Source organism: Dipodomys merriami, unplaced genomic scaffold (genome assembly GCF_024711535.1).
Source record: "Dipodomys merriami isolate MVZ:Mamm:240054 unplaced genomic scaffold, mDipMer1.0.p SCAF_695, whole genome shotgun sequence".
Lineage (NCBI taxonomy): Eukaryota > Metazoa > Chordata > Mammalia > Rodentia > Heteromyidae > Dipodomys > Dipodomys merriami.
The window spans coordinates 343,012-415,100 of NW_027206285.1; the positions used below are offsets into that span (position 1 = coordinate 343,012).

The 72,089-nt window shown below is 38.4% G+C and overlaps 1 protein-coding gene across 1 annotated transcript; it reads left to right on the plus strand.

Annotated features, from left to right (window-relative positions):
• Nucleotides 1-846: 846 nt before the first annotated feature.
• Nucleotides 847-37,830, plus strand: LOC138816384 (vomeronasal type-2 receptor 116-like). The gene is made up of 10 exons (XM_070006091.1): nt 847-915; nt 10,223-10,330; nt 11,058-11,221; nt 15,513-15,801; nt 16,955-17,761; nt 18,682-18,900; nt 31,287-31,410; nt 32,338-33,234; nt 37,334-37,397; nt 37,788-37,830. Exons 1-10 carry the CDS (start codon nt 847-849, stop codon nt 37,828-37,830), a joined length of 2,784 nt encoding a protein of 927 aa, XP_069862192.1.
• Nucleotides 37,831-72,089: the final 34,259 nt, after the last annotated feature.

Below are 72,089 nucleotides of genomic sequence, written 5' to 3' on the forward strand. Positions count from 1 at the left end.
GTTGCCACAATGAGAAGTTCAAATTGTCATGACAAAAATGAGCTTTACAATGTCGGTGGGGGTTCAGTGGGGGAAGTATTGGGTGGAGGGGAGGGGAGAGGCTGGGAAGGGAGCTGAAGGGTAAACAAAAAAAAGAATTGAATTTTGATTTCACAAAGGCCATATGCTTTTTCAAAGGTGCTAAGAGGTTATAACCGATTGAAATGTCTGAATGGCAATGTGATGACGCAAGAGGTTAGTGATATCACGGTGGTAATGAGGTCACCTATGGAATAGTGATGTCACTACGAGTTTGCAATATTATAATCACATGTCTGATTTCTATTGCTACTAGTTCACAATGAGGTTAAATGTTCAAGGAAGGATCTAGAAGTCCTAAAACCCATGATATTTCTAACATGTGATTTCAAAAAAGGATGGTGAAAACAGAATGGCATAGTGATATCACAATGTGAATGTGATGTCACAATATCATGTCATAATATTGTTAAGGGTGTTCAGAGGAAGATGGCAGAGGAGAAGCTGAAGGGCAAACAAGCTCTCTCATAGAGAGCAGTTTTAGTGTTCCAGTGAACAGTCCTAGGGTAGAGAATCACACCAAGTGTTCAATAACAGTACAGAGAGTTTGGCCAGAGAGGGAAAATCTAGGCAAGGAGACAGATCTGAACATTACCAGTAGCCGTGGCTGCAGCAGATGCAGAGGCAGTGGCAGCTGTAGCCTCCATACCTACAACAGAGAGAGTCCAGGACAAAGGTGCCTGAAACAGAGGACTAGGTGATTCTACTCACCACCAGAAAGAACTGAGAAGGCGCATATATCTTCATCCTGCAGATCGCAGACCAGTGATGACCCAGGAATCAAGTCTCTGGCTTGAGTTGAACCCTGACATCCTCACTCCTTATCAGGGAGCAGAGGTGAGAAGGCCAACCCTTGCCCCCCCACCCCACTGGAGATCTCCATTTTTGTGACTGACAAAGGCTGGGCTGAGCAGCTAGCTCAAACTCAGGCCTTGAAAGAAAACAAAAGAGTCATTTTGCAGGTCATAGGAACTAGAAGTTACCTACCAGGCTCAGTTCAACCGAGGGGAAAGTCACCCAGCCCAGGCCTCTAAAGATAGCTCTGCCCTAAGAAGAGTGACTTTCTTCACCGGGTAAACAGAGCCAAAGTCTGTCCCTCCCTGGAGCAGCCTAGACAAACCATTGAAATTCAGTAAACATAAACCCTGAGAATGGCTTCAAGCTGGGATCTGTGAGTGTCTCAGGAGCTAGCCCCTCAGGGAAAAGCTACTGTATACTGAAAGGCCTCAACCCTACCCAGAACCTAGCCTCATCACAGCATCTCCAAACTAAAGGAAACAGCCAACTCCCCCTGTTGTGATACTCAAAGAAGATCTCCCTCCCACTAAACTAGACTGGAAGGAGGATCACAAATTCCTGCCTAACACAGAGCATTTTCTGCCTGCCCAAACAAAATGACTTAAGAAACCAATCAGGCCATAGGAAAACCAAACACCACAAGCATACCAGAAACTCCACTAAGAGAATGGTTACAGACACAGGGGAGATATAGGGTCTTCCCATTCCCCCCCCAAAAAAAAAACCCAAAAAATCAAAGAACTCTTTTTTGAAACTTTTTTAAAATTTTTATTTTTAAGTGTTTTCTGTTACTCTTTTTATTCTCATAATTTTTATTTTTGGTGTGTGTTTGTGTGTGTGTGTGTGTGTGTGTGTGTGTGTGTGTGTGTGTGTGTGTGTGTGTGTGTGTGTGTGTGAGTGAGTGTGTGTGGTGTGTGTGTGTGTGTGTGTGTGTGTGTGTGTGTGTGTGTTTAAACTCTTTTGATCTTTTGGTCTTTTTTTGTTGTTTACATTTTTTCTCTTTCTTTTTTTCATCACTTAATTGTTGCTCTGCTCATGCCCAGATATATACCTGTTGTCAATTATTAGACCTTATTCCCAATTGTGTACATACTTCATCCAGAAATTTATTACTCAACAACCTCTTAGGCTTAATTTCTTTAATAGCAGTATTATCTCTTTATAACTACATAATTTTCAAGTAACTAATTATAAATATATTTTTATTGTGAAAATACTGAACAAAGGGTTTACAATTACATGGGCAAAATAATGAGTACATTTCTTATCAAGCATTGTAGCCTCCTCCTTTGTTTCCCTTTCTCATCCCTTGCCATCCCTCCCGTCCCCCCACCAACTCCCCCCCCAAAGTTGTAAAGTTCGTTTTTCGACATAACAACTTGTACATCTCATTATTGTAATGGGTCCACCTGTATCCTTATTTAAAAGGTTTGTTTTTTTCCCTTGCTTCCACAAATTTATGTTTCCTTTCTATCCCTCCCCTCCTGTCCTCCTATCATTTTCTTCTCAAAATAATATCTTTAAACTTATGTAATTTTAAGTGTTTCACTTCTTAAACCTAAATTTTTGTGTTTCCATTTTTTTTGTTTTTTTTAATCTCTCTCCTATCATTCTGTCCAATTCATTTCCCTCTCAAAGATTAGGACTTGGTTAAATTTACTCTCCTTTTACATCTCCACATGCCTCTAGTCTTATTTTTCCCCACATTTCTCCCTAAAGCTAATAATTTCTGGTTTTCCAAATCCTTCTTTGCTGTTCTTAACCCATTAATCAATGATTGTTTGATGTTGAATAGATTGTGTCTATTGAACTAGATTGTATCTTCAGCCATTTTGATTGTGCAACTATAGGACTCTGGTTGATGTTTGCCTTAAAATAGTGCTCTAGCACAAAATTGGTATTACTTTCATACAAAATGGGCAGAACAAGCCAGAAAAACACAAGAAAAATGGCAAGTCCAGGTATCTGAACTCCCACTCATGATAATCAGGTGACAGAATAGTTAATGAATAATCCAGAAAAAAGTTCCCCCAAAGCTCAACAAATACTACTGGTAAACATGGTAATTGAAATTATTGAAAACTTGCATAGGGAGCAAGAAGAGGCAAACAAAAAATTAATACAGGAATCTTATTAGCATTAAGAAGCTACTTAAATATAAATACAGGAGTTGTGTAAGCAGGGTGAGAACAGTCAAAGAGAAATACAAGAATCACGTGAGCAGGCTGAGAACAGTCATAGAGAATTACAGGAGTTGTGTAAAACATGAGGAAGCTAATCAAAGAGTATTGCAGGAATTGTAAGAGTGGGATGAGAATAGACAAAGAACCATAAAGGTATTCATGGAATCCATAAACTGACAGCAGATAGAATTCAGGAAGACCATAAATGAAATGCTGAATGGAGCCAGACAGAAGGAATGGCAGTCCAAGGAAAACATAACCAATCAACTGAGTGATTTGAGAATAAACACGGAACACCAAATTAAGGAAGTAAAGTTCCTAAAGATCTAAAACAAAGTTCCAACAAAGAATTTGAAGCCATCAAAGCTGACCAAGTAGAAGGAAAAGAAATTAAAAACAAGATAGAGAGACTTGACAGTAAGTTAGACCATGCAGAAGATCCAATCTCGGGGATTGAACACAGCCTAGATATTATAGAGAAAGAACATACAACTATCCAAGACAAATCCAAGAAATATGATAGAACTATTCAATATTTGGAAGACACTATCAGAAGGGCTAATCTGAGGATAAGGGGTGTGGAGGAGCACCTAGAGACAGAAGGTAATGGTCTAGGAAATTTATTTAACAGAATCCTAACAGAGAACTTCCCAAACATCCAAAAAGATATGCCTATTCAGATTCAAGAAGCTTTTAGAACCCCAAATAGACCAGACCAGAAAAGGACATCCCACCATCACATTATAATCCACAAAGCATCAATTCAGGCCAAGTAAAGGATCCTTAAGAGAAAAGATCAATTACCTATAGAGGAAAACCCATTAGAATCACCTCAGATTTCTCAGCAGAAATGATTCAAGCAAGAAGAGCCTGGAAGGATGTATGCCATGCCTTAAAGACAAACAACTGTCAACCAAGAATTCTGTACACAGCTAAACGCTCCTTCATAACCAAAGGTCAAATGAAAAGCATCCATAGCAAAGAAAAATTGAAACAATATATTTCCACCAAACCAGGCCTACTTAAGATGTTCCAAAATTAGAAAACCAAGAAGACCACAGTAAAGGCTAGGAAATGGCATCCAAGGGAATAAAATTAGAACTTAACACCAAAAGCCGCCAAAGAAAGTATTGTACCACATGGTGGCTGAACAACACATTGTTGAATCACCAGTGGGTCATGGGAGAGATTAGAACGGAAATTCACATATTCAAAACATTCAACAAAATGAACACACAAATTGTCAACTCCTCTGGGACACAGAAAATGCAGTACTCAGAGGCAAGTTTATAGATTTGAGTTCCTACATCAATAAATTACAAAGATCTGAAACCAACAATTTAATAAGACATCTGAACCTCCTTGAAAAAGAGCAGCAAGATAAACCCTAATCCAGTAGATGGTAAGAAATAATTAAAATTAAAATTAAATCAAAATTAAATGAATTAGAATCCCAAAACACCATAAAAAGAATCAACAAAACAGAGTTGATTCTTCAAAAAAAATTAACAAAATGGACAGACCCTTAGCAAATCTTATCAGAAAAAGAAGAGAACACACCCAAATAAACAAACTTAGAGATGAGAATGTAAAGATCACCACAGAAACAACCAAAATTCAGAACATTATAAGGGAATACTTCTCAAAGCTTTATGCTAATAAGTTTGAGAACCTGGCAAAAATGGAAGTTTTTCTAGCAAATATTGTCATGCCGAAACTAAACCAAGTTGAATTAAATCAACTTAACATGCCCCTATCAAGCATTGAAATAGAAGCAGCAATAAGAGACCTCCCATCTAAGAAAAGTCGGGACCAGATGGATTTACAACAGAATTCTACAAGGCCTTCAAAGCAGAGCTGACACCAATACCCCTACAACTCTTCAATGAAATTGAAAGAGGAAGTTGATTACTGCACTCATTCTATGAAGCCATCATGACCCTCATCCCAAAACCAGGCAAGGACTCATCAAAGAAAGAGAACTAGAGACCCATTTCTTTGATCTACATTGATGCAAAACTCCTCAACAAAATTTTAGCCAATCGACTTTAACAATTCCTCCAAAAAAACATACACCAAAATCAAACAAGTTTCATTTCAGGGATGCAAATCTGGTTCAATATATGCAAATCAATTAATATAATTCATCACATCAACAAGAGGAAGGATAAGAACCACATGTTTACCTCAATAGATGCAGAGAAAGCATTTGACAAGATCCAACACCACTTTATGATGAAGGCTCTGGAAAAACTATGAATCCAGTGAACCTTCGTCAATACAATAAAGGCTGCATATGACAAATCTAAAGCCAGCATTATACTTAATAGTTAAAAACTAAAGCCATTTCCTCTTAGCTCGCAAACAAGGAAAGGATGTCCACTCTCTCCACTTCTGTTCAATTTAGTATTAGGATGCCTATGTACAGCAATAAGACGAGATGGAAACATAAAAGTGATCAAAATAGGGAAAGATGATATAAAACTCTCCCTCTTGGCAGATGACATGGTCTTGTATTTAAGGAATCCCATGGACTCCAATCCCAAATTACTCATGCTGATTCAATACTTTGGCAAAGTAGCAGGGTATAAAATTAACTCTGAAAAATCAATGGCTTTTCTATATGCCAACATTGAGAAAAGTGTGGCTGAAATCAGGAAAGCAACTACATTCATAATAGCCCAACAAAAAATAAAATAACTAGGAATGAACTTAATCAAAGAACTGAGGGATCTTTATGAGGAAAAAAAACTGAAATAGGAAATCAAAACGGAACTTAGAAAGTTGAAAAATCTCTGATGCTCTTGGATTGGAAGGATCCACATCGTGAAAATGGCAATACTTCCCAAGGCTATCTACAAATTCAATGACATACCTATCAATATTCCAAGCTCATTCTTCAAGAAAATAGAAGAGTCAATCCAAAAAGTCATATGGAACAATAAAAGACCCCAAATAGCAAAAATGATACTTAATAGAAAGAACAGTGTTGGAGGAATATCAGTATCAATTTTCAAACTCTACTACCAAGCCATAATAATAAAAACATCTCGGTACTGGCACAAGAACAGACCTCACAACAAAAGGAATAGAATTGAAAACCCAGAAATGAACCCACAGACCTATAGCCACCTAATTTTCGATAAAGGAGCTAAAAAATAGAATGGAAAAAACCAACCTCTTCAGTAAATGGTGCTGGCAAAATTGGTTAATCACTTTTAGAAAACTAAAGCTAGATCCTTATATATCACCCTGCACAAGAATCAACTCCAAATGGATCAAAGACCTTGGAGTCAAGGCAGTAACCCTGAAAACATTACAGATCAAAATAGGAGAAACGATAGATCTCCTTGACATAGGCTGAAATTTTTTAATAGAAATCCAGAAACACAACAAATCAAAGAAAGGTTAGACAAATAGGATTGCATAAAATTCCAGAGCTTCTGCATGGCAAAGGCATAGTTAGCAATATCAATAGAAAGCCCACAGATTGAGAGAAGATCATCACTAGCCATACAACAGACAAGGGTCTCATATCTGAAATATACCTGGAACTCAAAAAACTACATCTCCCAACAACAAATCCTCAAAGAAACAACTGCCCAATAAATAAGTGGGCTAAAGACTTACAGAGAAACTTCTCTGAAGAGGAAATTAGAATGCCCAATAGACACATGAAGAAATGCTCTATTTCTCTAGACATAAAAGAAATGCAAATCAAAACAACATTGAGATTACACCCCACCCCAGTTAGAATGGCTATAATCAAAATCTCTAATCACAACAGATGCTGGAGGGGATGTGGATAGAAGGGAACTTTACTGCATTGTTGTTGAGAGTGAAAACTTGTTCAACTACTTTGGAAAGTAGTATGGAGTTTCCTCAAAAGACTCCACATAGAGCTCCTCTATGACCCAGAAATTACAGTTTGGGGCATCTACCCAAATGATCACAGACAAGGCAATACTAAAGCTATCAGCACAGTATGTTTATCACAGCATTATTTACCATAGTTAAGATATGGGACCCACCCAGCTGCCTCTCAGTAGATGAATGTATCAAGAAAATGTAGCATATTATATATATATATATATATATATATATATATATATATATATATATATATATATAGGAATTTTATGCTTCTATCAGAAATAAGTACATTGCTCCATTTTATAGGAAATGGAAAGACTTGGAAAAAATTATATTAAGTGAAGTAAGCCAGGCCCAAAGAAACATAGGTTCCACGGTTTACCTTATTTGCAATATCTAGTACATATGTAGGACAAACAGTAAAGGCCAAAAGCTATGTACATATGACCATATATGATGATGTTAAGTGAAATGAACCCCAAGATAGGGACACAAATATGTTTTTTCTTTCTTACTATAGTTTCTAATGTCTTTATAATGTGCCATGTAATTTTTTGTTGCTTTGCATGTTCTCCCCTCATGCTATAACCCCTACTGTCACTGTATTTGTTTTCATTGCCCTGCATCTACTTTAATTCAGGGAGCAGAAGGGAAAAAACAAAATGCTTAGAAAAGGATACAAGTTGACCGATATAACAATGAGATGTACAAGACATTATGTTGAAAATGAACTTTACAACTTCGGCAAGGGGGTGTGGTAGTTGTTCAGGTGGGACGGATGTAATGGTAGGGGGAAAACAAAGGAGGAGGCAAGTATTTAGTGATGATAAACTCTAGGGAGGAAGCCAGAGACAAAATGTTGTTAGTAGTTGTATTCTTTTCTGAAAGGATGACCTTTCTCTGTCATGAGAATGACTTGTCACAGAGTTAAACTTTAAGCTGCAGCCTCGTCCAGAGCTGAAAACAATACCCACCATTCTATGTCTTCTTCTTCCTGTAGAAAAAGACCCAATCCTCAGGGTTCTAGGGCACATCACAACACTTATGGCCTCTAGTGCTTGCCCATGTCCAACACACATACACACACATACACACACACACACACACACACACACACATACACACACACACTCACACACACACACACACACACACACACACACACCAACATGCTGAAGAAAATTATCCTCCCTTGATACCAAAGCATTCTTACTTTCTGAGTTGGTCCTATGATATGAAGTTCAAACTGGAGTTGAGAATTTCATTCTGTCTAGATGAGTCTTTGAGGACTTCACACCTACTGAACTCTTCAGGATTTCTAGTGTTAAAGAGAGTTCTCTATTTCCTGAAGCCCAGCAGAGCGTGGGTTTCCTGATCATCTTAGGAAACTACGCTCAGTTTCTAGAAATAACGCTTTTATGCTGTAGGTGCTCCATACATATGGACAACCAACCCCAGATATGTCTGTGTGACTAGAGTCTTCTCAGTCTGATCTCTGCTATCTTTGCTCTGTATATATCTAGGATAGGAAATTTCTTCCAGATAGAATCTGGTGTCTTCTTCATAAAAATGTCTTCTTTGTTTCTTGCCTCAGATAACTGAAACTATATGCAGAGAATGTTATACTTATAAGGAAAGAGAGGCACAGAAAAGTTTCCACAGCTGTGGACAGCACACTTCAAAGGACCAGCCTAAGCTAGCACCACCACTGTTTATGGACACGTGGTTCTGACATCAGCCAAAAGGGATGCTTCTCTGAGCACATACTTCACAAGCCTATTCCTTATGTTCTTCCTGCAGGTAAAGAGTCCCATGGTATTAGAATTGGCACTCACCTTTTGAACAGATAGTTCAGTATATGCTGGGTGTTAGCTAACTTATGGTAGGTGTACAGAAAGGGTGGGCTGTGAAGTCAAGTTCTACAACACCTTGTAATAGACTTAACCCTGTCCAGGTTAAAGTGACAATGTGTTGTACTGTGATATCCTAATGGCATTAGGGAAGACAAACTATACATACAATAATTCTAGCGGCATAGAGATACTCTATCTTTCACTCAAATAGCAGGTAAAATCTTTGTTGTACTATTCATTTTGAGCAGAAATGCCCTATTTTTGCCATTATTGTATGTGGAACATCTGCAATTATAATTCAATTCAATATCCCCTTAATTCTTACAAACACTTAATGGATACATACTTCATCTTAGAAGATTATTCTTTTACTGTTACGGTAAAAGTGATATACAGATGGCTTACTGTTAAGTAAGTCAATTAATGAATACATTTCTTTTTGAACAGCATCAACCCTACCCTTTCTTCCTCCATTTTTATCATCCCAATCTTGCTCACGAGTTGTAGTTCATTTTCAAAATAGTGTCTAGTGATTATCTCTGCTGCATTTTGTCCTACAATTTCTATGCTCCCCCTTTACACTCCCCAAAAGGGTTAAACTTACATACAAGACAAAATGTACAGAAAATAAAAACAAGACAAAGAAAACATAAACAAAATATCGAAACCTTCATTTCCAAGTCTTTGAGTTCATATCTATAAATATCATTTTATATGCTCATATGCAATCACTTATTGGGATTCATGACCCTCTTTAGAATATCCTCCTTGGGTCTCACAGTGTGAATTATTGGAGTCCAGTATAATTTATCATGTGTTTTTGTGTATTTTTTTGTCTTTTTCCATCCAGTGTATTTTTGGCTTTTATCATCCAGCGTGTTTACTTTTAACTTATATGAATATTCTAGTTAGAAAAAAGGAGGGAAACCATGCAACCTATGTCTCTGTGGGTATGGCTTACTTTACTTAATATAATTTTTTCCACATTTTTCCATTTCCTTCTGAGTGGCACAGTATTATTCTGTCTTATGGAAGCATATAATTCCATTGTGTCCTTTTTTGATGCATTTGTCTTTTGTGGGACTTTACTCAGAGTCCTGGAAGCAATTGCTGTCTGCAGAGAGAGAGAGAGAGAGAGAGAGAGAGAGAGAGAGAGAGAGAGAGAGAGAGAGAGAGAGAGAGAGAGAGAGAGAGAGAGAGAGAGAGAGAGAGAGAGAGAAAGAGAGAGAGAGAGAGAGAGAGAGAGAGAGAGAGCACCAGGCAGCCATGCCCCTGGGTGTATAGACCCCACATGTGTACACACAAGGCCAGCCCATGTGCTGATTAAATGCTTCTTTTCACAGAGGTTCTTTAGGGACACACTTGCAGCCATCTTCCCTGGACACCGTGTCCAAGTACCAAGGATGCCCTATATTGTGAATGATCATTGTTTTTCAGCACCCTGATGTTTATGAGCTAAAACTTGAGATAAAGCACTACAATATGGACAAAAATGGAAAATTTCGTTTAGGTAGTAACTTCCTGATTAAAACTCCAAATAGCTCAGTAAACAAGAACAAGAAATACCAACTGGGATTATATCAAACTAAAAACTTTTAGCACAACAAAGTAAACAATCAATAGATCAGGAACATTGTTGCTTCCTTAGGCAATGGTAAATGGATGCATTTGTAGAGACCTCTGTATATTGAATCTGGATTGTAACCTGCTTGAATCAACCAGCAATGTTCTGTAGCTGTTTTGGATAATAGGTGTGTGAATTTACCATCTTGGTATGATGCAATAATATCTTTCATTGACATCTCACTGGCATAATTTTTTTGGCCATTTCACCATGCACCTGAAATGGCATATTCTGATGCAATCCGGTTGCGTCATCCCAAATAACTTTGATGCAAATAGTTCCTTGACACAGATATTAGAGCAAATACATCAAAGACAACTTCATCCCTGGGGCATCACTATCTGCTGTCCTGGAGGAAATCACATTACTTAGGATGAAGAAGGAGAATCTGCAAACATGTTTTCAATTCATGTTTTTCTCTGCATTCAGGGCCACAGATGCAGAGCCCCAGGGAAGTTTTACCCATTATTCCTGAGGATTCACAGAGGCTTTAATGAAAGATGCGCTACAGTGTACCTCTCTGTCAATAAAAAGACACATAGACACCAATAAAAAGATTTATGAATATATATACCTGACAGCCAGAATTTCACCTAGGCAGGTGCGTCAAAAATGAGCCTTTTGATGTTCACAATTGTTCTTCTCCAGCTTCCCCTCCTTATCAGGTCCTGTGCTGGCACTGGCTGCTTTTCTACTATGAAGCAACAAGCACACATGGATGGAGATGTAATGATTGCTGGGTTTTTCCCTCTCTACACTTTGGGAACAGATCGCAGTCAAAGTGATGATTCTGGAGATGGACAGAACAAGCCGTAAGTAACTCATCATTGTATTTCCATTTACAAATTTGTTCTCAGGATGGGCAATGGTAACTCCAAGTGCACACATAAATGCTCTGTGTCTTCCCATCCTTTTGCTAGAGAAACACCTCAGTTTCATTATTTTATCTCGCATCTACTTTTGAGCGGTTTTCTGCCTACAAGTAAGAGAGAAATCTAGTTTCCATCCAAGTATATTCTTCTTTCTATGATGGTAAGCTCTTCGTGATATTTACTTCAGTTTTATCTACCTTTTGATTTGTAGAACGTCCTCTTTGCTTGATTGATTATTGCTTCTGTGTTTTCATACTCTATTTCCTTTTCTTTTTGAATTTAATTTTAATATAAAGATGATTATAGAGAGGTTATAGCTATGTAAGTCAGGTAAAGAATACATTTCTTGTTGAACAATGTTACGCCTCCACATGTTTCCTCCCACTTCTTGATCGCCTGACTCCTCTTCTGCTCCAAGATGTAAAATTCATTTCCAAAGCAGTGTCTAGTAAGTATTACTGTTAAATTGGCATACCTTTTGTCTCACTGTTTCTACTTGATTATTTCATTCCTTTTACTAACTTGTGGAAGTTTTTACCATTTCCTAAATTTTCTATAGCCATAGTTTTTTTAATTTTCTTTTATCTTCATTATTTTATTTTCAATTTTTAAAAATTACATTGTAAAGAATATATACAAAGGGGTTAAATAATTAAGCTAGTGAGTATATTTCTTTTTGAACAGTGTCACTCCCTCCCTCATTCTCCTTCAGTTTCTCCTATCCCGACTACTCTCCCTGACAAGGGGTATAGTTTATGCCATATTGTCTAATGTGTATCATTGCTTAATTGTTTCACCTTTTGTCCCACCCTTTCTGTTTTTCATTCTCTTCCACAAATTAGATAAGCTTATATGCAAAACAGAGGGTAGAGGAATAACAAACAGGACAAGAGGGGATTATACCAAAGAAAAAGCGAAAGGAAAAATGGAAAAAGAGGAAAAAGAAGAACAGAAAACAGTACAATAAAAAAATCAATTTGTTTCTAGTTCTTTCAGATGCAGTGCAGGTGCTTCAGCTAATTATCTGTTCTCTTGACTTATAGGAAAGGTTATGTTTTCCTTTTATTCCCCTTTTTCTATACCAATATGGTTTTCATTTTATTTATTTCATTTTATTTTCATTTATTTTCATTTATTTTCATTTATTTATGGTTTTCATTATATTTATTTCTTGAAATTTGCCTTGAAAACAATTCACTTTATCATCCATTAATCATTTAATTAAATTGAATAATCTTAATTATTATTTTACTACTTAATTTTGGTTAATGGATAATTCATGTAATTTTCATGTTATATGCTTATTTTCCTTTTTAATTTCTATCCTTACTATATGTGTTTGTATATATGCTCAATATACTTTCAACATTTTAAAAATCTGGATGGCTTTGTGTCCCATCCCATGATTGTTTGCTTGGAGAGAAGTTTTACTCAGAAGTTGAATGAGGTGTTCAGCTGGTGTATGTGAGGATCTTCTGATCAAGTTTGAAATTTAGATCTGCTGCCTCCCTGTTGATTTTGTCAGAATGATCCATCCATAAAATCTTCAGCTATTATTATATTGAGGACTATCAAAGTCTGCTTAACATAGTTTAGTGATTGTATAGTATGTAAATACACATTTTGAATTGCTATTTCATCTTGTAAACTTGATATCTTCATCATTACATTACAAAATGTCACTTCATTGCTTTGATTAAAGTCTATTGGATATGTTATACACACTCCTAATTTCTTTTGTATTTCAATTGTATTTTCTGACCTTTCTTATTCTCACTGAGGGCCACTGATGGTGAAGTGAGTTTCTTGTCATCAACGTTTCCTTTGGCCTTGGGTTTTTATTCATTCATCCATTTTAGCTCTTACTGGTAGAATTTCATGCATTTACCTTTGCAGTCATTGTTGACAGGTCACAATTCCTTATTGCTATTATGTAATTTGTTCTCCATGTTAATTGAAGCTTCTTCGACTTTTTCTCTCCTTCAGTGGTTATGAAGGAAGTTCAATAGTAGTGTCTTTTGATTACTGGATTATGTGCTTTCATTTGCTGTTATATATTTTCTGGTAATTACTGGGCTGAAAATAGATGATAAGAAGCTATTTTGGAATAACAACTCTCTGGGATGAGGAGGATGAAATAAAAAGAGAAAATAAACATACAAGCAATAGAGGGCTATGATCAAAGTCCATAAATGAATGTTCAGAAATGTCATAATGAAATCTTTTAATTTAATTTTAAATTAAATCTTTCATTTAATATATTAAGATGAAATGTTAAAGACAAACAGGAACTGCAACTGCATTATATTCCTCTTATCATTTGTAATATTGGATATCCAATTTTAGATTCTACAGTAATTACAAGATGTAATTATATTAACAATTTTCCCTCTGCATAAAAATTGTGTGTGTGATTTTGCTAGCACATTTACAATGTTAGAGTATTTTCAACTAGTTTTATAGCCACTTTGACTAGTAGGTTTTACACATTCTTGAATATTTTTATTACTCATCTATGGTTCAATCTTTTGCACAAAATGCTTTTCTGTTAACTATGTAAAAATAACTATTTATTTTTGTATACAGTAGTTCCATAAACATTTAACATTTCCCATTTAAAAACTTCTTCAAACAGCTGTCTACCCATTCTGATTTTCTCACAAAGTGGTCATATTACATGTGCATTAAATTTGGATGACAAATAGAATACTTTTGTTGTTTTTTTGTGGAACAGGTGTGTGGGAGTATATTCTTTTAATTGTACTTGTCTGGGAATATCTTTACCCTTTTATCCTTCACTTCTAATGGATGTCTTTGCTGGCAACAGTAATCTTAGTACCCAATTTATCCATTTTTGTCCCTAATATTTTAAAGATTGTCTGCCGTGCTCTCCAGGATTCTATGGATTCTAATGTGGAGTCAGCCATTAGGAAAACAGAGGAATACCTATGTGTTATGAGTTCCATTTATAGCTTCTGTACACGAGTGTGTGTTGTGGTCAAATATTTGATTAAGCTTTCATCTCTAGCTATCTCATATTTCTATCATTGTCTACATTAGGAAAGTTAAATTCTGCCATTGCTTCTTAGAACAAGCATTTTAACTTTTGTCATTCTCAACCATTTACTAAATCCTCAATACACTAATATTTGCTTTTTCAAAATAGTGTTGTCAGCTTTTGACCAATCATTTTCCACACGTCTTCATTCTTCTTTCAGGTTCCTCCTATATATGCATATGTTCAATTAGACTTTATTCAAGCTTACTATTTGTTTCTGTTTAGAAGACATCATTAACATGATAGGCTTCCAAATTGAAATTTCAAGTATGTGTATACCATGAGTTAAACAAGTTAAGCCTCACATTTTTATTTCTTCCTAGCCTCCATTATTTCCTTTTTAAACAATATGTATTGATTCAATATTATTTCTTTAGAATGTGTGTGTACACATACTCACACCATTGCACAGACATAACAGAGAGAGAGAGAGCAAAGTGTTGATTCTCTTTATTCCTCTGTAGTCTTTCTAGAATCTCAACCTAACAATGTTGGGAAGGCAATAGAGATTACTGCATTTTACAATGATGGCCTTGAATCTTTGGATTTCAATGTATGGCTTACAATTCTTTCATTACTCTTCATGTTGGAGATTTCTTTCTCCATTATGATGTGCTTGTAGTTAGATTCATCCCCTTTGTTTTATTACATAAATAAGAATAAAATTCCTTCACCTGGTATTTGAGCTGTCTTCTGGCTGATATTGCAGGAAGAGCTGTTCAATATTTCAGGTCTGTTAGTTAGAGAAACTTAATATAGAATCTTCCTTAAATAACTATTGAAGATGTATTACTTAGCCCAGCCTGCCTTATAACCACATAAGATAAACTGGGTGACCGAAAACACAAGATTTTTCACACAGTGGAGCTAGTTACTCGAAGATAAAAAGCAAGAGAATATTTGGTGTCTCATGAAAGACTATTCCATGTTTAATGGGCAACATTAGTGTTTGCTGTGGTGCATGTGATTATGGGGAATAAGCAAGCTCTCTCTTAAGTTTCTTAATCTTATGCATGACAAATTCCCTTCATGTCCTTAATCCCATAGAGAAGCATAAAAGACTATATTTGCATTCCATCATAGTTGGGATAATGCTTTAACATATTCATTGGCAGAGAAGCAAGTACTTAGTCCATCAAATTGATGTTTTAAATTTCTATGCTCATTATGCAGGTTTATCTTCAACACCTACCAGTTTGTTTTGGCCTTGGCTTTTGCTATTGAAGAGATCAATGAAAATCCTCATATTTTACATAACTTGACGCTAGGATTTAATATCTGTAATGCTCATATGGAAACTTGGAAAACATTTAAAAATCCCTTCACGAGCCTCTTTGGGAAGGACAACCTTCCAAACTACTCCTGTGTGAGAGTGAGCAAGTCTATAGCAGTACTGACAGGACCATCAGGATTATTATCTTCCCAGATTGGTATATTGCTGAACCTGTACAGGTTTCCCCAGGTGAGAGTGGGAGGAGTGAAGGGATATAAAAAAGTATCTAATTTGGTGCCATTTCATCTGTTAGAAGATAATTATAGGAAGATACTGGATTTATGAGGCTATCAAATTTTGTGATATCAAGAGTAAGTATTCAAAGTAATAGAGATCCACACTACCATTTTTAGTAAAGGGACTGGAAAAGTTAGAGCCACAAAGAGATTGTTTGGACTTTTAAGCATTGTCAATAATTTTCTTAAAAAATCAGGAAATGGAAAAATGACTTTAAAGTATAGCAATATGTTGAGCTGTGTCCTGATGGCTAACTGTAAACCAAGCTACTAAGGAGAAATCTCTAATTAACCAACAAAAAGCAGGAAGTAATGTGTGGTTTGAGTGATAGAGAGGTAGCTTTGAGGGAGAAAGCCAAGGAAGTGCACGAGGCCTTGAGTTCATGCTCCTACAATAGTACACACACACACACTCTCTCTCTCACTCACACACACACACATGTGTGCACATGCACGTAAGATATTATGTTGAATGATATAACTCAGACTCACAAAGGGAAAGGGACATGTGTTCTCTCATATGTGAAAGTTAAATCTAAAATATGAACATGTAATATAAAATAAATATAGGACACACACATATCCATTTACAAATAGATTTGATTAATCTGTAAACTATGGTACACATAGAGGTGGAATCCCATGGTATAACATTTCTGATCAACAAAGAGATATAAAAAACTAGCACTAGAACATTGAAGCATAACTTGTCTGGGGAGAGTTGTTAGAGGGATGTGCAAAGGGGCAGAGAAATATGGAGTAGATGTTGGGAAAATACAACGTATCACATATATGTATGTATATGTCTATATATAGATATTTAGATATATATACATATTCAGATGTGTGTGTGTGAAAATGGACCTAGGAAAGTCAAGGAATGGGTAGAGTTGCTATAAATTGAATGAGTTGATGGAAATAGTGACAAAGATCAAGGAGCTTTGTAGGAACAAATTGAAATGTACAACTATTAAAAACAATTTTTTAAACTAAGAAAAATCTACCTTCCACCTACTTCAAATGGTTATTTAATACATATCATAAGTGAGATCATAATGGATAGAAATCTTCTCATTCATGAAACATTCAATTTTCATTCCGTTTAGCTTACATTTGGGCCTTTTGATCATGCTCTGAGTGACCATAAAAACTTTCCTGCTCTGTATCAGATGGCCTCAAAGGACACATCGATAGCCATTGCCCTGATCTCCTTACTCCTTCATTTCAGCTGGAACTGGGTTGGACTATTGACCTCACAAGATGAGAATGGCTTGTGGATTCTTCCTGAATTAAAAGAAGAGATGGACAAGAATAGAATTTGTGTAGACTTTGAGCTAGCAATCCCAACCTCTGGTTTGGCATATGTTTTTAAAGTCATGGCACTTTATAAACAGATTAATAAATCTTCAGCAAACGTCCTCATCATACATGGTGATAATGAAGCCTTACTAGATATGGTAAGATGTATTGAGCAATTTTTAGTAAAAGGAAAAGTTTGTATCATGAACTCACAGCTAGAGTTCACCATGAGGAGGAAATATTTTGTATTAGGTTCATTACATGTACCTCTCATTTTTTCACACCATCATCCAGATATTTTGGGATTCACAGATTTTGTAAAGGCAGTTAACCCTTTCAAATATCCAGAAGACTTTTTCCTAGCAAGGCTATGGTTTCTGTCTTTTAATTGTTCAGATTCAGAGTCAGACTGTGTAACGTGGGAGAACTGTCCTCATGAAGCCTCCTTGGATTTGTTGCCTGGACACATTTTTGACACGACTATGTCTGGAGACAGTTACCATATATACAATGCTGTGTATGCTGTGGCCCAGGCTCTCCATGAGCTGCTTCTTCATCAAACAGAAGCACAAACAGTGGGAAAGAGGGAAGGGGCAGTGACTTCCCCTGCACAGGTAAGGCCTTCTGTGTTAGATCACATACCCCATAGGCAATGTCACTTCCTAGATAGTTTTCATGCCATATAAAATTTAAGCATTTTTGGTATGTTTTCCAAAAACCAACAAATAATGTTTGTTTAAATGTCTGTGAAGTACTCTGGACGTATTTTAGTGCTCTTCAGGAAAAGCAGGCCATAACATGGATCAAGTGAGTTCCATGTTTCATAAATTCTTTTAATTACAAATAGCCTCAACATATTCATAGGAGATAGTTTTCCGTATTTTTTATTGTCAAGATGATATACAGAGCGGTTACAGTTACACAAGTAAGATAGTAAGTACATTTCTTGTCAAACTTGTTACCCCTTCATTCGTTTTTCTCTTACTTTCCCTCCCTCTCCCCCTAAAATTGTACAGATCATTTCCAAAATATTGTCTTGTATATATTGCTGTTGCTTTGACCCCTCCCTTATAGCAGATGTTTTGAAAACTATAAATGCACCTTGAGTTTCCCTATGAGTTTCTTATGTAATAGCAAAAGAATGACCTGCTGAATAGAATTATCCACATTTTGGATAAGGGACCTAGTTTTATTCTACTTTAAATATTAAAATTTTACCAAGTTCAGATTAGCAACATGCATAAAATTAGTGATTGTGGGAAACACTGGCTAGACTACTGAGAGTCATCTTATTTGTGACTCTCTAGACTTGGTTTCTTTTGAAAAGATTGCATCTACCCCTTTGCTGAGTGACCAAGATTTGGCAAAATTATTTTTATTCCTCCATAGATTCTCTTCTGGAATGCTTCATTAGGTGGTTCTACTATTCTTTCATTCTACATCAAAATTTAAAGGCAATCAGGAACTTTTTTTCTTCAGGTTTTCTTTCGTAACTCAGGATGTACTTCACCATAAGATGATGTATGTCTTTTAGCTGCACTCTTTTCTGAAGAACATCCAGTTTCACAATACTGCTGGAGATCAAGTGACTTTGGATGAGAAAAGGAAATTGGAAGCAGACTATGACATTGTAAACATATGGAATTTCCCAGAAGGTCTTGAACTTGAGGTGAAAGTAGGAAAGTTTTCTCCATATGCTCATCAACTGTCTTTATCTGAAGATATGGTACACTGGGCCATAGGAACAATAGAGGTGGGTTGGGTTTAATTGCAATGATTTTAAGGACATATAAGTAAGAAAATTTCAGCCTTAAAATGTATATCTGGTTGGATAACATATAAGAAAATTTCAGCCTTAAAATGTATATCTGGTTGGATGCCAGCAACCTATTCCTGTAATACTAGCTAATTAGGAGACTGAGATAAAAATATTGTGGTTTGAAGGCAGTCCAAGCAGGATCTTCTCTGAGAGGCTTATTTTCATTTAACCACCATAAAAGCAGGGCTGGACACTAGTGACTCATGCCTGTAATCCTATCTACTCAGGAGAAAAATATCCTGAGGACTAAGATTACATATCTGTTGAAAGTCCAACTGGGCAGAAAAGTCTTTGAGACTCTTTTCTCAATTGACCATCAAAAACCTCAGATGGAACCTCAGGTCAAGTGGTAGAGTGCTTACCTTCAGGAGAAAAAAGCCCAAGGAAAATGAACATGTACTTATATCAAACCCTGGGACTAGGACAAAAAAAATAGACATTCACAGTCTCTACATGGTGATTTAGAATAGTGTCATAAGATACATATTTCTTTTTTCATTTTTTATTTTTTATTTTATTTTATTTTTTTGTGAACATAGTGTACAGAGTGGTAACAATTACATGGGCAGGATAATGTGTACATTTATTATCAAGCATTGCAGCCTCCTCCTTTGTTTACACTTCACATCCCTTCCCAGCCTCCCCCACTCAGCCACCCAATCCGTCCCCCCTCCCCCCTCCCGCACCAACATTGTAAAGCTCGTTTTCGACATGACAACTTGTACATCTCATTGTTGCAACAGGTCCACCTGTATCCTTAAACGACTTGTTTTTACCCATGTCCTCCACAAGTTACACTGACATCAACTATAGTGAAAGCAGGGGTTATACTGTGGGAAAGGGACATACAAAGCAACGAAGAGATACTCTTATAAATGCGTTAGAAATGCATGAAAGAAAAAAAAAACATTAAAGTACATATCTAAGGGTTCATTTTCCTAACATCACATTATCTGATCTTTTCCACTTGACTCATACATATACAAGATATTGCAATAAGGGAAACCATGGGACCTATGTTTCTTTGGGCCTGGCTTACTTCACTTAATATAATTTTTCCAAGTTTTTCAATTTCCTAACAAATGGGGCAATGTCATTCTTTCTGATGGAGGCATAGAATTCCATTGTGTATATATACCACATTTTCTTGATCCATTCATCTACTGAGGGGCATCTGGGTTGGTTCCAGATCTTAGCTATGGTAAATAATGCTGCAATAAACATAGTTGTGCTGGTAGATTTAGTGTGGCCTTGTTTGTAAACATTTGGGTAAATGCCCAAAAGTGGGATTGCTGGGTTATAGGGGAGCTCTATGTGAGGTCTTCTGAGGAACATCCATACTGCTTTCCAAAGTGGTTGAACAAGATTACATTCCCACCAACAATGAAGTAAGGTTCCCTTCTGTCCACATCTCCACCAGCATCAGTTGTAGTTAGAGTTCTTGATTTTTGCCATTCTAACTGGAGTGAGGTGGTATCTCCATGTTGTTTTGATTTGCATTTCTTTTATGGCTAGGGACGTTGAGCATTTCTTCATGTGTCTATTGGCCATCCTTCTTTCTTCTTCAGAGAAGTTTCTCTTTAAGTCATTACCCACTTATTAATTGGGCAGTTGTTTCTTTGAGGATTTGTTGTTGGGGTTTTAATTTTTTGATTTCTAAGTATATTATAGATATGAGACCCTTGTCTGTTGTATGGTTAGTAAAGATCTTCTCCCAATCCATGGTCTTTTTATTAATCTTGCTAGCTATGTCCTTTGCCATGCATAAGCTCTGCAACTTCATGCAATCCCATTTGTCCAACCTTTCTTTGATTGGTTGTGTTTCCGCGTCTCTATTCAGAAAATTTCAGTTTGGGCCTAGGAGACGTAGGGTTTCTCCTATTCCATCCTGTGATGTTTTCAGAGTGTCTGCTTTGACTTCGTGGTCTTTGATCCATTTGGAGTTGATTCTGGTGCAGGGTCATATATAAGGATCTAGCTTTAGTTTTTACAAGTAGTGAACCAATTTTGCCAGCACCATTTACTGAAGAAGCTGTCTTTCTTCCATTCTGTTTTTCCAGCTCACTTATCAAATATTAGATGGCTATAGGTCTGTAGGTTCATTTCTGGGTTTTCAATTCTATTCCATAGGTCCTGAGGTCTGTTCTTGTGCCAGTACCAAGCTGTTTTGATTACTATGGCTTTATAGTAGACTTTGAAATTTGGTATTGATATTCCTCCAGCAGTGTTCTTTCCATGGAAGAGCGTTTTTGCTATTCAGGGTTTTTATTGTTCCATATGAATTTTTGGATTTCCTCTTCTATTTCCTTGAAGAATGAGGTTGGAATTTTGATAGGTATCGCTTTGAATTTGTAGTTACCCTTGGGAACTATTGCCATTTTCATGATGTTAATCTTTCCAATCCAGGAGCATGGGAGGTTTTGCCATTTTATAAGTTCTCTTTTGATTTCCTTTTTGAAGATTTCAAAGTTTTCATCATAGAGGTCCTTCACTTCTTCGGTTAAGTTAATTACTAGATATTTTATTTTTGTGGGGCTATTACAAATGGGGTTGCTTTCCTAATTTCAGCCCCACTTTTCTCATTGTTGGCATACAGAAAAGCCATTGATTTTGGTGGGTTAATTTTTAAACCCTGCTAATTTGACAAAGTTTTGAAGCAGCTTGAGTAATTTGGGAGTGGAATCTCTGGGCTTCTTTTAATACAAGATCAGGTCATATGCAAAGAGGGAGTGTTTTATTTCTTCTTTCCCTATATGGATCAACATTATGTCTGCATCTTGTCTTATTGCTGAACCTAGGCAATTTAATACTAGATTGAAGAGAAGTGGAGAGAGTGGACATCCTTGTCTTGTTCCTGAGTTAAGAGGAAATGGCTTTAGTTTTTCACCATTAAGTATAATGCTGGCTGTAGATTTGTCATATACAGCCTTTATTATATTGAGGAATGTTCCTTGGATTCCTAATTTTTTCCAAAACCTTCATCATAAAGGGGTGTTGGATCTTGTCGAATGCTTTTTCTGCATCTGTTGAGATAACCATGCGGTTCTTTTTCTTGCCCCTGTTGATGTGATGAATAATATTAATTGATTTGCATATATTGAACCAGCTTTGCATCCCTGAAATGAATCCTGTTTGATTGTGGTGTATAATTTTTTGGAAGAATTGTTGAAGGTGATTGGCCAAAATTTGTTGAGAAGTTTTACATCAATTTTCATCAAAGAAATGGGTCTATAGTTCTCTTCCTTTGATGAGTCCTTACCTGGTTTTGGGATGAGGCTTATGATGGCTTCATAGAATGTGTTACGTACTGAACTCTCTCTTTCAATTTCATTGAAGAGTTGGAGGAGTATTGTTGTGAACTCTGCTTTGAAGGCCATGTAAAATTCCGCTGTAACACCATCTGGTCCTGGAGTTTTCTTAGCTGGCAGGTCTCTTATTGCTGTTTCTATTTCAATGCTTGATATGGGCCTGTTAAGATGGTTAAACTCATCTTGGTTTAGTTTTGGCTTGACAATATTTGCTAGGAAAAGGTCCATTTCTGTTAAGTTCTCAAACTTATTAGCATAAAGTTTTGAGAACTATTCCCTTTTAGTGTTCTGAATCTTTGTTGTTTCTGTGGTGATGTTTCCATTCTCATCTCTGAGTTTATTAATTTGGGTGTGTTCTCATCTTTTTCTGAAAAGACTTGCTAAGGGTCTGTCAATTTTGTTAAGTTTGTCGAAGAACCAACTCTTTGTTTTGTTGATTGTTTCTATAATTTTTTGGATTCTGATTCATTTAATTCTGATTTACTTTTAATTATTTCTTTCTGTGTACTGGATTGGGGTTTATCTTGCTACACTTTTTCAAGGAGGTTTAGATGTGTCATTAAATTGTGGGTTGTAGATCTCTCCAATTTGTTGATGTAGGAGCTCAGAGCTATAAACTTGCCTCTGAGTGCTGCTTTTGCTGTGTCCCAGAGGAGCTGGTAATTTGTGTGTTCATTTTTGTTGAATAGCATGAACATTAGAATTTCCTTTCTAATACCTTCCATGACCCACTCGTGATTCAACAGTGTGTTGTTCAGCCTCCATGTGATACCGGATTTTCTTTGGTGGCATTTGGTGTTGAGCTCTAATTTTATTCCCTTTTGGTCAGATAGAATGCAAGGTATAACTTCAATGTTTTTGAATTTAGACAAGTTTGCTTTGTGGCCTAAAATGTGTTCTATTTTAGAAAATAGTGCTGCTGAGAAAAATGTGTATTTTGATGCTGCTGGGTGAAATGTTTGGTAATTGTCTGTTAAATCTTGTTGATCTATGCAGCTGTTTAGATCTGGAGTTTCTCTGTTGACTTTTTGCCAAGTTGAACTATCTAGTGTGGAGATTGGTGTGTTAAAATCTCCAACAATTAATGTCTTTGGATCTATATGGGATTTGAGGGAAAGTAGTGTTTCTTGGATAAATTTGGGTGTTCCATTGTTTGGCGAATAGATATTTAGAATTGTAATATCCTCCTGAAAGAGATATCCCTTAATTAGTATGTAGCCACCGTCTTTATCTCTTCTCACAAATTTTAATTTGAAGTCTATTTTATCTGATATTAGGATTGCAACTCCCGCCTGTTTTATGGGGGCCGTTTGCTTGTTAGATTTTGTTCCAGCCTTTAACATTGAAAATGTGTTTTTTTTTTACGGGCAAGATGTGACTCCTGCAGGCAGCAGATAGAAGGGTCTTGTTTTTTAATCCAACTAGACAGTCTGTGTCGCTTAATTGGAGAGTTAAGTCCGTTAACATTAAGATATAAGACTGAGAGATATTTGGGATTCTTGCCATGTTATCAACCTTCTTGGGGGCTGCAAAAACTGTGTTCTTCCTATGGTTCTTGGAATCTCAGTTTGGATGCAGTTTCTTGGACTTTATTGTGGTCTTGTTGGTTTTCTATGTGTGGGGCATCTTTAACAATCTTTTGTAGGGCTGGTTTGGTGGAGATGTATTGTTTCATTTTTATTTGCTATGGAAGATTTTTATTTGGCCTTCAGTTATGAAGGAGAGTTTAGCTGGTTACAGAATTCTTGGTTGATAGTTGTTTGTTTTTTTGGGCATGGCATACATCATTCCAGGCTCTTCTTGCTTTGATTGTCCCTGCTGAGAAATCTGAGGTGATTCTAATTGGTTTCCCTTTATAGGTGGTTAATCTTTTCTCCTTGACAGCTTTAAGGATCTTTTCCTTGGTTTGATTTGGTCGTGTGTGGATTATAATGTGGCAGTGGTATGTCCTATTCTGGTCTGGTCTATTTGGGGTTCTAAAAGTTTCTTGTATCTGAATAGGCCTATCTTTTTGCATGTTTGGGAAGTTCTCTGCTAGGATTCTGTTCAATAAATTTCCTAGGCCATTAACTTCTGTTTCTAGCTGCTCCTCTACACCCATTATCCTTAGATTAGGCCTTCTGAAGATGTCTTCCAAGGGTTGGACAGAACTATCATATTTCTTGGACTTGTCTTGGATGGTTGTATGTTCTTTCTCTATAATATCTAGACTGTCTTCAATTCCTGAGATTCGATCTTCTGCAATTCGATCTTCTGCAATATCCTGGCTATTATGAACAGTGCTGCAATAAACGTGGAGGTGCATGTGTCCTTGTATAGTGGTTCCTGTTGTTCAGGATAGATGCCTAGAAGTGGTATGACTCAGTCATAAGGGATGTCAATATTCAGCTTTCTAAAGACCCTCCAGACTGCTTTCCAAAGTGGTTGTATAAGTGTACATTCCCACCAGCAGTGTAATAGGGTTCCTCTTTCTCCACATCCCCTCCAGCATTTGTCGTTGGCTGCCTTGATGATGTGGGACATTCTGACTGGGGTAAGGTGGCATCTCAGTGTTGTCTTTATTTGCATTTTCTTCACATCCAGCGATGGTGAACATTTCCTCATGTGTTTCTTTGCCATTTTTATCTCTTCATCTGAGAAGTCTCTCTTTAGTTCCCTTTCCCATTTAGTAATTGGTTTGGAAGGGATTAGTTTCTTGAGTTCCCTGTATGTACTGGATATAAACCCCGTCCCTGATATATTGCTGGTAAATATTTTTTTCCCAATTAGATGGTTGCTTTTCTGGCTTGGTTGTTATAGCTTTAGCTGTGCAGAAGCTTTTTATATTAAGGTAGTCCCATTTGTCGAGACACTTTCCAATTTGTTGTGACCCTGGGACTCTGTTCAGGAATTTCCTTCCTGTGCCTATAAGTTCAAGTTTCTCTCCTACTCTGTCCTGCAATAGTTTCAGAGATGCTGGTTTAATGTTAAGGTCTTTATTCCATCTTGAGCTGATATTAGTGCATGATTATAGCCTGGGGTCCACTTTTAGTCTTCTCCATGTGGCCACCCAGTTTTCCCAGCATCAGTGGTTGAAGAGACTGTGTTTCTTCCATTGTATGTCTTTGGCCTCTTTGTCAAGTATCAGCTGACTGGAGGCCTGTGGTTTTATTTTTGGATTTTCTATTCTATTCCATTGGTCTTCGGGTCTGTTTTCATGCCGGTACCATGCTGTCCTTGTTTTTATGGTTCTATAATAGAGCTTGAAGTTTGGCATGGATATCTCTTCCATGTTATCTTTATTACCTAGAATTGTTTTGGCTATTCTAGGTCTTTTGTTGTTCCACATTGATTTTTGGACTATTTTCTATATTTTAGAGATGTATGTCATTGGGATTTTAATAGGAATTGCATTGAATTTGTATATTAATTTTGGCAGTATTGCCATTTTCACTATATTAAGTCTGCCTATCCAAGAGCATGGGAGGTCTTTCCATTTCCTAGTGTCTTCTGTAATTTCTTTCTTTAACTGTTTATAGTTTTCATTAAATAGTTCTTTTACATCTGTGGCTAGGTTAGTTCCTAAATATTTCATTTTGGGGGAGGTTATTGTGAATGGGTTTGCTTCCTTTATTTCCACTCTGCTTGTACATTGTCAGTGTACAGGAAGACAACTGATATTTGTGGGTTGATTTTGTATCCTGCTACTTTGCCAAAGTGATTTATGATTTCTAAGAGTTTGGGGATGGAGTTTTTGTGATCATGAATGTATAGTATCATGTCATCTGCAAAAAGGGATAGTTTAACTTCTTCTTTTCCTATATGGATCCCTTTAGTGTCTTTTTCTCACCTTATTGCCTGGCTAAGGGTTCCAGGACTATATTGAAGAGGAGTAGAGACAAGGCATCCTTGCCTTTTTGCCTGATTTTAGGAGAATTGGTTGTAACATTTCCCCATTAAGTTTAATATTGGCTATTAGTCTGTAGTAAATGGCTTTTATTGTTTTAAGAAAAGTTCCTTCTATTCCTATTTTCTCCAGAGCTTTTAGCTTGAATGAATGTTGAATTTTATCAAAGGCGATTTCTGCATCTGTGTAGATAATCATGTGAGTCTTGACGTTGGCTCTGTTGATGTGTTGGATTACATTTATTGACTTACATATGTTAACCATCCCTGAATCTCTGGGATGAAACCTACCTGGTTGTAGTCTATGATTTTTAATGTTTTTCTGGATTCTATTAGCTAGAATATTGTTAAGGATCTGTGCATCTGCTCATCAAGGAAATTGGACTGTAATTCTCTTTTTTAGTTGGGTCTTTGTCTGATTTTGGGATGAGTGTGATATTGGTATCATAGAATGAGTTTGGGATAGCTCTCTCTATTTCTCTGAAGAGCTTGAGGAGTATGGGTATTATTCCTTCTTTAAGGATCTTAAGGGTCTTCTTTAAGTGTCTTTAAGAATTCTCTTGTCAATCCATCTGGTCCTGGGCTTTTCTCTGTTGGAAGACTTCTGATTGCTTCCTGTATCTTGTTGTAGGATATTGGCTTATTTAATTGATTTACTTCTTTGCTCAGTTTGGGCAACTTGTGTTACTCTAAAAATGCACCCATTTCTGCCAGGTTTTCTTTCTTTAGAGAGTATAACTTTTGAAAGTAGTCAGTTAAAATTGTTTGGATATCTTGGGTATGTGTTGTGATTTTTCCTATGGCATCCCTAATCCTGTTAATATGGGTTTCCTCTCTTCTTTTTTTAAATTAATCTTGCCAGTGGTCCATCAATGTTGTTTATTTTTTCAAAGAAACAGCTTTTTCTTTGGTTAATTTTGGCTATGATTCTCCAATTCTCTATTTCATTGATCTCCACTCTTAGTTTGGTTATCTGGCTCCATCTAGTAACTCTAGGTTCCTTTTTTTTCTTTTTTTTTTCTAGCTGTTTTAATTGCAACATGAGATTATTTACTTAGTCTGTCTCCATTTTCTTGATGTGGGCACTGAGGGCAATAAATTTGCCCCTCAGGACTGTTTTTGCTGTGTCCACAAGTTTCTTTGTGATGTGTTTTTCATTGTCATTGAGTTGTAGGAATATTTAAATTTCATCTTTGATCGCTTCCATTACCCAGGCATTGCTTAGAAGTGTACTGTTCAATTTTCATGTATTTGAGTAATTTCTGCGGTATGCTTTGTTATTGAGAACTAGTTTGATTCCACTGTGGTCAGATAGGATACAGGGGATTATGTTGATCCCCTTGTATTTCCTTAAGTTCCTTGAATGAACTTTGATATGGTCTATATTGGAGAAAATTCCATGAGTTGCTGAGAAGAATGTGTACTCTGTTGATTCAGTGTGAAATACTCGGTAGATGTCAGTTAGTTCCACATGAAGTATGGCCTCACTTAACTCGGTAGCTTCTTTGCCAATCCTCTGGTTGGTAGACCTAACCTTTGGTGAGAGTGGGGCATTAAAGTCTCCTAGTATTATCAGATTGGGATCTATTTTATTCTGTAAGTTTGAGAGTATTTGCCTAACATATTTGGGTGCACCAATGTTTGCGGAATGTAAGTTGATGATAGTAATATTCTCCTCTTGGATTGTTCCCTGTATTATTATGTTGTGTCCGTCCTTGTCTTTGTGCATTGAATTCAATGAAAAGTTCACTTTGTCAGATATCAGGATTGCTACACCTTCTTTATTGCTACACCTGCCTTCTTACTGGGAGCATTTGATTGGTAGATCCTTTTCAACCCTTCACTCTGAGTTTGTTTGTATGTTTGGCTGAGAAGTGGGTCTCCTGAAGGCAACAGATGGATGGGTCATGTTTTCTGATCCAGTCTGCAGTTCTTTTTCTTTTGATTGGAGAATTAAGCCTGATAATATTAAAAGACAGTATAGAGAGATGCATTGTGGTCCCTGTCATTCCTTGTTTTTCTTCTTTCCTTTCCTACTGTGTTTGCTCAGTTAGACGTCTATTACTGCCTGTCTGGGTACAGATCCCTGTTCCCTGTTGCTATCTTCAGGTTGTGTTCCCCCTCTTAGTATTCTTTGTAATGCTGGCTTAATGTTTATGTATTCATTTAGTTTTTCTTTGCTATTAAAATTTTTCAGTTCTCCATCGAATGTGAATGCTATCTTTGCCGGGTATATCAGTCTGGGTTGGCAGTTGTTTGCTCTCAGGGCTCGTATGGTACTTTCCCAGGCCTTTCTTGCATTCAGTGTTTGTGTGGAGATCTGCAGTGATTCTAATTTTTTCCCGTTGTAGTAGAACTCCTTCTTCATTTTTGCTGCATGCAAGATTGTTTCCTTATTATTCAGACCTATCATTTTTACTATAATGTGTCTAGAGGTGTTTCTCCTAGGATGTTGCTTGTTAGGTTTTCTATATGCTTCTGTAATGTAGGTAAGATGTTCTTTTTGGAGATGGGGAAATTTTCACTGATTATCTTGTTGAATAGGTGTTGCATTCCCTTGCTTTGATATTCCTCACCTTTGTCCACTCCAGTTATACGAAGGTTAAATTTCTTGGCACTATCTGCTTACTCTTTAACTTCCCTTCGGCATAATTTATGTGATTTTTCCATATCTGTAATTTTTTGGTCCAGTTGGTATATTCTGTCTTCTGTATCTGACAATCTACATTTCATTTCGTTCTCTCTGTTATCTGTGTCTTCCATTGTGGTTTGCATGGAGGAAATGGACTCATTTATGGATTTAATATTGGTTCTCAAAGTCCTAATCTCACCTTTCAATGAGGAGTGTACTGCCTCTATTTTGGCGCTAATCTCACCTCGTAGTGAGGTGTGGTCTGCCTCTATTTTTGCTTGCATCTCCTGTTTGATATCCTGCATCTCTTTCGAAATTTCGACTCTGTGCTCTTTCAATTTCTGGTCTATTTCTTGCTTTATTCCTTGAGTCATTGCCTACAGCATCTCTTGGATGTGGCTTTTGTCTTCCATTCCTGTTTGCTCCCACTGGAGCTCTCCTCTGCTTGGCTGCTTGCTTTTGGTGATAGCTTGCTATCCTGGGTATTGATAAACCTTGTAATTTTTCTCTGTGATTTTGCAGGGGATTCAGGGATTATTGGAGACTAATCTGAAATTTTGTTTTGTTCAATAGGTGTTTGTCATTGCTTGGTTGCTGTTTCTGTGCTGGTAGAGAGTCTGTAACTGATTTCGGTTCTGTTGGGAGCCAACCTCCAGTTGTTGGTCTGAACCACATAGGGGTTCTTGGCTCTCTGCTGTAGATCACTGGCAGTTCCTGCCTTTAGAAGGTTGAATGGCCTAGACTGCTCCTGTTTTCTCCTACAGATGCTCTTGGCGAGATCGGATGTGCTGGATGCACTCTTCCAGATGTTGGAGTCTGCTATGGGCTCCTGATAATTTTTTTTTGGCCGGTTGTGGGTTTGAACTCTGGGCCTGGGTGCTGCTGTCCCTCAGTTCTACAGGTCAAGGCTGGCACCCTACCATTTGAGCCACAGCACCATTTCGGTCCCTTTCTGCTTATGTGTTGCTGAGTATTCAGATCCACGGCCTCATGCACCCAAGACCAGCACTCTACTGCTGAACCACCTTACCAGCCTATCTGACTATTATCAGATGCTTATGGCCTGTGTTGTCCAATTCCCAGCCTAGAATATATGGGTCAGGTTCTGGTATGGATTGGGCTTCTCTTGTCCTGACCCCTCGGGTCTTTTGCTGTCACAGGCGTGCTGCCCAAGGGGTGCAGTTCCCTGTTTTTCTCCCCTCTGCTGAGGCATATGCTCAGCTTCTGACTTCAGTTGGGAGGAATTTGTTGTGTTGCTCAGGCACTGGATTCCCATGCCCCCTAGCCTGGGGCATGCCGGTTGGACCTGTGCTGTTGTGTATCCTGCCTAGGTTATGCAGCCTGGAATACACAGTTCAAATTTCTTCCACTGTTGGTTGTCTTGACACAATGGCGGTGTTCCTGGCTTGGGCATTTAAGGTCCCTTCCAGGGGCACTCTTGCTCTAGCCTGGCCAGCTGTGTGTGCTCCATGGGCTGATGGAGCTCTCGAAAAGTTCCCATTTTTAGTGGGTCCTGTGGTCCAGATGTTGGGATAGGGAGGCTGGGTCAGGGTCTGGGGATTCCCACCAGCTGTGGTCTCCCTTGAGGTATACACTGTCCCCTGTAGGGTACTCACCCTGGAGCTAGTAGCTGTTTCTGTGTGATGTAGGTCATTGGTTGTTGTTGCAATCAGAGTTCAGTTGAGGTGGTTGTGGGCTGGGATGGGCGGTGGTCGCTCTGCATGTTTCACTTCTGTCTCTGTCTCAGTTGATGCTGTTCTGGTCTGCGCCGTAGGGTGGGCCTCCAGCATCTGCCCAAAGGTAGGGGAGGGTCCTCCATGCACTGAGCACTGGGGTTTGTCTCTGCTTATGCTCTCTGGATCAGCACTGGTTCCTTGCAGTTTTGCTCTGCTGTTCTGTGGGTGTCCTCTGTAGCTCTGGGGTTCCCGGTGTCGTGCATAGTGGCTTTGGTGGGATGGAACCTCTCTGCTCAGATATACAGTGAGGGGTGGGGGTGGGATTTTTGTGCAAGCTCCTGGCTCAGAGGTTTCTCTGTTCATAGCGATCAGCAGGTCCAACATCGGTACCTTAGGTGGCTTCTGTGTGGGTGACCTGCAGACAAACCCCTGTGTCTCTAGGACTCTGGCAGCCCCCACTGGGCTGGGCTGGCAGCGGCTTCACGTGCAGCAGTGTCGCCAGTAAAGATTGGGGGAGGGGTCTTCGCTTTTCTTTTGTCTGAAATTCTTCTTTTTCTCTCTTATTTTGTTTTTTTTCCTCGTTCTGTTTTTCTCAGGGTGTTTGTCTTTTTGTTGTTGCCGGTCACTTGGGGAGATTAAGCGATGGAACTTGAACTCTCTTTTTTGGGGGGGAGAGCTGTGGTGTTTCCCTACTGCTCAGTTGCCATCTTAGTCCCCCCTCTAGATTCAGTTCTAATAATTCAGTATTTTAATACTATGGATTGTTGGAGCATTATGTAAAGTCTAAACAAATACTGACAAATATCTGCTTGTCCTCAGCCTACTCAATCTGCCTGCAGTGAGAGTTGTGGTCCTGGATTCAGGAAATCCCCTCAGGAAGAAAAGGCAGCCTGTTGCTTTGATTGCACACCGTGCTCAGAGAATGAGATTGCTAATGGGTCAGGTAAGTTCATGCCATAGTGAGAAATTCATTTTCTTTGCTGGTATCCCCAATCCATGCAAGCCAATGCAAAAGTTGTATATTATGATTACAGAATCAAATTCTTCCTTCCTTCACTTAATCATCTAATTGTGACACTGGTTGATTCTTCTTGAAAAAAACATCATGGACTCTGATTTATGCATAAGATTAATTTTTTCTGGTCTATTGTATATATGTTTATTCAAATACTCAGAAATGTAAGCTTAACTTCTATCATAGTAAGTGCAAATCTTTTTAAGCACGAGGACCCCATCTTCTTCAAAATTACCTTCAGACTACAAAGAAAACACAGATCGTGTATATCTTTATTTCCTAGATCTTAGAACTGTTCTTGCAATGGAGAAAATACTCTGGGTTTGGTTTGGTGTAAGATGCAGGCAAAAGTGTTGTGCATAGTATGACTTTATAGTTTCAAAGAGTGATTTCTCCATCCTCTATAGGTGAGTAGAAGAGACAAATATAACAATTTCAAGGAAGGGTCACAGTTGTCCAATTTATATTGTATAGAGAATATAGAGGAAGTTGCAAAGTTTTACTACCCACAATTTTGAATAAGGGGTTTGACTTGTGCACACATGTCTGAGAATTATGGCAGCATGAAGAGGCAGAGAAAATTATTCATAGGATATTAGAAATGGCGAGTAACAATATTTGTGATGGTCATTACAAGCAAAAGAATTTCAATCAGACTAAAGTATGAGAATATGGGAATAAGTGTGGGAACATGACGAAGACATAAAAATAATAGTGATCATGTCTGGTAATACTTGGTAATATTTACTTTATGCTACTAAGAATTCACGTGTCAGTATTATCTCTAGACAGGGACTTTCTAATTTCCTTTTAAGTATTGGAAATGGATAAATGTTTATTTGAATTCTTCACTAGATATGGAGCAGTGTATGAAGTGTCCAGATCATCAGTATGCCAATACAGAGAGAAACCAGTGCCTCCCAAGAGCTGCAAGATTCTTGACTTATGAAGAACCCTTAGGGATGGCCTTGGCCTGCATGGCTCTTTCTTTATCTACACTCACAACAGTTGTTCTTGGGGTCTTTGTGAAACACAAGAACACTCCCATTGTCAAGGCTAATAATCAAGCTCTCAGCTACATCCTACTTATCTCCCTCATCTTCTGCTTCCTCTGTTCCTTGCTCTTCATTGGCCGTCCCAACACCAGCACCTGCATTCTACAACAGACCACATTTGGAGTTGTGTTCACTGTAGCTGTTTCTGCTGTCTTGGCCAAAACTGTAACTGTGGTTCTGGCCTTCAAAGTCACTTCTCCAGGGAGAAGGATGAGGTGGCTTATGCTATCAGGAGCTCCTAACTTCATCATCCCCATCTGCACCCTGATCCAGGTGACTCTCTGTGGAATCTGGCTGGGAACCTCTCCTCCCTTCATTGACACAGATGCACACTCTGAACATGACCACCTCATCATCCTGTGTAACAAGGGCTCCCTCACTGCTTTCTACTGTGTCCTGGGATACCTGGGCTTCCTGGCTCTGGTCAGCTTCACTTTGGCTTTCCTGGCCAGGAATCTGCCTAATACGTTCAATGAGGCCAAGTTCCTGACCTTCAGCATGCTGTTGTTCTGCATTGTCTGGCTCACTTTTCTGCCTGTCTACCACAGTGCCAAGGGGGAGGTCATGGTGGCTGTAGAGATCTTCTCCATCTTGGTGTCTAGTGCAGGACTACTGGGGTGTATCTTTGCCCCCAAGTGCTACATTATCTTGTTAAGACCAGATAGAAATTTTCTGCTTGGCTTCCGGGACAGAAGTCATCCAGGGAGAAATACACCCTCTTAAGGTGAAACTTAAATGTTAGGTCAAATATATTCCTTTTCCCATCAGATATTAGTTTATATTGTTGTAATAACTTCGATGAATAAATGACTCTTACTCATTTTTCTAGCCAGAGCCAAGTAAATTTGAAATTTATTCTCTATATGTTTTATTATACCATCATGTCAACTACTATATTTTCTCTGTTGACTTGTTTTCTAATATTGCTTTCTTAACCATTTGCCTAAAATTTCCTATTTAGTGCCAGTACTGGGGCTTGAACTTAAATTCTGGGTACTCTCTCTGAGTTTGTTGTTTGTGTTTTTTTACTCAAAACTGTGGCATTTCCACTTAATTCACAGCTCCACTGTTGGCTCTTTGGTGGTTAACGAGATAACATTTTCATGAACTTTCTTGCCCAGTTTGGCTTCATACTGTGATAATCACATCTTAGCTCCTAGAGTAGTTAGAATTATAGTATTTTCTAAATTTTAAAGAACATTAGCTTCTTGCCTACACATCAGTATGCTGCTTAATCCTCAATGAAATCCTTTAATATTGTCCTCATGATGAAGTTCCAGGCTTTTATATACTTTGTAGAGCTTACTTTGTTTGATAATTGTGTATTTACATTCCTACGTGTGTTTTTTGCCAATATTCTTCAATATGTTTTGTTTTGGTTTTCTTTCCCTCTCTCTGTTACTTTTATTTTTCTTCATGTGCCTTGAAGGTCACATTTTCCACATGTATTTAATACCGACTTGCCCCAGCATGACTGCCATACCACGTCCAATGGAGCCAGGCACAGCCGGGACCTCCACCACAGGGATGTCACAGCATCTCCCCATGGTGGTGTGCGACACCCTAAACGCCGTCACCACTTCCCAGGGGAAAAAGCACATGTGGAGAGACCCAGGCCGTGTGGACAGGGACAGGCACGAGAGAGCACACAGCCACCGGTGCTTGGAGGAAAAGAGGGGAAGCAGCGATGGTCTGGGAGTGAGTCAAGGACAGAGCTCAACAGACTGTGCAAGAGTGAGACGTCGTCTTCAGGGACCTAAGTGTGCAACTGAAGCATTCAGGTCAAGCATCTGCCCAACAGCTGGTTATTTTGCATACGTGTGTGTGTGTGTGTGTGTGTGTGTGTGTGTGTGTGTGTGTGTGTGTGTGTGTGTGTGTTTGTGAATAACCAGCTTGGTTTTCCCCAGCATAAGCCATACCTGTAAAAGCTAGAGACAGAATCAGTGAGCAAAACCTTCTTAAGAACAATTACACATCTGAGAAAGATGAGATTTAGCAAAATTTAAGCAGTCAAATTTGGAGTTGGAGAGAGTGACAACTACAGGAATGATATTAAAAGTGAAGCAATTAAGATAGCCAACAGTGTGCTGTCAGATTACTGTGGACAAAAAGAAGGACTGATGATTTATGTTACCCTTAAATTACGGGGTGAGTTGCCATAACACCATGCCACCACGGGAAAGGTGCAGGTACGGAGATGTGGCCGGCTTCCTGCTGTACCTTCCTGAACTTCACCACTACAAAATATCAGCCAAAAAGTACAAGACAGAACCTTGCGACACTCAAAGAACACGCTCGTGGGTTTAGTGCTGGAGAAGATCTAAGGAATGAGTTGAGGCTGTGTCCCAAACATCTACCAGGCCACCTGCAATGCCTTGACCCTGCCAATCCATGAGTGCGTGCTAGCCATCGCCATCTAGTCAGGCAGAAGCTGCGACCCAGGGCACACAGGTGGGCTCGAGGTTCCTGTGGTCAGCTTCCTCTTCTCCGTCTCCTTATTCTGCTCCTGCTACTTCCTCTTGCCCCACCTTGAACTCTGTATTGGCAAGGACTTGTCCGACCGTATTCTTCAATTTCTACTCTTCTTGGCCATTCCCAGTGTTCTCTTGGTAGCTCTTTTCCTGCCGTTAACTGTGTTAGTGGACATTGGTGTGGACTTGGAGCTGCCCATCCCACCATGGCCAAATGACACGGAGGAGAGGCCTCCACGACCCACAAACCCAGATGAAGGAAACCGGGAAGGCAGAGTGACACAAGCCTTCGCCCTGCTTCCCACTTCCTCCACGACCCCTTTGATCCCCAAAAGGTCAGCAAATGGGTCTTCAAAAAAGTCTAATGAAAATGGGTCCCTTCCACCAAAACATCCCTGAAGCAAGCATCTGGGTTCCAGAATGCACAACTCGGTCAGAATGACTTCCTCTTCCTCCTCTACCATGCAGCCACTTTTGGCATTCTGGATCCTAGATGACCATCTTTGAGCTACCATCACCTCCTGTTTGAGTTTTCTATCTGCTGCTTCTTGGTTCTCAGGGTTTTCACCTGATGCGCTTCACTGCTGCTTTGGGGCATGTTTCTTCTTGTCGCAGTGGAGGTGTCTTCTGAAGGCCTCACTTCACGGCCATCCACCGAGTGTCAGCAGACTAGGGGCTGCAGGTGGCCACCGTCTGCCCTGGTGGCTGTAGTGGTGGCCGGTCCCCAGCCTTTCCTTTGTCTCCCTCTCTCTAAGGTCGTAGAATTGCAACAATGTGGTGCACACTCTACAAAAACACACTTCAACTGTATATCAAAATAATTGGATTTAGGAGTAATAGCTGAGGGAAGTGTAGATTCCTAATAGTTTGCTTATCCATGGCGGGATATACTTTTCAACTTATTCTTGTTTAATCACTTAAAATATTAAACATACAGGATGTATACACATTTTGTCATTTTATATCATTAATTGATGTTGTTACATCTCTTGATAACAAAAATGTTATATTTCCAGCACTATATTTTTTGAAGAAATGCATTATACATTAATTTTAACAGACTGAATTATTTGGTTCTATACATCTTTAAGGAACACAGGACTATTTAAGACATGGTTGCATAACGGCAGTCTTTCTAGCTGTTTGCTATTGCTCATTTAACCTTTAGAAGTTTGTACTTCTAATAGGCAAGTGATTATATACTGACAATGGGCTTCTATTTAGTTTTAAGTTGGAAATATGATAATGTATTGGGTAAAATTGTATGTTCCTTTATACAGGGATACTATTTAGCAAATATTTATAAATTGTTAATGTTTTATCAAGAGATGGTAAAATATTCCCATTTCTATTGCAGTTCATGTTATATATTTTTTTCTTTATTTGAATGATTTCATCAATGGGGTTGGATTACTGTTGCTGTGTAAAGCACTGCTTACCCATTAAGTAGCACTCAATTAACAATCATCACAACATACGAGTTCCTCAATATCAACTATGAAGAAGTGAGAGTGCCTGGTAGCCATCAGCAAGTTATTAACTCCCTGTAAGGAAAAAGAGACAAGAGACAGTCCTTAAGACATCCTGTCAATGTTGTACAACCATCATCATCTTGGTGAAGTTCTGGCTTTAACATTAGTGATCATAAGGCATTAAAAATCAAGAGAACATTCAAATGCTTATGACTCAATTAAATAATAGGTCATGAGAAGAGTAGGCCACTCAAACTGGTAGCAAGTTTGCCACGGAAGTACATAGTAGATATATACATGTATTTTATGCATGTCTATAGTGAGTATTCACTAACAAAGGCAGATATGAGTGGTCTGAGGCCACTCACAGTTCCATAGGATGAAGTCCCTGGATTTTGATCACCTTAATTTCATGTGAGTCACAAAAAAAGAGTGACGTTGCATTACAATCATGATTAAATGAAGTCACACACTTTTACATTACAGTTCTTGCTGGAGGGTACAGAAGACCAGATTCTCAAACACACAAGAAAAAGCAAAGGAGGTTAAAATCAACAACTCTTTTAGAGACAGAATATTAAGATCAAATGCAATACATAGTATACATATTGGTGATAAAAACAAGACTCAGCCTGGCGCTGGTGGCTCATGTCTGTTAGCCCTAGTTATTCAGGAGGCTGAGATCTGAGTTCAAAGCCAGTTTGGGCAGGAAAGCCTATGACACCTTTATGTCCAACTAACCTCCATCTACCCGAAAATAAAGCCAGAAGTGGGACTGTGGTTCAAATGGTAGAATGCTAACCTCGAGTACAAAAGCTGACAGCACTCAGGCTCTTGTTCCAATCCTTAAGACCTACACACACACACATACACACACACACACACACACACACACACATCAACTTACAAAAGAACAGGTACATATGAAGTCCATCACCGGGCATCTATTTGGGAAGCCTAATCTTTCACTTAGTTGTCCAAAATTGAATTAATGTGATAATCCTTGGATCTCATTGGCCTTCAAGTTCCCAGACCTGCTATTGCTAGGTATGCTCTCTTTTCTTTTCTTGACTAAAAAAATGTCCACACAAGGATGCTTGCTGATGAAAATCAAACAAAATTCTTTGAAAGACGAAATTTAAGTAGCCAAGTAAAAGTAATTTACCCATCACATTTATAATCTGGAAGTAAATACTACATTCTGACATACTTCTATTTATTTAAGTATCGTGACAAAGAATCTGCTTATGTTTAACAATTGCAAAAATGTAGTGTCACCTCTTCTGCCTCAATTCTTCTCCCTTTAGGTTGAAAGAAACATGTGGAGTGTACCGCCTTGCTCCAATGTGAAAGCCTACCCTTCTAAACATAGAACTGAAACTAAAACACTGACTTCTTAGAAGAGAGACATGAAAAGGCTGTTTAAAATACAAAGAGCTTTTGTAGGATATAGGTTAAAATACAGTATTAATACGTTGCACTCATTAGTCTAACAATTTTAGTTATGGTTAACTTTTAATAAAGACTTTACTGAGAATATTTTATCCAGAGCTACTGATTCCTTGGGATGAAAAAAAAGATTTTCACATTTAAATAGGAAAAAATTGAGTTTATGGCCTAAGATTAGATACTTAGTTTACACTGATTTCAAACATAGGACTTTAAATCTTATGTTTTCTGAGATATTGCAACACATAGTCTTAAACAGCCCTTTGTTTAAATTTTAAAAGTTTTATACTGAAAAAGTGAAAACAAGCACAACAACCTGTATCATGTCACAACAACAAATATTTCCTAAATGCCTAACCACCTCCGACGTGTATACATCCAAAGATTTCTATACTGGAAGAAGGTGAATCTGAGGTCTGAACTTCTACCATTCTACTATGCAAATGTTCACTCTCCAATGACAATGAAGAAATAAAATATGAAAATAAAATATCAATGGAAATAATATAAATATGAACAATGAAACAGGGAAATAATTTGTCAATGGAAATGAAACAATTTCCAACAAATCTCGGACGCAAAACTTATTAGAAAACACTCACTAGCAAGTATAAAGTGTAGTGAAAGGGCTCATAGGCACCATAATGAAAAATTCCTTAGAAACAAGGGGAAAATATGTTTATATATGAAATATCAACAAATAATCAGAAATTACCAAAAAGACTACAGAGAAATTATGCATGTATAAAGTCACTTAAAGGAAGCCATGATTACATTTGCTCAATGGGGCACTAGAGTACGAGGAATAAAAAAAAGTCATGAAGATAAAATTAAGGAAATCATACAGCCTGAAGAAAACAATAAAAGGAAGGGACTCCATCACCAGCTTCCACATTACAGGAACTATTAATAGAAATTTTCTAGAGAGAAGGAAAATGTATATTAAGAACTCAGTACAAAAATGCAGTATTAAGAATACTTACATGAATGTGAAGCAAATTAATCAACTTCTTAAGTTCAAATCTGTATTAAAAAAATGTTTTCTGACAAGATAGGAACCTCAACAATGTAGAAGGAGTTCATAGTAATGATAATATAAAGTGAATGATTTCATTTATTTAAAGGATGGACACCAGGAGTTGGGTACATGCCAAGATACTTACACTGACACAGTACACTGTAATAGGAAAGACCATTTAGATGAATTGTATACATATGTCTGTAAGAGGGACATCAATAACAGTATATGAAATATACTTGATTTCTGAAGGGAGCAGAGAAAACACATAAAGCACCGAATTATAATGAGTGCACAGAAAGCATTAGACATTTATACATAATCTGTAAGGACTAAACAAATAGAAAACGTTCAACTATGCATAATAATCTCAGTAGATCAATGATAACTTTCTATTTGAATTATCTACATATGATAATTAAAATATAGAGACAGTAAACTAGAAGATAAGGACAAAATTTTGTTGCTACACAAGTAAAACCATGTTAAATACAAAAACACATGCTGTGGAGTAGTTCTGGAGATACCATTCAATGGATTGAAATTTTCACCTATACAAAAAACGAGTGACAGATCTATAATAAAAAATGATCACCACAGTTAAGAACATTGAAAGGCACCCGGAAAATCTCCAAGGAATTAGGTTTTAAGTCACCTTACCACAGCAGAATGACAGACAAGAGCTCATATTTACATCAATTGCCTGGTCCATTCGGCAATGTTTACATATTTCAAAACATTATGGTCTATATAATCAAAGTATTACATTTTATGTGTAAATAGATATGGATATTTTAAAAGTAAATCAATATGAAGATATATAGATAACATAAAGGCATAAAAATATATTTATGTGAAACTTCAAATCATACTTCAGAAAAAACTAGACTAAGGGAATAAAGGGACTAAAAGCTCAAGTATTATTCCTAGAGGTATAATTGTCCTTAATTTATTTGATGCTAATAAGTATTATGCTAAAGAGACCATCAAATCACAAAAGGAATAGAAAACTAAAATCAAGATCAGGACTGTATGTGGAGATTTTGACGCATCTAGATCAGTAATAGATTAGAAAGCCAAGAATACCCGTAATTACATCATGGCAATTCACAGCATACTCCATCTACTGAAGTCTTTTGACATTACAGAACACTTCATGTCAACAACTGCAATGTGCGTAATCTACTGAAATAACATAGTGCACTCATCAGCATAGATGATGTCCTGATCTACAAATAGACACTAACAGCTATAACTTTTGTAAATGTTATATGCTCTCAATCTATCCTGAAATAAAAATGGAAATCAACATATTTAAAATATCTGAAGAAACAAGTCATCACAAATTTTAAATTGCACACATTAAAGGGAAGACTTCAGAGAAACTTAAGAATTCCACAGTATGCAGGGGCAGAAATATATGTTACTAGTAGTGAGCTAATGTAATAGCTAGTATGCTCGAGGACATAGAGTCTATGTACAACACCATATAAAAGTGTCAAAATATATGGTAACACGTATTTTGAGAAGAAAAACGTCTTTGTTCTCATATGGCATTAGTGTCTATATAGTCAATACCATGTGTGAACATTCCTGGAACTAATGGATGATAGCAGTATCATACAACACCAGACTAATACACAAAGATGCATCATTTGACTTCATTTACTATAAAATATAAACTTCAAATTAAAAACAGAATACTAGTACTAAGAGGTAAGGAAAAGAAGGAATGGAGAGACAATGGACAGAAAGAGAATACAATATAAAGACAGGAGAGAGATACATTTTCAAATATGAAAGACCACATAGGAACTAAGCTCCATGCAAACAACCATTAAAAATTCTGATGAAATGTTTGTACTACCAAATTTTCTTACTAATTTTGAATCATCCATAGTCATTACACAATTGATGTTTCCTTAACGTAATTTATGATGCAATGAGATTTCAGACAACATAAATAGCATAGTCAATTTATTTTAAAAAGAAACAAATCAAGACATATGGAGAGAAAAGACCAATAAAACAACCCGAAAATATCTTTTAACGTTCACCATAATGTGCAAGTTTATGGCATGTAAACTATTTCTGCATGAGTACATAAAAACCAAAAATAACTCAGAATCCAAGATAGGTAAAACCATGAAAGATGGTAAAAAAAAAAAAAGTCTCTTTCACACATACTAAATTAAACAGCCATCAGTCTCCCAGAGAGAGTGCAATAATGATTTGGCATGGTTTTTTTTCTTCCAACAGTTCTGATACCAAACCTGTGGTGTTTCTTTTTTTTATTGTGAAAATACCATATAGAGGACTTACAATTACATAGGCAAGATAACGAGTACATTTCTTATCAAGCATTGTTGCCTCCTCTTTGCTTCCCCTTCCCTTCCCTTCCCATACTCTCCCCATCATAACCTACCCCCCACCACCAAAGTTGTAAAGTTCGTTTTTCGACATAAAGACTTGTTCCCAACCCCAACTGAATGGCCCACAATGTAATTCTGACACCACCTAGACTTAGCACAGTCCACACAAGTTCACATCTCAGCCCTGCCACATTTTCTCCAGGGCAGAAGCCAATGCAAAGCATGTGTTCACTCTGTGTAGTCACCAATAATCTTGAAGACAGAGGTCTTGCACCACAGTCACCTCATTAACATCAATTATCAACAGGCTGGAAGATGATTATGAAAAACAAAGATGCTCCTGTTCAAACATGATAGACCTTACACATAGACCAGTCCTTGACATTCATACTGTACAGAATTGGTGCTATGGTTCAAAGAGGTAGAGAACTAGCCTTGAGCAAAAAGATAAGAGACCGTGCCCAGAGTTCAAGCCCCACAACCGACAAAAAAAGGAAACATATTGCACACGCACACCAACACTCAAACACACAAAACCTTTCCCCATCAGGCAGAACCAAAGGTGTCTTTCAGAGTGCCCCTTCTCAACCTTTCTCAAATGCAGTGAATTACCCTGTCTGACCAACTACCTAAAGATAAAACAACAGGTGAAATATTTTGCCCAAATGCTGTAGTCCATCTGGATAAGTAGCTATTATACAGAGCTCTGACTTCAGCCTTTCTGTTTGAAGACATTATAGAGAAAGCAAACATCCTAAAAAGTTACATGAACTCTTCTATCCTCTTTTCTTGTTGTTGTTGTTGTTGTTGTTTGTCATGGGAATGAACTCTGGGCCTGGGCACTGTCCCTCAGCTCTTCAGCTCACGGCAAGCACTCTACAACTTGAGCCATGGCAACACTTCCAGCCTTTTTTCTTTTTGCTTATGTGGTGCTGAAGAATCGAACCCAGAGCCTCATGCATGTGAGGTGAGTGCTCTACCCCTAAGCCACCTTCCCAGCCCCTCTAGGGTCACCTTAAAAACAAGATGATCATAAGGAAAATCTTTTATAGACGGAGAGTTGATTTTGCACATTCAAGCATCTGATATGAATTAGTATCTTTTTAAAAGTCTGTAGAGAGTCACTGGGGCTAAGTGGTCATAGAGGGTCCCCTCTCTTCCCACTCCGGCCTCAGCCACATGTGTAGCAATGTGGGCAAACATGAAGTTCAGAGGCTCCATCAGCAAATCCTGAAGGAATACACTCAAAGCCTCCCTACGGAAGAGAGGGAAGGCACTGAGCCCTCAAGTCTCTCTCAGGTCCCGTCCTATGCAAGTGCAGTCCCCCTGTGCTCCATTGCCTGTATGGAGAGGTAGAGGCCTGGGCAGGGGGACCCAGGCCTCAGGTCCCTCGGAGGGGACTGCAGGAGTCACAGCCAGTCCTCCAGTTTCCCACCCACAGGCGCCATGGTCTTCTCATCTATGTTGTCTCCCCTAATGGATCCCAAAGTTACCAGAGAAACAGTTTCCATGCTGTCCCCACCTTGGGCCTCATGGAACAACAGGTGAACCAGGCGCTGCCATGCCTTGCTTCACTGCCCCTTCTTCTCATTGGACAGTTAGCCTTTGTGATTGGCAATCAATACTGGCCCAGGCCCGTACACTGACTGACAAGCCAGGTAGATCAGATCCTTAATGCCCAGTGCCAGCAACCATCCTCCCTTCTCTGACAGGGGTCCCCACCCCGGCAGGACAGAGAGATTTGCCACAGCAGGTGTCAGCCCTGCCTGTTTCCAGCTTGCCCTCCCTGTTCCCCCTCTTGTAAGCTTCCCCTCTGGGGTGTTCTGCTATCTGTTAGCGCACCTCCCTCCACTGGGGTTTGACTTGCTGCACCCTAGGTCATCTGCTCTCTCCCAGATCAAGTGACCCAGCAGTCCTAGCCACAACCATTGCCCCAAAGTCCCCTCCTGGGGTCACTTGTTACCTTTAACTTCCCCCTGTAATCACAGAACACTCCCCATTCGAAGGGGAACTTTCTACCCCTGCACCCTTAAAAATACTCCCCTGCACATAAACAGGCTACTGCACCCCCTGACAGTGGTGTCTGTCAATTGCTCACAATAAGCTTTGCCATATGTGCTTGGATTTCCGGGGGGTCTTTTGGGCTTGAGCTTTCATTGGTGCCACGACTCTGATCTTGGTCCCCCCCTGGCTCTTGTTCTTCCCCCTGGGAATTCCAGCTGCTCCCAGACCTTGTGCTGGTCTCAGACCCACACAGAGGACCTCCAAGGCTACCCTCCCCACCCCACGACTGTGCATGCTACATCCCCAGCTTCCGGTCCCCCCTCTTCTGGGCGACTGGCCACTTCTCTAGGCCAGGGACTCTGAGTCTGTGTTTTTCAGGGGAGAATCTAGGCACCAAGTTCTGAGCATTCTCGGGCCTGGGCCCCAATTGTAAAACCACTCCCCACTACTGGTTAAGGGTGGCTGGAATCCCCCGACAGGCCAGTGGATTTCCAGATGCAGTGCCAAGGGCCAATCAGCCGGAGGGACCAGCCCCAAATTACTCAACATTCCTTTCGAGCTTGTCTTTTACACAGCCTGAGGCCCTCAAGGTCTTGCCCAAGCTGAAGCCTATGGGCTAGCACACATAGTTCATCAAGCCTAGCCCCAATATTTGCTGAAAAATGAGTCCAGGTCTCCCAATATTTTATGGAGCCTATGTAATTTCCATGAGTGCATGAGAAAATGGAAGGAAATCCACTATGTGTTCTTTCCCTCTCGCTCTCCTCTCCCTCTCCCTTTCCCCCCCTCCTCCCTCCCTCCCTTCTTTGCTTGCCTCTCTGCTTGTGCTCTTGAGAGGTGAAGTGCAGACGGGGTCTCAGGGAACCTCCTCTAGGTTCCCTCTCAAGGCAAGCCATCCTGACTTAAATTCTCTTAGCTAAAACTTTCTCTATATCTTCTCGAGTACATCCACACTGTGTTACCGTGTTACTGTGTGATCTGTCTTTCTGTCTTTCTGCTTATATATTTTTCTGCTTCTTGTTTGCCTGCTTCCTCTTCGCTTACTTACTTAATGTTCCACCAAGTTTTCTTACCATCCTGACATGTTTTTTGCCATCTTGGACATGTGGTTGGTTTTTATACAACCCCACACTTTTAGCAAGTATTTAAAGGTCAATTAATGTGATAGTAGGACTTATTATTAAAATTGTTTTAAAGGTTTGACTTTTCCTTTGTTTGGTGTTGCCTGTTTTTCTAGCATTGAGTCCATGGTTTAATCATAAAATGGCCAAAATGTATTTTGCCACTAAAATTCTGAAGAACTTATGGTTGATTTTCATTTTATTTTAAAAATAATCATGCCTAAAAATTTTTGTGCAAAAGTGTATGTGTGTGTGTGTGTAAATACGTTTAAAGTACTTTCATTGTAATGCATAAAAAATTGTTACCATGATCAAAAATTATTTGCTTTTGGGGCGGGAAGGTGGCTCAGTGGTAGAGCGCTTGTCTTGCATGCATGAGGGCCTGGGTTCAATTCCTCAACATCACATAAGCAAAAAGAAAAAAACCGAAAGTGGCACTGTGGCTCAAGTGGTAGAGTGCTAGCCTTGAGCTGAAGAGCTGAGAGACAGCGCCCAGGCCCAGAGTTCAGGCCCCACGACTGGACCCAAAATTAAATTAAATTAAATTAAAATTAAATTATTTGCTTTTTTCATTTAATGTAACTAATGTGAACCTGGGTCACAGGACATAATTATTAATTTTTCTGCTTGTTAAAAGGAAAAACTTTTATCAATGGAAGTGGTGATGTGAGCCTAAAATCAACGAAATTGATCTGACCATACAGCCTGACTAGGAAGATCCACAGTAAATTGTTTTGAGGAAGTTCTGAGATAGCCTGGCTAGACAGGCCAAAGGAAAAAAAGGGAAATGGTTTTAAACTCAAATATCAGAGAAGCTCATCAATATTGGTGCAAACAAATGTGTCTACGAGTTATCACATTATTTTTTTTTCAAAAAAATAGGGAAAAAGAAAGAAATTAACATTAACCACAAAACAGTTGAGTAACATGATATGAATATATCTTGAATTTTAAAAGATAGGAAAAGGAGTGAAGCCTTGCTAAAGTCGCACCTGCTCAGGGGGTGGAGGAAGAGAGGAATGAAACCCTGGAGAAAATGAAGCATTCTGGAAAGAAGGGAACAGAGCCTCATTAAAGTGGTTCCTGTTGGCTAGGCAGGTCAGAGAGGGGCGGCACTAAGGTGAAAGTAGCAGGAGTTGGCTAGGTGGGGCTATGAAGGGCAGAGCACTGTTCTCACAGCTGAAGGGTTTCCATTTACTGCATCTTGCTGAGCAGGTGAGCTGGAGACTGAAGCTCTGGTGACTTTTGTACTGGGTTTGAAATCACAGGTAGTGATTTCAGATGCTGTGTAGAGGTCTTATTACCTCACCAGATCACAAACCCTCTGAATCTGGCCACCACCTGTCCACATTTAGCTGACTCATGAGACACTTCCCTCATTTGAGAGATGATTCCTCAACTTTTCCATTGAGTAAAAGTAAAGAAACTCTGATGGCAGCACTTCCTATCAGCAATGGGCTGGCGCTTCATTCACCTTCTTTGAAAACAGCAGCAAACATGAACATATAACAGCTCCTGTTATATGTTCCAACCCCTCGTCTTTCTGAGCTCACTTGGTCCTTTCTGAAACCCGGAGGCTATTCAGGAGGCCAAGAACAATATACAGCATGTAGAGTATCAGCTCTAAAGAACAATTATCTGAAATTTCTGAGAAAAATACAAAGAACATAAAGGAATGGAATGGATATCTCTTTGATATCCAGAGGAACTGAAAGATGTGTGTGTGTGTGTGTGTGTGTGTGTGTGTGTGTGTGTGTGTGTGTGTGTGTGTGTGTACAATATAATAGATAATGACAAACACTCCACTCTCACACTCTTTCTATAATCAGAGTTATGTAATACATAAAACATAAACCAAAAGGTGTTAGAAATTTGCAACTCCAAAGACTTCAAACCCTGTTCCAATATCAAAGGAATGAAATTCTCATGCCAGCCTTTGAGGCAGTACTCAATATACTGGTGGTATTTATTTATCAAGATTCATTAGAATGTCACCTTCTTTGGATTTTTTCCTTTTTCTGTGACTGGAATTATGAATCCTTAGAATTGTATGAATAAATGTCCCCAAACAATATCACAGGAAGCTTCTCTAGTCTGGAAATGGTTTGTTCTGGGAGAAGCCATTCTGACAGAAGGCTAGGAAAACATGAATGAAATGGTCTTATGTCAGAATTGTGGCCTTAACAGGTTAGCTTCAAACTTAAATGGGATGGAGGAGGCAGTTCCATTAGAGGTCATCTCTCTCAAGGGTTTGGAAACCAAGAAAAGTGATGGTGCACTCGGTAGTTAATTGCTATTTGAGACCTCACTATGGGTAATGTAAAAACAGTTGCAGCAGCCAGGCTCTAATCCTAGCTACTTAGGCTGTAAGGACTACAGTTGGAAACCAGCCTGTGCAGTAATGTTCACCACACTCCTATCTCAAATTAACCACCAGAATTCTGGATGTGGAGCAGTGACTAAAGAGATATGGTGTAATGCCTGAGCAAGAAAAGCTCAGGAGCATCCAGGGCCTGAGTTTAATCTCTAGCTTAGGCACAAAAATGTTAAGAGCAAAAATATGTCTACTGTGAAGATTTCAGGACAATTTAGGATGTGGACGTTCCAAACTAACCTTGGAGACTGTGTTTTGATAACGACTCTTACTTTGCCTATAAATGAAGTGTGCCCAACTACAGAAATGAGAGCACACATTGGTAGAATCTTTTCTGAATGTGGGAAGAGGAGAGGCTACCTGGATGATGGAAGAAGTTAAAGTTTGCATCTCTTAAAGCACTGCTCTTACATGGTGGCAATCACCTGATAGTCCCCAGGGTTACCACGGAAGCATGGAGAATAATATGGAAGAAAATTCTTTTCTGGTTGTTTTTTATACTACAGTTATAAGATGAATTGTTTTTCTTACAGCATAAAAGAAAAGTTGTGTCCATGAAAAGAAACCAATAACTCACAGTCCTGGATTGATATTGGAACATCCTTTACCAGATTGTCCTCTAATTCAAGCTGCTTGTGAATGATTACCTGCTGTGCAGCCCTGACCAGGTTGCTAGTTGGGTACTCCCTTAGCCACCATAGAGAGTTGTCATTTTCCACTTAGGTAGTCCTGACTGGAATCTGTGGCTGCCTGGATATGATCCCATGCCCTCAGGACTAGACTATAGGCTGGACTACCAGGCTCTAACTGTGCAAGCCTACACACCTACACATGCTGAAGTGGAAGCGCTGGGACTGGAATGACATCCTTGGCCTGGAAGGAAGACCAACAGAGGAGGGAGAAATGGAAGAAATCTTTGGAGCTAAGATGAAGAAAACAAAGGATTCATTTTGTCTAAGAAAGGGAAAATCCAGCTTAAAGGCTCTCCTTGCATATATGAATGTATGAGGACTTGTTGGGACTATAGCTAGCAAGTGCAAAGTCAAGATATACCCTATGCTGGTGGCAGAGCCATACCTTGGAGTATCCAACATCTCTGAGCCATTGAGTGGACCCTTTATGTCCTCTAGACATGGTAGCAATGGCTTATCATATCTAAGTGGAAGCCAGGCCTTAGGCTCACCCCTCACTCCACCAGCTTCACTAATATACTCTCCTCAACCTCCACGTCTGACAACTGCAGAAGGTCAATAGACACTCCCTTGTGGTATCTGGGCTGGTGCACACCATGAGCACTTAGACTATGAAGATTCTCTCTGATCTAAATGAGAAGATCTTTGCTAGATATAATCTCCCTATGGGGCATGCTCATGTCAGTGAAAGCTGATTTCTGCGATAGTGTGTTAATAATTGTCTAATGGGAACTGGGGAAAGTAGAGTCGTCCATTGAATCCATGTGGATTTAGATTATGATTTAGTAACTAGCAGCAACCACAACAAATTTGGTCAATAAGTCAATATCAAGGACTACTAAAGCTCCATACTGGTTACACATACCTATAATCCCAGCTCCTCAGGAGGTTGAGATGTTATGCTCAGAGTATGAAACCAGACTCTCCAGAAAATTCCTGTAATACTCTTAAGTACAACTAACCATGAAAAAGCTGCAATTGGTAGATCCCTGGCCTTGAGCGTAGGAATAGTACACAGAGCCTCCATTTCAGCATCAGTACTAGCATGCACACACACACACACACACACACACACACACACACACACACACACACACACACACACACACACACGTGTTTACATGCCCAGACACACACATGTTAACTAGTTAGGCATGGAAGATTGAAATGTAAATTCAGTCTCTAGGCATATGTTACATTTTCCTATCAGACATCAATTACCAGGCAAGATTTGAAATTTACTGTAGCAAGAATTTTAATTTTTATTGCCCAGCTTCTGCCACTGCTGGGATCACATTTCTTTCAACCTCATATATCACCTCAATCTACCTAGCTGCTTTTAAAATATGTACATTGAGTATAATGATTGCATTTATCCACTCTTCCTTTCTCCATGCCTTTGCTCCTTTCCCTTGACTTCATCCTGCCACCACTCACCAACAACACATGTTCCATCTTCCTGATATTTATTTTCTTAAACTGTAAAAATTACTCAAAAGAGTTACACCACTGAAATCCTCTGGTGTATATACTATACTGTAATTATTCAGTTTGTAAGAAATGCATATGACCCTGTATGTATTTTCATAAATATGTATACTTTAAATCTAACGTCCATATGTGAAAGAAAACATGTTCTTTGTATCTCTGGGCTATACCTACTTCACTTAACATGATTTTTTTCCATCATTTCCTTGAAATTATACAATAATATTCTTCCTTATGGATGAATTAAATTCCATTGTGGATATACCATATTTTCTTGATCCATTTGAAGACATCTAGGCTGATTTCTAACTTGGCTACAGTGAATAGTACAGCAATGAACATGGGTGTGCAAATATCTTTACCATATCATGACTTGTAAACATTTGAATAGATTCCCAAGAGTGGTATGGCTGGATCATCCTACGTTGGTTATTTTAAGAATCCCTAAACTGCCTTCCATAATGTCTACACCATTTTATATTCTCACAAACAATTCATCCTCACTAGCATCTGTTGTTTGTAATTTTGATGATGACCATGCTCACTGGGGTGAAATGGAGTCTCACTTTGTTCTGATTTGCGTTTACTTCATGATCAGAGATGTTCAGCAATTCCTGATATGTTTATTGTCCTTTTTTACTTCTCTTCTTAAGAAATCTGTACTTAGTTGCTTTGCCCATTTATTTATTGGGTTATTAATTCTTTGACTTCTAATTTCATAATCTTTCAATTCTGGATATTAGACCCTTATTGAATGTACAGCTGGTAGCGTTTTCCCATTCTCCTATTTTCTGATGTTATTTATTTCATTGGTCTGAAATACATATATTGCTGTACATGAATTTCAAATGGAAAGCACAAGTTTAATTAAAATAGTTGATTTTAGCTTGGTGCCAGTAGTTCACACCTATAACTCTAACTACTCAGGAGGCTGAAATCTAAGAATTGTAGTTTAAATCCAGCTTAGGCAGGAAAAATCCAGGAGACTCTTACCTCTAATTAATCACCAAAAAGCCAGAGATGGAGGTCAGGCTCAATTGATGGTGCAGTAGAATTAAGATGGAGGGGGAAATATCAAGGACAGCACCTAGACCTCTGAGGTTCAAGCCCCAGGAATGCACGCGCGTGTGCGTGAACCCCTCCCCCCCCACACAGTTAACCTTTATTTTATTCATTTTGCTTCTTACAGTATATGGTCTTTTTAAAATTGATTATTTTAAACAATGTGAGAAAATTGATAGAAATGGTACAGACGTTTTAATTTTCCTGAGTTCATTTGAGAGCTTATTGCTAACAAGCTCTGATCAACCCTAAGTGTTTTATTGCATACCTCCCTAAATAAGTATGTGCTTCTATATAGAGACAAAATAAACCATCCAGGTCCAAGAATATATTCACATTAATACATCACAAGAAACAAAAGTTGAAACTCCATTGTTTTATTACCAAACATAACCCCTAAAATTATTCAGTCTTGGCATTCTCACTTGCAAAAAGGATGGTTGAGATTCCTTTTTATTGTTTTCTTTTTTTTTTATTGTGAAAATACTGTTCAGAGCGGTTACAATTACATGGGCAAGATAATGATTACATTTTTTATCAAGCATTGTAGCCTCCTCCTTTGTTTCCCCTTCCCATTCCTTCCCATCCTCCCCCCGCCCCCCACCCAATCCTCCCCGCCCCCACTCCCTCCCCACCAAAATTGTAAAGTTCATTTTCTACATACGACTTGTACATCTCATCTTATTTATTCTTTAAGTAGTTTTGCACAGGGTATTCATCAAATTTGTCAGTTTCTAAGGTCTCTTCATTTGTGATCACTTACCACTTTGCTTTCCTACCCAAGGCATTTTCAGTCAGGCGCAGTGTTGTGGTGTATACTTAAGGAACCCACTCTCATTGCAGCATGATTTTCTCTCCTTTATACCATTAAAACTTTTTAATTGAATGTAAGATAACATTCTTGTGACACACAGTAGATTATGTCAGTGGTGTACATCTTTAAAACACAAACTGGTTAAGACACAGAAAGGTAAGCAATTTCTACTTAGAATAGTGCTCCCATCTTTACATGGTTATTAACTATTTAAACTCCTTCATAACATATTCAATTGGAAAAGATTATAATTATATTATTATAGTTGACCTCTTTCTTTCTTTCTTTCTTTTTTCTTCCTTTCTTCCTTCCTTCCTTCCTTCCTACTTTCCTTCCTTCCTTCCTTCCTTCCTCCATTCCTTCCTTTCTTTCTTTTTGTCATTCATGTGGCTTGAACTCAGGGCCTGACACTGTCCAGGCTTTGAACTTCCATCCTGAGCTCAGCCTCCTGAGTAGCTAGGATTACAGATATAAACCACCTGCTCCTGTCTATAGTTGACCCTCTCATTGTAAGAAAATTCTCCTTCTTTATTGTTTTCTTTTCATTGATTGCCATGTCATAGCTCTACTTCTTACTTTTATGGTACTTAAGATAAGTTTCATGGAGCCAAGTACATGGTAGGTACTCAGGAGGCTGAGCTTAGAGGCTCATGGTTCAAAGCCAGCCCCAGGCAGCAAAGTCTGTGAGACATTTTGTTTCAATTAATCACAGAAAAAAAATGTGATTTGTCTAGAGTTTAAGCCCCAGGACTACGCAAAAAAAGCCAACTAACAGAAAAAATGAGTTTCATGGACTTTTATTCCCAGACTGGCTTCAAAACACATCCTCAGACCTCAGCCTCCTGAGTTGGTAGGATTATAGGCATAAGGTACCAATAAAAGCGCTTGGTTAGTATTTTAGTCATATATAAACATAACTATATAATAAGACCTTGTTTTGTTCAAAGTTAAATTTCTGAGATCATCTATATTGCTGTGTATTCTGATGGTTTATATAATATTATTGCAGTGTACTATTCAGTTATATAATTGTTCTACTCATCCATTGTAAAGTAATTGATATTTGGGTGGTAATTAATTCCTACCTATTCTGAATAGTGCTCTATAAACATTCTTGTAGATATTTTTAGTGAACAGCTTACACACATTTTCTCTTTGGCCAATAGTGAGAACCATGATTCTAGAACTTAATGATGTTTCAACTTCCATTCCTAAGAGCAATGTAAAGCATTCCACTGACTCCGGATTCTCACCTCACCAGGTTTTTATGACAAAATTAAATATTATTATTATTATTATATGCCTATAGTTAAAGAAGCACATGATTTTTTGAAACACTGAAGCTTTAAATAAAAAAATATAATCTTTGCAGAAAAGCTCTCTCTCATGCTACATATTATACATATTATAGTATATACTATGTATACACAATTATACTATATCACATGTATAATCTATGATAATCTATAATGTATTATATGTCATCGATATAATCTATATTTTTATATGCCATATATAAACTATGATATAATTTATATATTATAGATATAATCTGATATAGATTATATAGTAATATATATAGTGTATAATATATAGTATATATTGTATAATATAATATATCATAGATATAACCTATGATATATATAGATATAATACAGATATTATAGATACAATCTGTAATGTAATTAATAATATAAAATATATACATACAAATCTAATTACTATACATATAATATTTAATATAATATGGATATAATCTATGATAACTTTATATTGCTAAATAAACTATACATATTTTGTAATTATATAATAATCTATTATATATGTATATATATACATATATATATGTGTATAGATATATATATACATATATATATGTATATATATATCTATACACACACACATATATATATATATATATATATATATATATATATATATATATATATATATATAAAACAGTCCTAACTGAAAGATACTTTTGTTCCAGTACTGGGGCTTGAAATCAGGGCTTCATGTTCTTAGATTTGTGCTCATGTCTGGCACTCTACTACATGAGTTACACATCTATTTTCACCATTTTGGTGGCTCATTGGATATAAGAATCTCATGGATTTTCCCACCAGGGCTGGCTTTGGAAGCTTACTCATTAGATCTCAGCTTCCTGAGTAGCTAAGATTACAGGTTTGAACCATGGATGCTTGGCTAAAATAAATCTTTTAGAAAGATGCAGTCTGTGATTCACTGTAAATATGTTGCTTGGATGAGAATGCACTAGGTGGCCGTGTTGTTTTACTGTGGAGATCAGAGTCGGGGAGAGGAGGGAGAGGAAGAAGAGAAAAGAAATGAGGGGAAAGGAAGAGAACATAAAGAAGGAAAGGGAAGGGAAGGGTTATGGTCACACGATTCTCATATAGAGATAACCTTATGGTTGTTCCTTATAATTAATTAATTGTTTAAATTTTTTATGTTAGCTGGATACTTATGGCTCATGCTTGTAATCCTTGATACTCAGAAGGCTGAGATCTGAGGATCACAGGTCCATCCAGGCAGACAAGTCAGAGAAACTTATGTCCAATTAACCACTAAACATCCAGAAGTGGAGCTGGTGCTTAAGTGATAGAGTGCTAGCCTTGAGCAAAAAACTTAGGTCCGGGGCTGGTAATATAGTTTAGTGGTAGAGTGCTTGCCTAGCCTACAGAAAGCCCTGGGTTTGATTCCTCAGTACCACATGCACAGAAAAAGCCGGAAGTGGCACTGTGGCTCAAGTGGTAGAGCACTAGCCTTTAGCAAAAGAAGCTCAGGGACAGTGCCCAGGTTTAAGCCCCAGGACTGGCAAGGAAGAAAGAAACAAAAAAAGAGAGATGGGGGAGAGGAGAGGAGAGAAATAAGAAGGAGGAAAAATACTCAGGGACAGCACACCAGGACTGGCAGGCAGCAGGGCAGAGTGGGGGTAGAAAAGACATGCATTCTCTTCCCTTTCCTTTAGATAAAATGATTCCTGTCTATATGACATTAGAGCCGATCATGAAAAATTGATCAATAATAAGCCTCTGATTATATGTGAAGGAAAATATAAATGTCTATAATATAAAACAGAAACAATCAATGAAATATAAAAATATAATGATAATAGCGAAGTTTTCTTTAACACCTTCATTAGGGCAAGCACTGAAACTGCAATTTTACTTTTAATGAAACCCCTAAAACACTTGTTCCCTAATTCAGATTACCCCAGGCCGTTTGACCTCAGTTTTGTTTAGAACTTTCATCACCAATCTTCCTCAAAGATAGTGGCTTTGAAGTGTGCAAGCTATCACAGTGACTCACAAAAGATGTTCTTCTATTTCTATCTCAGCCACAGGAATTCGCTCCATGAATTGCATGTCCAGTTTCAGTCGCTTTTCCTTTGCAATGTCATATTCTGCAAATTAAATAAGTGAGGGCAAAAGATTACAGTACTAGATGATCTTGATATAGATGCATTGTACTAATGAACAACCATGTTGAATTGAAATCTTTTTGTACAATTACTTAAAGATTTTTTAAAAGGTCCCCTCATAATAAAAATAAAAAATAAGGCCAGGCCTTGGTGACTCATGCCTGTAATCCTAGCTACTCAAGAAACTGAAATCCAAGGATCCCACTGAAAAGCCAGTCTTGTTAGGAACGTCCATGAGACTCTTATCTCTAATTCCCTACCAAAAAAAGTTGAAAGTAAAGATGTGCCTCAAGTGATAGAGTGCTAGCCTTGAGTGATAAAACTCTGAGTTCATGTTACAATACCAGCACAAAAAATAAAACAATAAATGGAAAAAAGATACAGAATTAACTATTCTTGATTAAAATTATATGTATATAAAATTCTAAAGCCTAAACTAGGGATGGTAGCCTAGATTGTGAGACAGAGCCTGAAGATCGAGATCTTTGACCTGTAGGAACGACCATCTTAGCATTCTAGACATCAAATATTCAAAATGCATAATACAGGCATAAATTCTGTGGATATAAGTGGAGAAGGTACTACCTCAGACCCAATTTACCACAATCCTAATATTTGAGTTCCATAACTAGGGTTCAGATAAAATTGAATGGAATTCCAATAAATAAACACATACATAAATACATAAATATACAAATCTAGCTGGGCACTGGTGACTCAAGCCAATCATTCTAGCTATTCAGGAGGTTGAGATTGTGAAAATCAAAGTTCAAAATTAGCCCAGGCGTCAAAGTCTATGACATTCTTGATAATTAACCACAACAACTGGCAGTAGAACTGTGATGCAAGTGGTAGAGTGTCAGCCATGAGTGAAAAAGCTAAGAGACTATCCCCAAGCCCTTGTACCAGGAGAGACAAAGAGAGAGGGATGAAGGAGGAGAGAGGGAGGGACTTGTGGGGGAGAGGGAAGAAAGAGAGGAGGTTCATGGGTCTTAGGGACTGTGCGACTTAAGGGAATTCTTGTCTAGGTGTTACTGCATACTTCTCCAATTAAGAAATAATAACAAAGACAAAAGACAAATATGAAAACATCCCAACTTCACTTTGAAGTTGACCTCTCCTGCATTTTTTCTTGTTTGATTCATGTAAACAATATTTCTAGATAAACAAGCCACCACACTACTTATCCTTTTCTACCCCCATCCCTTTTCAATATATTTAATTTTGGCTAGTTACTTAAAAAATAAAAAAAACAAAAATGTAGTACTTGATATTTCTCTTTTTAATATAAATATGATTACATATTTTTTAAACTATCAACATATAAGTAAATGTCTGAGTATTAAGATACGTAGGTATCTAGGGATCACTTGTGGGTATAAAGTAGTTAAAATGACCCAAAGCTATACAGAGATATAAAAAAATAAGAACCACTGCAATGCAAATAAGAATTCTTGCCATTTATAAGATTCTGGGTAGGAGAGAGACTAAAAAGAATCAGAGGAAGAAATAAACGCCAGACAGGATGAGTCACATCATGTTCTCCACGCCCCCACCCCCAATCATCAAATTTCCACTCTCTAAAATAAACAACTTGGTTATAACTCTTTTTACTAACGGTATAAAAACTTTAATTTATTCACAGCATTGCTAAACACTAAACAGAAGCATTGTGTCTTTTAGTTGTTTTTCCTGAGAGCATGTTTCACACCATTCTTTTCTAGGACTTGATATATAAGATCTTTTATTCCAGAGCAATTACACCTCTTGTTTGTGTAAAACCTGAATTTGTTCCATAGTATCCATGAACATTGAAGGGAAGATTTACCTCCTAACTACAATAGTGAATCACTTAGTAGCTTTAACAATCCATTGAGTCATCCTTCCAGAATCTTCCTTGAATTTCATCAGTTTTTTCTTTTGTTGCATAGAGAACTTGGGCTGCGGTTAGATGAATCTCATATAAGACATACTCCTTAATGGTTGAGCATCATGAACTTCCTCAAACAGGCAACTCTCTACATTAACCTAATTGGATTTTCTTGATAGGCAAAGCTATGAGGGTAGTGGGAGAAAAAAAAGCAAACTAAACGACTCCAAACCCAAACTCTAGCACTAACTGTATCCATAAAACCGATGGCAGCGATTTTAGTAGAATAGAGACTTACAAGGGAATGGTAAATTAATACATCATGGAAGCTATGCATTCATGTACCCTGTAGTCAGGCTGTAGTAGTTTTACTTACATTTTTATTTCTATATTTTAACTTTCCCACCTAGTATGTCACATTTTATTGACATTGAAGGTTTGGGTGTTTTTTTTTTTTTTGGAAGAACAAAGAAAGATTTAAACTAATTGAAATAATATTGATTCCTCAGTAGGGAAAATGGTGCGGTTTTTTAATTATAGTAATTTCAACTTATGAAAGAAGTTGGGGTTATTATTTCAGGAATAGTCGCCAGTTCTTTAGACTTAAAGGTGTTCAAAAACTCCCTACATCACACGGATCTGTATTTGTTGCCCTGCAGTCTCTGCCTGAGCCTGTGGGACTGGTCTCTGCTCTGTGTCTGGTTTTTAATATCCACAGCCTGGGCAGGAACTCCTGAGGTGAGAAGTTTATCAGCCCTGGGCTCTTGGAAAAGCTCATCACCAAAGAATTTCCCCCAAGGGAACAGAACACAACACAGCTCTGTCATCTTTCTCCTGCTTCTTATTAGAGAAGTCCTTTATACAGCTGATTTGTTTTCCTAGCAATTGAGTATGCTCAGATGCATTGTTTCATTTGCTGACTATTTCACTGATGGTGGGGTGGGGAAGCAAAAAACCTGCTACAAGAATTTCCTTAGCAGGCTGGGAAGTTGGCTTAGTGGTACAGCGCTCGCCTTGCATGCCTGAGGCCCTGGGTTCAATTCCTCTGCTCCACATAAGCAAAAATGAAAAAAACCCGAAGTGGCGCTGTGACTCAAGTGGTAGAGCGCTAGCCTTGAGCAGAAGAGCTAGTGCCCATGCCCAAAGTTCAGGTCCCACGACCAGACCAAAAAAAAAAAAAAAAGAATTTTCTTAGCAACCTTGAAATGTCATGGGGGCTCATCAAAGAACTTCCCATTTGGAGCACTCTTTCTACCCAGCAAGGTCACTAATAATTTCTCTAATATTTCCAGCATTTCATCTCTGTGGCCTTTTTGAAAAAGTGCAAAACGGCTGTCCACTCACAAAAAAAAAGAAAAAAAAAGGGGGCTGGGAATGTGGATCAGTGGTAGAGTGCTTGCCTAGCATGCATGAAACCCTCGGTTCAATGGCTCAGTACCACATACACAGAAAAAACTGGAAGTAACACTGTGGCTCACGTGGTAGAGCCTTGAGCAAAAGATGCTCAGGGGCAGTGTCCAGACCCTGAGTTCAAGCCTCAGGACTTGCAAAAAGAAAGAGTAAGAGAGAGACAGACAGAGAGAGAGAGAAGACAGAGAGAGGAGAGACAGAGAGACAGAGGCAGAGGCACAGAGAGAGACAACAAAAGAAAGAAAGGAAGAAAGAGAGAGAGAGATAGAGAAAGAAAGAAAGAAAGAAAGAAAGAAAGAAAGAAAGAAAGAAAGAAAGAAAGAAAGAAAGAAAGAAAGAAAGAAAGAAAGAAAGAAAGAAAGAAAGGAAGAAAGAAAGAAAGAAAGGAAGGAAGGAAGAAAGGAAGGAAGGAAGGAAGGAGGAAGGAAGGAAGGAGGAAGGAAGGAGGAAGGAAAGAGGGTGAGAGAGCGGGAGGAGGAGGGGAGGAAGGGAAGGAAGGAGGGAGGGAGGGAGGGAGAAGGAGAGAGAAAGAGGAGGGCGAGAAAGATCCATTGGAAGAAACACATTTTTAATGATTCCAAAAATTTTCTTCCCATTGTCAGCTTATGCACAATTAAACAATTCTAAAACTTGCATGTGCATGTGGAGTGTCCACACTGTCTCAGGTACCATTAAAGGAATATGCAGCTGATTGCAGATGTCTCATGCCTATAATCCTAGCTAATCATGAGGCTGAGCTCTGGGGATCATGATTTAAAACCTGCCTAGGCAGGCTTTAAACTCCTGGAGAATCTTATGTTCAATTAACTACTCAAAAAAGTCAGAAATGGCGCTGTGGCTCAAGTTGTAGAGTGATCACCTTGAGCAAAAGAAGCTCAGAAAATGTCCATTTTGCTTAACATCATCTTATTTGGTCCTATGTACAGAGCTTTTGACCTTTTCCGCTTATCCTATACATGCACTAGTTATTGCAAATAAGGGAAACCATGGGACCTATGTTTCTTTGGGCCTGGCATAATTCACTTAATATAGTTTTTTCCAAGAGTTCCCATTTCCTAACTTTCTGATTGAGGCATAGAATTCCATGATATATTTATACCACATTTTCTTGATCCATTCATCTACTGAGGGGCATCTGGGTTGGTTCCATACCTTAGCTGCAATAAACATAGTTGTGCTGGTAGCATTAGTATGGTCTTGTTTGTGATAATTTGGGTAAATGTCCAAAAGTGGGATTGCTGGGTCATAGGGAAGCGATATGTGGAGTCTAAGCGAAATGAACCCCAAGATAGGGACAGAAGGTTTTTTTTTCTTTCTTGCTATTGTTCCTAATGTATTTGTAATGTACCATGTGATTTTTTTCCATTTTTTTATTTTATTGTGAAAATACTGTACAGAGGGGTCACAATTACATGGGCAAGAAAATGAGTACCTTTCTTTTTAAGCATTGTAGCCTCCTCCTTTGTTTCCCCTTCCCTTCCCATCCCTTCCTATACTTCCCTCACCCACCCAATACTCCTCTCCCCCTTCCACCCCACGAATGTTGCAAAGTTCGTTTTCGACATAACGACTTGTACATCTCATTGTTTCAATGGGTCCACCTGTATCCCTATTTAAACGATTTGTATTTTCCCTTCCCCTCCACAAATTATACCAACATAAAATACAATGAAAGCAGGGGTTATACTGTGGGGGAGGGACTTACAAAGCAACAAAGAAATAATATTGTAAATGCATTAGAGACAATCACATGTAAGAAAAATACATTTGAATACATATCTTAGGGTTCATTTCTCTAACATCAACTTACCTGACCTTTTCTGCTTGACTCAGAAATATACTAGTTATCGCAAATAAGGACAGAAGGGAACCTTACTGCATTGTTGGTGGGATTGTTCAACCATTTTGGAAAGCAGGAAAGGAGGTTCCTCAAAAGACTCCACATAGTGCTCCCCTATGACCCAGCAATCCCACTTTTGGGCATTTACCCAAATGTTCACAAACAAGACCACATTAAAGCTAGCAGCAGGGCTATGTTTATTGCAGCATTATTTACCATAGCTAAGATCTGGAACCAACCCAGATGCCCCTCAGTAGGTGAATGGATCAAGAAAATGTGGTATATATACACAATGGAATTCTATGCCTCCATCAGAAAGAATGACATAGCCCCATTTTTTAGGAAATGGAAAGACTTTGGAAAAAAATATATTAAGTGAAGTAAGCCAGGCCCAAAGAAACATGTTTTTTTTTGTTTGTTTGTTTCTTTCTTTCTATGTTCCTCCCCGATGGTATAACCCGTTTTCACTGTATTTGACGTTGGTCCCTGCATCTTATATATACACTTCTCTAGCTTGGGGAGGGGAAGGGAAAAAGCAAAATTCTTAAATAGGTATACAGATTGACCGATTGTGACAATGAGATGTACAAGACACTATATTGAAAAATGAATTTTACAATTTAAGCGGGGAAGGGGGAGGGAGAGAGTGTAGTTGGGGAGATGGGGAGGGTAAGGATGTTAGGAGAAAAACAAAGGAGGAGGTAACAATGCTCAATAGGAAATGTATTCATTACCTTGCTTCTATAACCGTAACCCCTCTGTACAGTATTTTTTACAAAAAAAAGTATTTAAAAGAAGGAAAAAAAGAAATAGTGTCCAGATCGAGTTCAAGCCCTAGGACTGGCAAAAAGAAAAGAAAACAGACTTCTATATGTAATGGCATTCAGGAATAATCATAATAACAACAATAATGATAATAATAATACAGGAAGAATAATATCTTGTTTGGTTTTGGTTTAGTTTTAGTGCTTCTTGTTTTGGGTTTTCTTTTTGTGACAGGGTCTTGCAATGTAGCCCAGACTGCCTTGATCTCTTAATCCTCCTGAGTCCAGAGTGCAGGGATTATAGTTATGCATTACCAAACTTGGCTACTTTTTAAAATAATATAGTATACATAACCTTATTTTAATAATAGAATATATATAACCTTTTAACTGTTTTAATAATAGTGTATATAACCTTTTAATATAGTGTATATGTATAACATTATTCACATTATGCTTTTTCTTTGGTTTTTGTTGTTGCTGCTATTTTTGAGTGTGCTAGTATTAGGGCCTTGCACTGTCCCTAAGATATTTTTCGCCCATGCCTGGTGCTCTATCACTTGAGCCACAGCTCCACTTCTGGCTTTTCTGCTGATTGCTAATCCTATAATGGTAAATTGATTAAAACCTGTTTTCAAGTGGCAATATTCTAGTTGTATGTAGGTAGTCAAATATATTTCTTAAAATTCATGTAATTCTTAGAAACCCTAATATTACATTTTACATTATACATGATTATGATACATAAATTTTATTATTAGTTCTTAAAGATTCTAATATTATATACTTCTTTTATTACCACTGATATATCTAGGTTGAGTTTTTTGTTGTTGGTGGTAGTCATGGGCCCTGAAATCTGGGCCTGGGAGCTGTCCCTCAGCTCTAAAGCTCAAGGCTAGTGCTCAACCATTTGAGCCACAGCTCTACTCCTAGTTTTCTGCTGGTTAATTGAAAATAAGAGTCTCATGGACTTTCCTTACTAAGCTGACTTTGAACCACAAGCCTCAGATCTCAGCTTCATGAATAGCTAGGATTACAGGTGTGAACCATAAGTTCCTGCCTCGAGTGAGTTTCTGTGGATTTTTGTCTTCTCCAACTCCAGTGAATAAATCAGCACCTTCAAAGGACCCATGACCAGATGTCAAGGCTCTACCAAGTTCCAGATGCCAATGTGTGGTACGGAATTTGGTCTCAACTCTGATATAAAGCAGCAAAGCAGGAGGAAGGTGGCTTTGTAGTCAACCTGACTCAGGTTTAAACCCTTGCACTGACACTTAATCTTTTAAATAACCTTGAGCAGGTTATTTTACAGGTCTCTGGTTTCTTGAAATAAATAAGTAAACACAAAATAAAATGAATAACTACACTAACTGCAATATGCAGTAAACATGTATATGTAGATATAAACCATGTATTTAAAATATATACCAGTGCTAGGACTTGAATTCAGACCCTGGGAACAGGTCTGACTTTCTTCTCTTCCAGCATGGTGAACATACCATCCCCACTATGCTACAGATTTACCCAGACCCTGAGTTCAAATCCCATGTCTAGCAGAAAAAAATGGCATGAATTCCAAGACAAGGAGCCTCAAAAAATTTTAAATATTTTTAATGTATGTATATATGCATGTATGTATGTATATATTTTTATTTTGTCAAGGACAGGGCTTGAACTCAGGTCGTGGCAACTCTGCCTCAGCTTCAATCTAGCCTAGGTTGCAGCCACTGGACCCACAGCCGAACCTGGATCCTGGGCCCCAAAGGCTGACAGGAAAAAAATAATAATAAAATGACACAGGAGGGGGATGAGTTCAAGATGGTGGAGGAGAAGCTGGAGGCTAAACAAGTTCTCTCATAGAAAGCAGTTTTAGAGTTCCAGTGAAAAGTCCTAAGCCAGAGAATCACATCAAGTGTGCGATCGCAGGACAGAGAGGGAAAATCCAGGCTAGGGGACAGATCTGAGGTCTTGCCAGCAGCAGCCACTGCCAGTGAGGCACTGGGGCAGCAGTGGCCGAACCTGCCATACCTGAATCACAGAGAGTCCGGAAGAAGGAGCCTGAAGAAGTGAGTGAGCAGATTCTACTCAACACCAGCAAGAACTGACAAGGAGCAGACATCTTCATCCTGCAGTTCCCAGACCAGAGATGACCCCCGAATGAAGACGGCCTGAGTAGCAGCTGGACGTCCTCACCCATTCTCAGGGAGCAGAGGATGAAAGGCCACCCCTCCCCCCACCCAGTACCAGAGATCTCCATCTTGGATACTGACAAAGCTCGGCGGAGTTGCTTGCTCCAACTCAGGGCTTGGAAGAAAACTAGAGTCATTTAGAAGGTCACAAGAACCTAAGCTGACCTGCCAGACTCAGCTCCACCAAGGGAAAAGTCACCCAGCTCGGGTGCCAGCCCTAGGAGTGGCATTCTTCACTAGGTAATCAGAACCAGAGTCTGCCCCTCCCTTTAGCAGCCCTGACAATCAATTGAAATTCAGTAAACATAAACCCAGGCTGGGCTCTGTGAGTTTCTCACAAAGTAGCCCCCGGGAAAAGCTACTGTTTGTTGAAAGGCCTCAACTCTACCCAGAACCTACCTTCATCACAGCATCTCCAAACTTGAGGAAAAAGCCATCTCCCTCTAATGTGATACTCAAAGCAGATCTCCCTCCCATTGAACTAACCTGGGACGAGGACCACAAAATCCTGGGTAAAGCAGATCATTTTTCTGCCTGTTCAAACTAACTGACTTACGAAACCAACCAAGACACAGGACCACAAGCAGACCAGAGACTCCAACAAGAGGCTGGTTACAGACAGAAGGGAGATATAGGATTTTCCCCAACCCTCCCCAAAAAATCAAAGAACTTTTTTTGTGTACCTTTTATTAAAAAAAAATTCCTTTTTCTTTTCTAAAATTTTTTAATTTTTAATTTTTACCTTTTTTGAAAAAAAATTTTTTCCAGTAAATTTTTTTTCCTCTTATAATTTTTATTTTAGGGATACATGTGTGTGTGCGTTTTTTCTTTTTTTTTTTCTTTTTTTTTTTTAAATTATTTTTGTTTTTTGTTTAGCTCTACTGAACTTCTGATCTTTTTTCTTTCTTTCTTATCCTATTTACCTTTTCTTCTCTTTCATTCTAGTTTATGTGACTTTATTGTTGTTCTGCACATCCTCAGATAAACCTGTAGTTGATTATTACACTCTACTCCCCATTGTGTACACACTTAATCCACAAATTTATTACATAATTCAAAACCTCTGAGACTTAAATTCCTTTATAGATGTACTACCTCTTTATACCTATATAATATTTTAAGTATTTTTATTTTTAAGTTTTTCACATCTCCTTTATATCCCTCCCCTTCTCTCATTATATTCACGTTCTTTTCTGGATAGTTTGTCTTCTGTTCTGCATAATATTTTTTTTTTTTTTGGTCGGTCATGGGCCTTGAACTCTGGGCCTGAGCGCTGTCCCTCAGCTCTTCAGCTCAAGGCGAGCTCTCTACCACTTGAGCTACAGCGCCACTTCCGGTTTTCTGGTGGTTTATTGGAGATAGGAGTCTCACGGTCTCTCCTGCCCGGGCTGGCTTTGAACCGCGATCCTCAGATCTCAGCCTCCTGAGTAGCTAGGATTACAGGCGTGAGCCACCAGCGCCCGGGTATGCATAATATTTTTTAATTTTAACTTTTCTATTTTTTTTCTGGTCTCTTTTTTCCCCTTTCTCTTTCTTCTTTTTTTCTCTCGACTTTCATCCTATCCAACCCATTTCCTGCTTTCAGATTAGGACTTAGTTAAGTTAATTCTCCCTGTGCCTTCCGACATCACTCAATTCCTATTTTTTACCCACATGTCTCCATAAACCTAATAATTTCTGGTTTTCCAAATTGTTCTTTACGGTATGTAGCCCATTAATATACAGATGTTTGAGGTTGAATAGATATATCGGTTGAACTAAGTTGTATCAGCAGACTATTGACTGTGAAAATACAGACGTTGGTTGATGCTTGCCTTAAGTTAGTGTTCTAGCACAAAACTGGTGTTATTTTCACACCAAATGGGCTGAATAAGCCAGAAAAACACAAAAACATGGCAAATTCGGGTATCTCAACTCCCACTCATGATCATCATGAGAGAGAACAGATAATGAATAATCCAGAGGAGAGTTCCCAAATAGCTCTACAAACACTTCTGGCAAACATGATAAATGAAGAGATTGAAAACATACAAAGGACTCTGAGTGAGCGTGATAGGGAGAGAGAGGAGCCAATCCAAAGGTTTATACAGGAATATCAGGAGCGTGAGGAAGCTACACAAAAACTGATACAGGATTTGCGTGAGCAGCTTGAGAATACTCAAAGAGAAAGGCAGGAATGGTGTGAACAGTTTGAGAACACTCAAAGAGGACTACAGGAATGGCATGAACGGGAGGAGGCTAAGCAAAGAGTAATACAGGAAAGAGAGAGCAGTATGAGAATACACAAAGATCACTACAGGCATTCATGGGATCCATTAAAAAAGAGCTGAAGGAAGTCAGGGAGACCACACAGGGAATCCTGAATGGAACCCAACAGAAGGAATGGGAGACCAAGGAAACCATAACCAATCAACTAAGTGATTTGAGAATAAACACTGAACATCAAATTAAGGAAGTACAGAAGTTCATACCAGATCTAAAACAAAGATTCAACGAAGAATTTGAAGCAATCAAAGCTGACAAATTAGAAGGAAAAGAAATAAAACACAAAGTAGAAAGTCTCGACACCAGGTTAGTCCATGCAGAAGATCGAATCTCAGGGATAGAAGACATCCTAGATATTATGGAGAAAGAACATACAACCATCCAAGACAAGTCCAAAAATATGATAGATTTATCCAACACTTGGAAGACACTATCAGAAGGCCTAATCTAAGGATAATGGGTGTAGAGGAGCACCTAGAAACAGAAGTTAATGGTCTAGGAAATTTGTTTAACAGGGTCTTAGCAGAGAACTTCCCAAACATGCAAAAAGATAGGCCTATTCAGATACAAGAAGCTTTTAAAACGCCAAATAGACCAGACCAGAATAGGACATCCCATCGTCACATTATAATCCACACAGGATCAACTCAGACCAAGGAAACGATCCTGAAAGTGGTCAAGGAGAAAAGAGTATTCACCTATAAACGGAAACCAATTAGAATCCTCACATTCCTCAGCAAAGACAATCAAAGCAATAAGAGCCTGGAGGATGTGTGGAATACACTAAAAGCAAACAACTATCAAACAAGAATACTGTACCCAGCTAAACTCTCCTTCATAACTGAAGGCCAAATAAAAACCTTCTATACTAAAGAAAAATTGAAACAATACATCTCCACTAAACCAGCTACCTACAAAAGATTCTTAAAGATGTCCTACACATAGAAAACCAACAAGACCACAATAAAGGCCAAGAAACTGCACCCAAACTGAGAATCTAAGAACCATTGAAAGAACGCAGGTTTCGCAGCCGCCCAAAAGGTGGATAACACGGCAGGAACACCCAAATACCTCTGAGTCCTATGTCTCAATATTAACAGACTTAACTCTCCAATTCACCGACATAGATTTTCTAGTTGGGTTAAAAAACAAGATCCTTCTATGTGCTGCCTTCAGGAGTCACATCTTGCCCATAAAAACAAACATTTTTAAATGTTAAAGGGTGGAACAAAATCTACCAAACAAACAGCCCCCATAAACAGGCAGAAGTTGCAATCCTAATATCAGATGAACTAGACTTCAAATTAAAATATTTGAATAGAGAAAGAAGGTCACTACATACTAATTAAGGAATCTCTCCTTCTGAAGGATATTACAATTCTAAATATCTATTCGCCAAACAATGGAGCACCCAGATTTATCCAAGAAACACTACTTTCCCTCAAATCCCACATAGATCCAGACATTAATTGTTGGGGATTTTAACACACCAATCTCCCCATTAGATAGATCAACTCGGCAAAACTCAACAGAGAAACCACAAATCTAAATAGCTGCATAGATCAACTAGATTTAACAGACATCTACCGAATATTTCACCCACCAGCATCAGAGTACATGTTTTTCTCAGCAGCACATGGAACATTTTCTAAAATAGACCACATTTTAGGCCACAAAGCAAATTTGTCCAAATTCAGAAACATTGAATTTATACCTTGCATTCTCTTTGACCACAAGGGAAAAAAATTAGAACTCAGTAGCAAAAGCCACCAAAGAAAACCCAGTAACACATGGAGGCTGAACAACACACTGGTGAATCACGAGTGAGTCATGCAAGAGATTAGAAAGGAAATTCAACTGTTCACGCTATTCAACAAAATTGAGCACACAAATTACCAGCTCCTATGGGACACAGCAAAGGCAGTACTCAGAGCCAAGTTTATAGCTCTTAGCTCCTACATAACAAATTGGAGAGATCTGAAACCAAAAATTTAATGATGCATCTAAACCTCCTTGAAAAAGAGCAGCAAGATTAACCCCAATCCAGTAGATGGAAAGAAATAATTGAAATTAAATCAGAATTAAATTAATTAGAATGCAATAAAACTATAGAAAGAATCAACAAAACAAAGAGATGGTTCTTCGAAAAATAGAATTGATAGACACTTAGCGAATCTTATCAGAAAAAGAAGAGAACACATGCAAATAAATAAACTCAGAGATGAAAATGGAAACATCACCACAGAAACAACCAAGATTCAGAACATTATAAGGGAATACTTCTCAAAACTTTATGCTAATAAGTTTGAGAACTTGGCAGAAATGGATCTTTCCCTAACAAATATTGGAATGCCAAAACTAAACCAAGATGTGTCAAACCATCTTAATAGGCCCATATCAAGCATTGAAGTAGAAACAGAAGTAAGAGACATACCAGCTAAGAAAAGTCCAGGACCAGATGGTTTTACAGCTGAATTCTACAAGGCCTTCAAAACGGAGCACACACCAATATTCCTCCAACTCTTCAATGAAATTAAAAGAGAAAGTTCATTACCGAACACATCCTATGAAACCATCATAACACTCTTCACAAAACCAGGCAGGGACTCATGAAAGAAAGAGAACTATAGACCCATTTCTTTGATGAACATTGATGTAAAACTTCTCAACAAAATGTTGGCCAATCGCTTTCAACAACTCATCTGAAAAATCACACACCACGATTAAACAGGATTTATTTCAGGGTTGCAAACCTGGTTCAATATACGCAAACCAATTAATATTATTCATCACAATAACAGGAACAATGATAAGAACCACATGGTTATCTCAACAGATGCAGAAAAAGGATTCAACAAGATCCTACACTCCTTTATGATGAAGGTTTTTTAAAATTTAGGAATGCATGGAACATTCCTCAATACAATAAAGGCTGTATATGACAAACCTACAGCCAGCATTATATTTAATGATGAAAAACTAAAGCCAGTTCCTCTTAACTCAGAAACACAACAAGGATGCCCACTCTATCCAATTCTCTTCAAACTACTATTAGAATGCCTAGCTACAGCAATATGACAAGATTCAGACATAAAGGGGATCCAAATGGGGAAAGAAGAAATAAAACTCTCCCTCTTTGCAGATGACATGATCTTGTATTTAAAGAATCCCATAGAGCCAGGCGCTGGTGGCTCACGCCTGTAATCCTAGCTACTCAGGAGGCTGAGATCTGAGGATCGCGGTTCAAAGCCAGCCTGGGCAGGAGAGACCGTGAGACTCCTATCTCCAATAAACCACCAGAAAACCGGAAGTGGCGCTGTAGCTCAAGTGGTAGAGCGCTCGCCTTGAGCTGAAGAGCTGAGGGACAGCGCCCAGGCCCAGAGTTCAAGTCCCACGACCGACAAAAAAAAAAAAAAAAAAAAAAGAATCCCATAGACTCCAATAGCAAATTACTCAAGCTGATTCAAAACTTTGACAAAGTAGCGGGGTATAAAATTAACCCCTCAAAATCAATGGCTTTTCTGTATGCCAACAATGAGAAAAGTGGGGCTGAAATTAGGAAAGCAACTCCATTTGTAATAGCCCCACGAAAAATAAAATACCTAGGAATTAACTTAACCAAAGAAGTGAAGGAACTCTATGATGAAAACTTTAAAATCTTGAAAAAGGAAATCAAAAGAGAACTTAGAAAATGGCAAAAACTTCCACGCTCCTGGATTGGAAAGATTAACATCGTGAAAATGGCAATACTTCCCAAGGGTATCTACAAATTTAATGCGATACCTATCTAACTTCTAACATCATTCTTCAAGGAAATAGAAGAGGCAATCCAAAAATTCATATGGAACAATAAAAGACCCCCAATAGCAAAAACACTCCTCAATGGAAAGAACACTGCTGGAGGAATATCAGTACCAAATTTCAAACTACTATAGAGCCATTGCAGGGAACAGGCTCTGTCGGGACGACGGAGGACACCTAGTGTAGGAACTGGAATAGGTGGGGAGATGGCAAACAGACAACTCACACACAAGAGGAGTGGATGCTGAGTGCGATTTAATGCAGAGGATAACAAACTTTTATAGCAAAAGTCTCCATGAGAAAGGGCAAAAGGTTACACAATCTTGCTGGAGGGCTTCATTATTGGGTGGTCACCAGCTGGTCGCCTGATAGGCAATTGTTTCTGGCTTATCTCTATTTTTAAGAAATACAATGGGTTTCAATGTTTATCACCAATTAGCCATTACCTTTTTTTATAGAGGCCTTAACTGTCCCATAAGATCTTTCCTGTTCCTTCTTTAATAGTAAGCACCAAGGAGGCCTAGATCTAGCAAGTTTCTTAGTAAATGAAAGAGAGGAACAGGAAATTATTTCTCCTAAGTAGTTCTTCCAGCAATTGCCATACATTCTTTCTGCTCTAGCCGCGCCTACAGCTTCTTGCAAATCTCTTACCAACAATTCCTTCTGCTGAAGTGGCATCGTGAAACCCCCAATACTTTTATATTTACTTATGACTTGTCTACTATCCTCCATAAGAGGGGCTTTCAGGGTAGCACTTAACTTGGTGAGTTAGTCATATTTTTAAGACACTCATCAGATGTTGGAGTCGTCAACATTCTTAAGAAAGAGCTTTGATTAAGGGAACGTTGAGCATGAATAAGTACAATGAGCAGCAGGAACAGTAAAAGATTAATAGGCACTCTTACACAGTGAAGAAAAGAAAAATAGGAACAGCAACACATCTTTCCCAGGGGCTTGCCAGCCTTTCTAGGAGGTAGGCCTCTTTGAAGCCCCATTCTCTGAGGTAGACTTCGGTGAAGTCCCATTCTCAGAGATAGGTCTCTGTGAAGCCCCATTCTCAGGTATGAAAGCAGGTTTTCCATGCTAAGCAGACTCCACCGGAGTAGGCATGGCAAGCCATAATAATCAAAACAGCTTGGTACTGGCACAAGAACAGACCTCAGGACCAATGGAGTAGAATGAAAACCCAGAAATGAACCTACAGACCTAGAGCCATCTAATCTTCGATAAGGGAGCCAAAACAATACAATGGAAGAAAGACAGCCTCTTCAGTAAATGGTGCTAGCAAAATTGTTTAACTACTTGTAGAAAACTAAAACTAGATGCTTATATATCACCCTGCTCCAGAATCAACTCCAAATGGAACAAAGACCTTGGAGTCAAAACAGACATCCTGAAAACTTTACAGGAAGGAATAGGAGAAACCGTAGGTCTCCTTGGCGCAGGCCGAAATTTTCTTAATAGAGACCCAAAAACACAGCAAATCAAAGAAAGGTTGGAAAATGGGATTGCATGAGGTTGCAGAGCTTCTGAAAGGCAAAGGACATAGCTAGCAAGATCAATAAAAACCCTACGGATTAGGAGAAGATCTTCAGTAGCCATACAATGGACAAGAGTCTCATATCTAAAATATACTTGGAACACAAGAAATTAAATCCCCCAACAACAAATCCTCAAAGAAACAACTGCCTAATAAATAAGTCGGTGAAAGACTTAAAGAGAAACTTCTCTGAAGAAGAAAGAAGGATGGCCAATAGACACATGAAGAAATGCTCAACCTCCATAGCCATAAAAGAAATGCAAATCAAAACAACATTGAGATACCACCTCACTCCAGTTAGAATGGCAAAAATCAAGAACTCTAACAACAACAGATGCTGGAGGGGTTGTGGACAGAAGGGAACCTTACTTCACTGGTGGGAGTGTAAACTTGTTCAACCACTTTGGAAAGCAGTATGGAGGTTCCTCAAAAGACCTCACATAGAGCTCCCCAATGACCCAGAAATCCCACTTTTGGGAATTTACCCAAATGTTTACAAACAAGACCACACTAAAGCTACCAGCACAACTATGTTTATTGCAGCATTATTTATCATAGCTAAGATCTGGAACCAACCCAGATGCCCCTCAGTAGATGAATGGATCAAGAAAATGTGGTTTATTTAGGTAATGGAACTCTATGCCTCAATCAGAAAGAATGGCATTGCCCCATTTGTTAGGAAATGGAAAGGCTTGGAAAAAAAATTATATTAAGTGAAGTAAGCCAGGCCCAAAGAAACATAGGTCCCATGGTTTCCCTTATTTGCAATATCTAGTATATGTATGAGTCAAGCAGGAAAGTTCAGATAATGTGATGTTAGGAAAATGAACCATTAGATATGTATTTAAATGTTTTTTTTTTCTGTCAAGCAATTGTTTCTAACACATTATAAGATTATTTCTGTGTTGCTTTGTATGTCCCTCCCCCACATTATAACCCTTTCTTTCACTATATTTTGTGTCGGTATAATTTGTGGAGGAGAAGCGGGAAAACAAGTCATTTAAGGAAACAGGTGGACCCGTTGCAACAATGAGAAGTACAAGTTGTCATGTCGAAAATGAAATTTACAACTTTGGTGTGTGGGGAGGATTTGATGGAGGGGTGAGGGAGGTTGGGAAGGGATGAGAAGGATAAACAAAGGAGGAGGCTACAATGCTTGATACGAAATGTACTCATTAGCTTGCCCATGTAATTGTAACCCCTCTGTACAGTATGTTCACAACAAAAAAGACACAGGAAAAAAAAAAAGGCCACTTGAAGATAGCTGCAGGTTTTACATTTTTTTCTTTGCAAGTTGACCTTCCTGGGTTTAAATGACATGGCTGAAAAGTGTTGGTAACCTGGCATTGCTGAAGGCTTGCAGTCTTCCAGGGAAATCATAGGCCAACATGGCAACATGGGCCCTAGGTTTGATGCCTGGCCCTGACCCCTACCAATGGAGGGAGATCCTAAGTGTCTCATTCCTATTCATAGATATACAATTGGAAGGTTATGAATGTCAAGGTTGAATTAGTTGTTCCTGAATGATACTATTATAAAATTAGAGTGATTTTAGGAGGCCGATGGACTTTACTGAATATTTTTGACACAATAAAAAAGTACTATTAATTACATGGACACAATAATTCCAGGACAGTGATTGATTTAATTAATAATTCATTAAGGATGAAGACAATATTAATTACGTGGAGGCAAAATAAATGCCTAAGATTTGGTAGGAATGTAGCATATATAACTGAATATTGTATAGACATCTCTGGCACTCTATAAAGAACTATATTTATTTGTGTAATACCATCTGCATGTCAATCTGTTCGTATTTTATCAACCCCTGTGGCTCGATCTCAGGTGCTGGGAACTACTTGTCACCTCAATATGCAGCAGGCTGGCGTGCTTACAATCACCCATTCATGCATTGATCTTGTAGGCCGTGAGTTCAGATGCCAGCACTCACAAAAAATGAATCATGCAGTAAGAATCCCATGGTGACATATTTTCCTTTTTTGTGAAAGTCCTGGCTGTCAGGTGTGAAGTTTCATACATAGGCAAATCTATATCCTCTGTAATAAATGTAATAAATATTCCATGTGTAAT

What these genes read in the sequence shown, in the direction of transcription:
- LOC138816384 (XM_070006091.1), top strand. Translation starts at nt 847, where the DNA reads ATGACCCAGGAATCAAGTCTCTGGCTTGAGTTGAACCCTGACATCCTC. An exon ending in CTCCTTATCAGGGAGCAGAG is followed by an intron (nt 916 to 10,222) that starts GTGAGAAGGCCA and finishes ATTGTTTTTCAG; the next exon opens with CACCCTGATGTTTATGAGCT. An exon ending in GGAGATGGACAGAACAAGCC is followed by an intron (nt 11,222 to 15,512) that starts GTAAGTAACTCA and finishes CTCATTATGCAG; the next exon opens with GTTTATCTTCAACACCTACC.